The following is a 68,675-nucleotide window of genomic DNA, read 5'->3' on the forward strand; positions in this document are numbered from 1 at the left end:
TTTTCTCTCCCCTGTCCAGTTGAGAAGGAGGGGGAGTGATAGAACAGCTCTGGTGGGCACCTGGCGTCCAGCCAGGGTTAACCCATCACACTGTGGCTGGCGGGATGGAAATGTCAGCAGGAATATTCCCCAGGGACCATGGGCTCTTGCGGACCCACAGCCTGACCCCAAGACTGCTGTCCCTGAGATGTGTCCCTTCCCCACCGCCATGTCTTTGTGCTCTTCTCCCCCCAGTCAGTCTCAGGGAGACACCCCGACACCTGGGCAGGCAAGCACCAGCTCTGGCTCAAAGCCCCAAAGGCTTTTAATAAGAACAGCGTAAAAACAGGGTCCTAAAAATAGAGGAAATGCCCAGCTGCTTCTGCTGCCTGTGGGAAAAGGGAGACGGTTCCCTGGTGCTCACGGCTCTCCCAGCTGCACAGACCTCTCCTTCCTCCTGGCTGCACCCAGCCCCACGGCAGGGACGGGCTCTGCTTGCCCTGGCATCAGGGACTGTTGTGCACTGAGCTCCGGTGTCACAGCCGTTGTGTCCTCAGGGGCATGTGCCTGAGACCCCTCTTCAGCATCGTCATAGCCTGTGCTCTCTGGGGACAGGGACCAGGCATCTGCCTCAGCTCCAGGGGCCCCAGCACTTCTCTGGGAGCGCAGGTTTGCCCCTGCAAGCAGCAAGGCAGGCCATTGCCCATTTGCCCCCTGGGGTGCCCCTCCTGGCCTCTACATCACCTTCCTCCCTTCTCCTCACCAGTCCTGAGATGTTCCGCTCCCTCTCCCACCTCCTTCTCCGTGACCCCCAGGAAAAACTCCTGGGACACGTTCCTTCATGCCAGGAGGTTGGGCGCTCTCTCAGGACAGCACCAATTCATCCAGCACCCAGGAACTTGCAGTGCTTATCTTTCCCTCTCACCTCTGGGTGCATCCCTGGGCCCTGCTCCCTCCTCTGGTGCCCTGGGCATCTCCCACTCTCCCTGCGCAGACACAGGATCCTCCCCAGGGTCAGAAACCTCCCTGGCATCATCATAGCCATCCACTGGGTCACCTCCGGGCAGCACAGGGATGCCTGCAAGGAGAGGGGAGCTGGTGACAATGAGAAGATACACATGCAGAGCAGAGCATGGGAGGATATGCAGGGACACGAGGCTCAGACGGGGGTGTTGGCAGCACCACAGGAGACCCCCATGTCCTCCCCAACTTCAACAGTGACACTCAGTGACACCGCTGTTCTTCACATGCCTGCAGGGAGGAGGCATCCACTCCTTCCCACACCCTATTACCTGGTGCTGACCCCAGACCATCCTCCTCCTCGCTGTCCCCAGGGTAGGGCTGCAGATTGGTCAGGAAGCCCTCTGAATAGGAGCCTGGAGAGAGGTGCAGCAGGTGCCATGGGAGTGCACTCTGCTGACCCAGACTGTGGTCAGTGCTTCTGGGGACAGGGGACCCACAGAGCCAGGGCTGAGTGAGGAGGAGGGCTCAGGACTCACCCTGCCGCCCTGGGACAAACCCCATCTCAAAGGGACTCCCAGAGCTACCCCAGGACAGCACCTTCCCTCAGCCCTCAGGTGTCACCCAGGGTGTGGGGGCAGGCAGAGAGGGGCTGTCCCCCACTTGGATGGGAGGAACTGGTGGGGAGGAAGCTCCTCTCTTGGGCCCAGGACCTGGCTGCTCTCCCCACAGACCCCACAGCCCCAGTGCTGCAGGGACCATTGGCCATGGGACTGCAGGGGGTCAGCCCTGAGTGGGAGGCAAGGGGAGAGAGAGAGAGACCTGGCCTCTGAAGCCGGCGCTGGCGGCGTAGACCTGGCATCCATAGCCAGCATCGGCGGCGTACACCTGGCGTCCCTTGATGGCTCCGGGGCGGTAGACCTGGCCTCCTTAGACAGTGCCGCGGGGTAGACCTGGCCTCCCTAGCCTGCGCCGACGGGGTAGAACTGGCCTCCCTGCCGGTGCCTGCGGGGTAGACCTGGCCTCCCAAGGCCGCGTCGGCAACGTAGACCTGGCCTCCCTGCCGGCGCCGGCGGGGTAGACCTGGCCTCCCTGCCGGCGCCGGCGGGGTAGACCTGGCATCCCTTGCGGCGCCGGCTAGGTAGACCTGACCTCACTGCCGGCGCCGGCGGGGTAGACCTGACCTCACTGCCGGCGCCGGCGGGGTAGACCTGGCCTGCCTGTCGGCTACGGCGGGTTAGACCTGGCCTCCCTAGCCGGCGCGGTCGGGGTAGACCTGGCCTCTCTACCGGCGCGGGAGGGGTAGACCTGGCCTAAATTCCGGCGCAGGCCGGGTAGACGTGGGCTCCCAGCCGGCGCTGGCGGGTTAGACCTGCCCTATCAGCCGCTGCCGGCGGGGTAGACCTGGCCTCCCTGCCAACGCCGGCGGGGTAGTCGTGGCCTCCCTGCCGGCACAGGCTGGGTAGACCTTGGCTCCCTGCCAGCGCTGGCGGGCAAGACCTGGCCTCCCTGCCGGCGTGGGCCAGGTAGACCTGGCCTCCGTGCCGGCGCCGGCAGCGTAGACCTGGCCTCCCTGCCGGCGCGGTCGGGGTAGACCTGGCCTCACTGCCGGCGCGGTCGGGGTAGACATGGGCTCCCAGCCGGCGCCTGCGTGGTAGACCTGGCCTCTCTGCCGCTGCCGGCGGGGTAGACCTTGCCGCCCTGCCAGCGCCGGCGGGGTAGACGTGGCCTCCCTGCTGGCAATGGCGTGGTAGACCTGGCCTCCCTGCTGGCGCCGGCGGGGTAGACCTGGCATCCTTTGCGGCGCCGGCTGGGTAGACCTGACCTCACTGACTGCGCTGGCGGGGTAGACTTGACTGCACTGCCGGCGCCAGCAGGGTAGACCTGGCCTGCCACTCAGCTATGGCGGGTTAGACCTGGCCTTCTTGCCAGCGCGGGAGGGGTAGACCTGGCCTCCAAACCGGCGCGGGAGGGGTAGACCTGGCCTAAATTCTGGCGCAGGCCGGGTAGACCTGGGCTCCCAGCCGGCGCTGGCGGGTTAGACCTGCCCTATCAGCCGCTGCCGGCGGGGTAGACCTGGCCGCCATGCCAACGCCGGCGGGGTAGACGTGGCCTCCCTGCCGGCACAGGCTGGGTGGACCTTGGCTCCCTGCCGGTCTGGCGGGCAAGACCTGGCCTCCCTGCCGGCGTGGGCCAGGTAGACCTGGCCTCTCTGCTGCTGCCGGCGGGGTAGACCTTGCCGCCCTGCCAGCGCCGGCGGGTTAGACGTGGCCTCCCTGCCGGCGCGGGTGTGGTAGACCTGGCATCCCTTGCGGCGCCGGCTGGTTAGACCTGACCTCACTGCCGGCGCCGGCGGGGTAGAATTGGCCTGCCTGTCGGCTACGGTGGGTTAGACCTGGCCTCCTTCCTGGCGCGGTCGGGGTAGACCTGGCCTAAATTCCGGCGCAGGCCGGGTATACCTGGGCTCCCAGCCGGCGCCTGCATGGTAGACCTGGCCTCTCTGCCGCTGCCGGCGGGGTAGACCTGGCATCCCTTGCGGCGCCGGCTGGGTAGACCTGACCTCACTGCCGGCGCCGGCAGGGTAGACCTGGCATCCCTGGCGGTGCCGGCGGGCAAGACCTGGTCTCCCTGCCGGTGCCAGCGGGGTACACCTGGCCTCCCTACACCCACGGGCGGCGTAGACTTTAACTCCATACCCGCGCGGGCAAGGTAGATCTGGCCTCCCTACCTGCGCTGGCGGGGTAGACCTGACCTCCATACTCGCCCGGGTGGGATGGACCTAGCCTCCCTACCCCCGCGGGCGGCATAGACTTTGACTCCATAGCCACGTGGGCGTGGTAGACCTGGCCTCCCTACCCGCGTGGGCGAGGTGGACCTGGCCTCCCTACCGGACTGTGGGAGGAGGACCTGGCATCCTTACCCGCATGGGCGGGGTAGACCTGGCCTCCCTACCAGCTATGACGTGGTAACCCGGTCTCCCTATCCGCGCGGGTGGGGTAGACCTGGCCTCCCTACCGGCGATGGTGTGGTAACCAGGCCTCCCTACTGGCACGGGTGAGGTAGACCTGGCTTCCCTGCCCGCACAGGATGGGTAGACCTGGCCTCCCTACTCGTGCGGGTGGGCTAGACCTGGCCTCCTTACCCGCACAGGCGGGGTAGATCTGCCCTCCCTGCCGGCGCGGGCGGGTTACACTTGGCTTCCCTACCCGCGTGGGCAGGGTAGTCTTCGCCTCCCTACCACGCGGGTGGTGTAGACCTCTACTCCGTACCGGCATGGGCGAGGTAGACCTGGCTTCCCTACCCACGCAGGCGGGATAGACATAGCGTCCCTGCCTGCGCCAGCGGGGTAGACCTGGCCTCCCTGCCGGCGCCGGTGGGGTAGACCTGGCCTCCTTTCCCGCGCAGGCAGAGTAAACCTGGCCTCCCTATACCCCGCGGGGGGTTAGACGTGGCCTCCCTAACGGTGCGGGCGAAGGAGACTTTGCGTCCCTACCTGCACGGGCAGCGTAGACCTGGCCTCCCTACCCACGCGGGCGGGGTAGACCTGGCGTCCCTGCTGGCACCGGCGGGATAGACATGGCCTCCCTACCAGCGCCGGAGGGGTGGAACTGGCCTACATACCTGCGCGGGCAGGGTAGACCTGGACCCCGTACTGACGCAGGTGAGGTTGACCTTGCCTCCCTACCTGCATGGCCGTGGTAGAACTGGCCTCCCTATCCACACGGGCGGGGTAGACCTGGCCTCCCTACCCGCGCGGGCGGTGTAGACCTGGATTCCCTACCGGCGCCGGAGGGGTAGACCTGGCCTCCCTACTTGCGCGGGTGGGGTAGACCTGGCCTCCCTACCCCCACGGGCGGGATAGGTTTGGCCTCCAAACCCGCGCGGGCAGGGTAGACCTGGCCTCCCTTCCTGCGCACGCGAGGTGGACCTTTCCTCCCTACCCGCGCGGGCGGGGTAGACATAGCCTCAACACCGGCACAGGACAGGTAAACCTGGCTTCGTTACCTGCGCGCACGGGGTATAACTCGCCCACCTGCTGGTGCCAGCAGTGTAGACTTGGCGTCCCTACCCAAGCGGGTGGGGTAGACCTGCCCTCCCTACCCACATGGGCAGGGTAGACCTGGCCTCCCTATCCGCGCGGGCAGGGTAGACCTGCCCTCCCTACCTGAGCGGGCGGGGTAGACCTGTCCTCCATAGCCTTGAGGGCGGGGTAGACCTGGCCTAATTACCCTGGTGGGGGGGTAGAAGTGGACTCCATACCGGCGCGGGCGGGGTCGACCTGGCCTCCCTACCTGCGCCAGCGGGATAGACCTGGCCTCCCTACTCGCTCAGCGCGGTAGACCTGGCCTCCCTAACCGCACGGTCGGGATAGACCTGGCCTCCCTACCCCCGTGGGCGGGGTAGAGTTTGACTCCATAGCCGCGTGGGCGGGGTAGACCTGGCCTCCCTACCCGCGCGGGTGGGGTAGACCTGGCCTCCCTAGCCGCGCGGGCGAGATAGAGCTGGCCTCAATACCAGTACGGGAGTGGTACACCTGGTCTCCGTACCCTCGCGGGCGGGGCAGACCTGGCTACTCTACCCGCGCAGGTGAGGTAGACCTGGCCTCACTAACGGTACGGGAGAAGTAGACCTGGCCTCCCTGCCGGCACCGGCAGGGTAGACCTGGGCTTTCTACCCGTTTGGGACGGGTGGACCCGGCCTCCCTGCTGGCGCCGGCTGGGTAGACCTGGGTTTCTTTCCGCACTCAGGCGGGGTAGACCTGGCCTCCCTACACGCTCCGGAGGGGTAGACCTGGCCTCCCTACACGCTCCGGAGGGGTAGACCTGGCCTCCCTACCCGCGCGGGCAGGATATACCTGACCTCTGTACCCACGCGGGCGGGGTAGTCCTGGCCACCCTATCCACACGGGCATCGTTGTAGGAGTCGGTCAGAAAATCAGCATTGTCTTAACATCGTCATCAGGAACATGAACAGTACGGACAGAAAATCAGCATTGTCTCAACATCGTCATCAGGAACATGAACAGTACGTTATCTGACAACAGCCTGTTTGGGAGTGCAGTGGCCGATCCCAAGAACAGAATGCGCGGTACAAGGCTCTGTTAAAGATAACCACACAGCTACTGTCCAAAAAGGATGGATTGCAATTCTTACCATAACATCGATGAAGAAATCATGAACTTTAGATGAACTTTGCTTCATTATAGTACCAAAACACACCTCCAAGACTTACCATGCCTCGGACACTGACCCTGTGCCTGCGTAATAGCCTCGCTCGAGAAGGGCGGAGTCTCCTGAGGCAGAGGTGGAGCAAGGTGTGTTACTAAGCATAAAAGATGACTTCTGAACAACGGAAATTTGAAGCTTCCCCACCAAGGACCACGACGATCGATGACGCAGCATTAGCTGGACCCGGGACCGTTAGGACATCTTGTGATCAGCGGTGGTAGCTATAACTTCTCTTTCTCCTCTCTCTAAACTTTACTTTACTTTTCTCCTTTCTTTCACCCATCTCTAAGTATCGCATGCCTCTTCAAAGGAATACAATAAAGTTTTACTGTGTGATTATTGCTATCCCCTTTGGTGTTGGTCACCTTAATTTTGCACTTTCGAGATCGTAGCAAACGAACAATCACGAGTCCACCGAGTGGACCGTGACAGGGGTAGACCTGGCCTCCCTGCCGGCTCCAGCGGGGTAGACCTGGCCTCCCTAACCGTGTGGGCAGGGTAGACCTGGCCTCTCGGCCGGCACCGGCGGAGTAGACGTGGCCACCCTACCCTCTGGCCTTTCTACCCTCACGGGCGAGGTACACCTGGCCTCCCTCCCCGCGCGGGCGGGGTAGACCTGGCCTTCCAACCCACGCGGGCGAAGCAGATCTGGCCCTCTTGCCTGCGCCGGCTAGGTAGACCTGGCCTCCTTACCCACACAGTCGGGCTGCTCCCAGCAGAGGGGGGTCTGAAGCAGGGGCAGGGGCTGTTTCCTTCCCTTCCTGACACAGCCCCTGGTGCAGTCTCAGTCCTGTGATTCCCATGGCACAGGGGTGGCTGGACACTCACACCTGGGGCTCTTGGATGTGCCAGGAATACGAGATGCTCGGTGCTCCCAGTCCACACGGCATGGTTCAGGAGGTGAAAAACCTGTTCCCCCCCCACAACTGGCCCTGTCTTGTGATGGCCCCCCACTACAGTGACGTGACACCTGTAGCGGAGCCATCTCTCATATATGGTCATGAATAGTGCTGGAGAAGTTCATTGGAGGGCTGGGCTGTGTCGGAGGGGAGATGGCTCCCGATAATGTCTAAAAAGATGCTGCTGCTTCGATTGGCTCCTCCTGTAGCTGGGTCGGCATCTGCAGAGATATATAACCCTCCCATCGCTGTTGTCCCTGTGAGTGCCCGGAAGCCGTAACAGGGAGTGGGGTGGAGCAGGGCTGTGCTAGCAGGGCAGGACTCTCAGGATGGGGACAGAGGGACTGGTGTTCCCGCAGGTGCTGTGGCTTCTCCTCTGGGTGCAGATGTGCAGGGGTAAGTGCTGGTTCCCTCATCCCACTTCCTGGGGCCAGTGGGATCATGGGGATCCCTCTGGGGATGCGGTTCCTTTCCAGGCTCCCCTGAGACAAGAGTCAGAAGGTGTTCAAGCCCATGGACTTTCTGCCTTTCCCTGGGCCTGTCTGTGTTTATGGCAGCCCGTGCCTGGCTGCATTTATAGACACCCCATCCTGGGTTACCATTTTGGGACCCCTTGTTCCCCGGTGCTGTACCCTTGAGGCTGGCAGTGTCCCAGCTGGTGATGGCAGCACTCAGCGATCCCCCGGGCACAGCCAATCTCTAGGGTGCCCTGGAGGGTTTGTGTGCTGCTCGCTGCCCCCAGGCTCCAGGGGAGCCCCGACCCCAGGAAGGCAGTTTGTGCCCCACAGAGAGAAGGGGACGGGGCTGTCTGCACCCACAGGTGGCAGAGAAGTTTCCTTCCTAGGGGCCCTGGCCAAGCACAGGGGCTGGGCTGATGTCAAGGGCGAGGAGGGGACATGCGTTGGGGTTATCCTTGGGGTTGTCTCGGTGCTCCCTGAGGACATGGAAAGCTCAGGGTGTGGTGTGGGTTTGGGTGGTGCCAGGGCAGGTGGTGGGCAGGGGAAGCTGTGGGCCTGGGGGCATGGGGCTGTGCAGGGTGTGCTGGGCTGGGGAGGAGATGGTGCCCTGGGCAGGGCCTGGGGGCACAGTGTGGAGGTGGGCATGGGGCTGTTGGAGTGGAAGGAGGTGCCAAGGGCTGTGAGATGGTGAATGGCCCAGCAGGGCTGGTGTTGGGCACCCCCAGCCTGCACAGCCCGTGGGGAGAGGAGGGGCTCCCACAGCGGCTGGGGGACAGCATGGAAGGGGGAAGGCTCCCACGCCGGTGCCTGTGACTCCGCGTGGGAAGGGGGGCACCCAGACCTGGAGTCTGGGGCTCGGTGCTCTTCTGACTGGTCCCATGTTGGTGTTTGAAGGAGCTGCGGAGGTGAGGCTGGAGGGTGGCAGCTGGCGCTGTGCTGGAAGAGTGGAGGTGAAACTACAGGGCCAGTGGGGAACTGTGTGTGGTTTCTACGAGTGGGACATGAATGATGCTGCAGTGGTTTGTAAGCAGCTGGGCTGTGGATCTGCTCTTGAAGCTCATCAGGAAGCACGCTTTGGGCCAGGATCTGGTCCCATTTGGATGTTTGCTGTAGAGTGTGATGGCACCGAGTCTGCCCTGTCTGACTGCACAAACACAGAATGGACTCGAAAGTACTGTCATCATGGTTTGGATGCTGGAGTGACGTGTTCAGGTAAGGGACCAGCCCATTCCCTACCTTTGTGGCCAGGATGGGGGAAGGGACCTGGCTGCACCTTCAGGGAACAACGGAAGGGTACTGGAGCAGGTCCCGGTGTGGCCACGCACACTGCCGAGCTGTGACTGTCATTGCTGGTTTCCTTGAGGATAGCCCCGGGCGAACTCGCCACTGCCTGGCCTGGGAAGTGGCTCAGCCCACCCTCCATCGGAGCCTCCAGCTGGGAGATGCATGCCGCGCCCTGCTCCGCAATCTCCTTTGTTTCCCATCTTTCTCCTCCCATTCAGCCAGGACCTGTCTGGCAGCACCGAGGACCAGGTCTCACCATGGCAGAGGCAGTGAGAGCAGCTCACATGGCCGCCCACAGTCCTGAGGAAGGGCCCAACATGGCCGGGGACTTTTGGGTTGTGTCCCCTGGCAGACATGAGTCCCCCAAAGCAGAGGGGCTGCTTAGAGGGGAGGAGCACTGGGCTTGGGCAGAAGAACAGGGTGGCCCGTGGCCACTTCATTCCTCTTCCAGGCTCACCCCGTGAGAGGCAGCCCTCAGGGAAACAACCCTGTGCAGGCAGTGCTGACCTGCTGCCCAGCCTCTCCTGCCTACCCCAGCCCCTGGCTGCCCTGTGCCGCAGGGGATTTGCCAGCACTTTCTGGTTCTCCTTGGTGCCCGTCCTTGCACTGGGAGCTTGTGTCAGCCCAGGGCTGCTCCTTTGCCCGCTCTCCTGCCCTCTACCCAGCTGTTGGCCGAGGATGTGCACAGCTGGCAGCGTACTCTGGCCCTGGCTGAGGACCCCCTCCTCATTCAGGAGCTGGAGCCAATGGCTGGTGAAGACAGCGACAGCAGGTACACCTGCACTGCATCTGTACCCTGTCCCCTCTAATAGCAGTGCCCCAATGGCCCGAGAACCACCTGGGAACGGGGTGCATTTCCAGTGGCTCCAAGGGGTTCCTGAGCTTGGCTCAGAGCTTGGTGGGGCAGAGCAGGCTGCAGCAGCCAACAGTGGCTCGGCCCGCCTCCTTGGGCTCAAGTGCTCTGGGTGCTGCAGTGCCTGGGGCCAGTGCCAGGCAGACCAGGGTCTGCAGGATGGCACCAGTTTGTACGAGCGGTTCCTGCGGCTGGGGGTTTGGGAGGGGAGGCAGCCCCCGAGAGCCGTGCTAATGCCTGAGGAGCAGCAGGAGGGCTCTGGTGTGTTTGTGCCATCGGCACCCAGTGGGAGCTGCTGGGATGGTTGTGGGGCTCTTTGCCTGCAGCCACCTTAGAGATCAGGTGGCCTGTGGTCAGGTAACTAACTGCCAGAGGGCTCTGGGAACTCACGGGGGTCTTTGGTTGCTACAGGATTTGTCCAGCTGGTTGGAGACAACAGCCCCTGCTCAGGACGAGTGGAGATCCGTGATGGGGACCAGTGGAAAACCGTCTGTGACTCAGACTTTGGTCCCAAAGCTGCCACCGTGGTCTGCAGGGAGCTGCAGTGCGGCACAGCCCTGTCTGTCGCTGGGGCAGCTCACTTTGGAGAAGGGGATGGTCCCATCTGGGACAGAGAGCTGCAGTGTGTGGGGAATGAATCCCTTCTTGCTTCCTGCCCCAGGGGATCCCCAAGGGGCGAGCCCTGCTCCCACGCAAAGGATGTCGGTGTCACCTGCACACGTAAGGACTCAGGGTGGGGGGTTCAACGCCAGGGGTGTGCTGAGGACGGGAGAGCAGGGCAAGGGCTGTGCTGGAGGGGAGGACAGAAGGGGTGATCATAAAATTATGGAGTGGTTTGGGTTTGAAGGGACCTTTAAAGGTCATCTAGTCCAGCCGCCCCTGGAATGAGCAGGGACATCTTCACCTAGATCAGATTGCTCGGAGCCCCATTAGACCTGACCTTGAATGTTTGTCTGCAGCCCTAAAATTGTGCAGAAGGAGGAGAAAGGAAAGGCGTCCATTTGGCCTCTCCTCTACCTCCCGAGGGAGCAAAAGCACAAGTCTGTCCTTTCTCACCCTTCTCTGTTCCCAGAGTTCACAGGGTTCAGGCTGGTGAACGGCAGCACGGAGTGTGAGGGGAGGGTGGAGGTCCAGGTGCTGGGGACCTGGGGCACCCTCTGTGCCTCCCACTGGGATCTCTTGGACGCCCACGTTCTCTGTCGTCACCTTGACTGCGGGTTTGCCAAGTCCATTCCCAGGCCAGGTCATTTTGGGAGAGCCACCCACCCCTTCTGGAGAGACTCATTTCACTGTGACGGGACTGAAGGCCACCTGGGGCAGTGCCCAGTGACTGCTCTGGGGGCCTTGTGCTCCCACGAGAACGATGCTGCTGTCATTTGCTCAGGTGAGCGCTGCTCAGGGAAAATGCTGCGTTAACTCCATTTGCCCCTTGGGTGTGACGTGGCCACCCAAAGCAGGGGACCCCATGGCAGCATGAGTGTGAATTTCTCCCTGGAGAAACCCTGGCTTCACCAGCTGTGGTCTGGAGAGCTTTGTCTGTTCAGACTGGCTGCTCTGATGTGGGAGAGCTGAGTGCTGAATTGGAAGAGGTGTCTCTGGCCCCTGGGGCAGCAGCTCATGCCCCGGGGCCACTGCCAGGCCTGGGCTTCTCTGCTCTCGTGCTGCAGGACAGGGCTGTGGGGCTCTGCTCCATCCCTCTGGCTGCAGACAGCCCTGTCCTAGCCCCACAGAGTCCTTCTCAGAGCCCAATCCCACACCCGCAGGGGCTGCTCGGGTGCCCCTGGCAGCAGCAGCAGCAGCAGAGCTGGGATATGAGCTGCAGAGCAGGGTTGGGCCCTTGCTTCTAGTCGGCGCAAGTCCCAGACTTGTCCTGTTTGATCGGAAAGGCCCCCCTCGCTCTGCTCCCTGCCAGGGACACAGGCTCCCAGTCCATGATCCCCAGGGATGCAGAGGGGCAGAGACATATGTGCAGTGCCCCGTGTCTCAACAGTGCCGGCGTCAGCGCTGAGGTTCGGCAAGGCTTTTCCAGGCACTGCCTGTCCCTGGGTAACTCCACTGGTTGCTTCTTCCTCCTGTGGGAGCTGCCCAACCTGCCTCAGCAGGGACGTGTTGAAGTGGACCTACCCCAGCAAAAGCAAAGACAGTGTCTTGCTCAGGAAGGCTCAGGGACTGGGAAACAAATGCTGTGGAAACCTGCTCCTGAAGCTCACTGCAGAGGGCTGGGGCCAGGCGGGTGAGCTTCAGGACACCGTGAGGGTCCCAGAGCTTTGAGAGGCACTGCAGGTTTCTGGGTTCTCTGGTGCTGCTGAGGGTTGGGGCATGGCTGCTCTCCCCAGGCCCAGCTGACTCCGCGTCCCTGCGGCTGGTTGGTGGAGGGAGCCGGTGCGACGGGCGAGTGGAGATCCTCCAGCGTGGGACGTGGGGCAGAGTCCTGGATGACCAGTGGGACGTGCAGGAGGCCAGCGTGGTGTGCCGGCAGCTAGGGTGCGGAGAGGCAGAGAAAGCCTACAATCCCCCAAAGCCCCAGAGAGGGTCGGGTCCCGTGGGGCTGCGAGGGGTCCGGTGCGCAGGGCACGAGGCCAACCTGACCCTCTGCAACACCTCCCTGCCCGAGAGTTCAGCGGCGGCAGGGACTGCAGAGGACGTGGGAGTCATTTGCTGGGGTGAGTGACACTGCAGAGGCCCCCCAGGCTCTGGGCTGGGTGGGCGCCGGCCCCTGACAGCAGCTGGGGTTTCTTCCCACTGCAGGGAGCCGGCAGGTCCGGCTGGTGAATGGGCCCGGGCGCTGTGCTGGGAGAGTGGAGGTCTACTACCAGGGCAGCTGGGGAACCATCTGCGATGACGGCTGGGACCTGTCGGATGCCACCGTCATTTGCCACCAGCTGGGCTGTGGCGGGGCAGTGCAGGCGGTTGGCTCCGCTCGGTTCGGGGAAGGCTCTGGTCAGATCTGGCTGGATGGCGTGAACTGCTCCGGGGCCGAAGATTCTCTCTGGGACTGCCCAGCAGGGTCCTGGGGGCAGCACGACTGCGGGCACAAAGAGGACGCAGGAGTCGTCTGCTCAGGTCTGTGCCGGGAGCTGTGGTGGAAGCCCATTGCCCGGGGAGACCGAGACGAGGGGAGAGCTGGCAATGGCCGGGGCTGTCCTTGGCTGCCTCTGAGCCCCTGCCCAAGCCCATCCCGCAGACACCCACGCACGCATCCCCTCAGTCCCACTGGGGAGCTCGGCTGTCCCCAAGGGTAAGCAGGGAGGGCAGGGTTTTCTGTCCGTCGGGGACTTCTCTCTGCCAATGGGTGCAAGGGGGACTTGCTGGCCATGCCTTTGCCTGCCTGAGGGTCTGGGGCTGTTAGGGGCATCCCTGCTCCCACAGCCCCACACCAGCCTGTTCCCCTTTGGGGCCCTTCCTCCCAGAGTTCGTGGCCCTGAGGCTGGAGAACAGCAACAACTGCTCTGGGCGCCTGCAGGTTTTCTATAACGGGACGTGGGGCAGCATTTGCTCCAACTCCATGACTCGCAAAACGGTGTTGCTGGCATGCAAGGAGCTGGGCTGCGGGGATGAAGGGTCCCTAGAAACACAACGGCCCTACGGCAGGACGTCTGGCCCCACCTGGCTAGATCACGTGCAGTGTGGGGAGAGAAACAGCTCCTTCTGGCAGTGTCCTTCGGCTCCCTGGGACCCAGGGAGCAGGGGGGCTCTGCTGTGGGCTCTGCAGGAGTCACTTCTGCCCTACAGCAATGGGTAAGTAGGAACTCAGTCTGTTCTAAGATTAAATCCAACTTTGTGACATCAAAAAGCTTTTCAGCATTGTCACTCCCAATGCACCCAGTCCAGAGCCTCAAAATAGTTCCTCCTGGTAGGCCTCGGTGGCAGAGACAGCTGCCATAGCCAAGGGGACAAAGACTTTGGGCCTTTCAGCCTTGCCAGAGACCTTGGCCATCTCTATTGCAGCCTGTCCTACACTGTCCAATGCCTGCACTTCTTTCCCTTCAGGCTGCAGACACCCATCTTTATTTCCCACCTAACTCTCAGCCCAGCATTTCTATATCTTCACTGATCTCTCCACCTTCACTGGCGGTTCCTTGAAACACAAAGCCTTGGGCTGATCCCGTCTCCCTCTGGGTGACTTCTTACACCACAGCACTGCCCTTTGAGGGACATTTCTTTGTGTGCAGTCTGGGCCTCCCCAGCTGCCCCTTGTGGCACTAGTTCTTTCTCATGCTGTCTCTTACTACAAAGAAAACCTCCACCATCTCTGAAACCACCCTGGAAGCATGCTCAGGCTACTCCTATACTGTCTGGCGCCTCCACACCACTAGGCCAAAGAACTCCACGTCCCTCAGCCACTCCACACAGGCCATGTGCACTAGGTCCCAAACCCCACCTTGGCAGACCTTCACTCCACACTCTGTGGTTCCTCCCTACTTCTCCAAAACGGGGAGCATCACCCTGGGACGCACCCTTGTGTGTGGGTCACACCAGGGCTGAGTTGAGGGGCATGATAACTCAGGTTGTCTGGGCAGCCCACGCTCCTCCTAACGCAGCCCAGCATGTAGCTGGCCTTGTTCACAGTGTCCATACTCTACTGGCTCATAGGACATCCCTCGTAGTGCCCAGGCCCTTCTCCTCAGGGTCACCTCTCAGTCGGTCAGGTCCCAGCCTGTCCTGATGTATGGCGTTATTCTCCCCACACCCCCCTGCCACCCACCTATGCAGGACTGGCCACTTCTCCTTGTAAAACTTCAAGTGATTTCCATTTGCGGAACCGCAAAGTTCTCAAGGTCCCCGTGGACTGAAGAACCATTTGGTCAGCTTTTCATGTTTGCGTGCAGCTGGCTTATCTTGATTGGGGTGTCTCCCACAAGATAACAGCATGAGGAATTGCAGGCCCCTACAAATCCCCTCTCCTGGAGAAACTGTGGGGTCCTGGGGGTCTGGTAGGGATAAGGCCATAGGTCTGGACCCAGAGGCAAAGTTGCCTTTTATGGCAGAGAGCGGCAGGAACAGGCGGAGCTCTGCCTGGGAATGGACGATGAGTCAGATGAGAGCTGAAGGGTCATGGGCAACCCTGTGGTGGGTGGATGTCTTCTCCGGTGCCCCTGATGAGGAAGAGGAAGTAGATGAGGCCTTCTTCAGACAACTGGAAGAAGTCTTCTGTTTGCAGGCCCCGGTCCTCATGGCACACCTAAACTATGCCAACATTTGCTGAAGGGGACACATAGCAAGGCGAAAGCCATCCAGGAGGTGTTTGGAGTTCATTGACAATGTCTTCCCGACAAGGGTGAGTGAGGAGCCAGTGAAGGGGAGTGTCCTGCAGGACGTCATCCTTGGAAACAAGGAAGAGCTGGTCAGGGGTGTAACAGTCAGGGGTGAGAAAATAGAGTTGAGGTTCCTGAGAGAAGGGAACAAGGCAAAGAGCAGGACTTCAGGAGAGCAGGCTTTGGTCTGCCAAGGGACATCCTTGGCAGTATCCCATGGGATATGGTCCTGGAGAGAAGAGGGGAGAGCTGTTTGATGGTCAAGGATCTCCTCTTCGAGCACCAGAACAGTACACCGGGACATGCAGGAAGTCAAGCAACATTGCGGGAGGCTGGTGTGGGTGAGAAAGGAGCTCCTGACAAAAATCAAGCATGAAGAGGAAGCACAGAGAAGGTGGAAGCTGGCTGCTTTCCAGCCTCAGTGGTTTTGTGATTCTGTGCTGGAGAGAGACGTGTGTGTGTTTGTGCGTGGGGGAACTGGAGGGATGAGGCGATCCCAAGGCCAGCTCCTGGATAAATGGAGAGCCTCAGATCAGCTCCTGGAGAGATGACTACTGTTATGCATGTCTATAGAGGCCTAAGTTTTCCACTAACACAGCCTAGCAGACAAACAGCCCAGCCCTTGTTTCTCTTTTCTCCACTGACAGTGGTTTTGCTTGGCTTACAGACCTCCCAAGATCCTTTCCAGGATGAACGATTGTGCATTTTCTTCCACCACTAGTCTTCCCTTGATGATGGTAGGGAGAGCGCTCAGGTTCCCCATGACCATGGAAGCAAGCAGACATAAGTTTGGAGTGATCAGCTGTGGCTTTTTTGTCCCACTGAAGTCATGGATGCAAGGCTGCTAGGCAGGTAACCCCAAGCAGGCCTCATCATAGCTGAGCTTAACCTCTGGTTTTCTTTTTCCTTCTTTTCCCTCCCGAGTTCTCCTTTGATCATCCTCACACATTCCTCTACAAACAGCCCAACTCTGCTCCTTCCCCGCTGGCCCTGGATTTTCTGGCTTTGTACCCTCGTGTGGTGTTTCTAAGGTGGTTGTTGTGCTGATTCCTACATTGGTCAGTACAAACCCAGTAACTCCTTTTATTAGCTGTAGTGTCCTGCAACTTCTCAAGCTGTGACCTTGTGTGGATGGTTCACCACAATCAGGGTGAGCCATCTGCACACAAATATTAACAGCTGGCAAAATGGAGCTTCACTCCAGGGGGACCTTGAGAAACTCTGGGATTTGGCCAACAGAAACTTCTCAAGTTTTTCAAGGAGAAGTGGCCAGTCCTGTGTCAGGGGGAAGAATAACCCCATATATCAGGGCAGGCTGGGTCCGCACTGGCTGAGCAGTGACCCCCATGAGAAGGACCTGAGCACTACGAGGGACACCATACAAGCCAGTGGTGCATGCTCACCATGAACAAGGTCAACTGCATCTGGGGCTGCATTAGGAGGAACGTGGCCACCCCAGGCATCCGGAGTTCTCATCCCCCTCCAGGGAGCCGCAGTGTGGCCGCACCTAGACTAGTGTGTCCCTCGGTGGGAATTCCTGCTGTAGACAGGCGGGGAGGAACTGGAGAGTGCCCAGAGGAGGTCTGCACATTTCCTCTTCTTCAGCCCCCAAACCCCATCTGTGCAGAGCTCTTCTCTACCCACTCAACCCTGGCAACATGCGGTCCTGGAAGAACCACTGTGCTCTCCAGGCACCTCCAGATTCCCCTCCTAGAGGATGAGTGTCCTTAATGTCACCTGTGGAAAGCCCTGGGTACATCCCTCAATTACACTCACCATCTCACCTGTCATCAGACACCAGCTGGTGACTCCTAAATCCAGTCCTGTGTCTGTTAAAGCTCACAAACAGACACTAAGCTTTTTAGTCCTGAACACATGGAGGAAGAGGAATTTCAGGGGTGCAGTTCCTCAGGCCTCTTTGGAGAAAGAGCCTGGCATGAAAGCAGGGCATCAGCAAGATCCCATTTGATTACAGAGCTTCTACAAGAGAGGCTAACTCTGAGCCAGTGTTAAACATACTTTTATAAGGGCACCAGGGGCACTTATGCATGCAAAGTAGGTACATGACTGAGAGGTAGTGATGCAAATGCAAATATTTGTGGGGACACATAAAAACCATGAATGAAAAATAACAGCAACAATAATGATAATTACAATGATATTAAAAAAAGACAAAGAAAAAAAAACAACCACAAGAAGACACATCAAACAAAAAAAAATCAACAAACCCCTGCCTAGAATCAGATAGTCTGGGAATCATTTGTGGAGAGAGGTGTTAATATTCTCACTGCTGCAAATTGTCAATGAAATCACTTTCTTAAGGGCATCCTTGAGCTCCTGGTTCCTCGAGCTGTAAATAAGGGGATTCACTGCTGAAGACACCACTGAGTATAGCACTGTGTGGTGGGTTGACCCTGGCTGGATGCCACGTGCCCACCAAAGACGTTCTATCACTCCCCTGGACAGGGGAGAGAAAATATAACAAAGGGCTTGTGGGTTGAGATAAGGACAGGAGAGATCACTCACCAATTACCATCACGAGCAAAACAGACTCAACTTGGGGAAAATTAACTCAATTTATTACCAATCAACCAGAGTAGGGTAATGCGAAATAAAACCAAATCTCAAAACACCTTCCCTCCACCCCTCCCTTCTTCCTGGGCACAACTTGACTCCCGGATTCTCTACCTATGCCCTGGCAGCGGCACAGGGGGATGGGGAATGTGGTTTACGGTCAGTTCATCACACGTTATTTTCTGCCGCTTCATCCTCCTCAGGGGGAGGACTCATCACACTCTTCCCCTGCTCCAGCGTGGGGTCCCACCCACGGGAGACAGTCCTCCATGAACTTTTCCAACGTGGGTCCTTCCCACGGGCTGCAGTTCTTCAAGAACTGCTCCAGCATGGGATTCCCAGGGGTTCACAGCCTCCTTCAGGCACCCACCTGCTCCAGCGTGGGGTCCTCCACGGGCTGCAGGTGGATATCTGCTCCACCGTGGACCTCCATGGGCTGCAGGGAAACAGCCTGCCTCACCGTGGTCTTCCCCATGGGCTGCAGGGGAATCTCTGCTCCAGCACCTGGAACATCTCCTTCCCCTCCTTCTTCACTGACCTTGGTGTCCGCAGGGTTGTTTCTCTTACATGTTCTCACTCTCTCGCCGGCTGCCGTTTCTGTGTGTCCTGCAAATTTTTCCCTTCTTAAATATGTTATCACAGAGGCACTACCACTATCGCTGATTGGTTCGGCCGTGGCCGGCGGCAGGTCCGTCTTAGAGCCAGCTGGTATTGGCTCTGTCGGACATACTGGAATCTTCCAGCAGCTTCTCACAGAAGCCACGCCTGCAACACCCTCGCTACCCAAACCTTGCCACACAACCCCAATACACACTGCTTCCACCAGGTACAGAGATGGGGAGGAGATGGAGGGGGGATTCAGGTAGGCAAACATGGCAGTGCTGATAAAGAGGAAGACCACCGCCAGGTGAGGGAGGCACGTGGAAAAGGAAATGTTGGAAATGTATTTCTCTGTATGTACACTAACCCCCTTCTTTCAGCCCATTGCCTCTTGTGCTTGTGTCTTGTACCATGGACATGAGCCTGACTCAGTCTTCCTGGGAACACTGCAATGCTGCTACATGTTTCGCCCAAGATCTTCCTTTCTCCGGGCTGGACAAGCCCAGCTCCCTCAGCCTCTCCTCACAGGTAAAGTGCTCCAGACTGGGACCATTATGGGGGTCCTTTGCAAAACTGGCTCCTTCTTGCCGACATCTTTCCTGTACTGGGATCTGCAATCTGGACACAGTGTTTGGTATAATCCCTCCCCTCCATCACCTGGCCGTGCTCCTGGTTGTACAGCCCAGGGTCTCCTGTCCTTCCTTGCTGCCACGGCACAGGGCTGCATCCTGTCCATCTCACTGTCCACCAAGACCTTTCCAAAACACCTCCTTCCAGCCAGGCAGCCCCCCGCCCGTGCCATTGCCAGGGTTAGTCCCCTGCAGGGACAGAAACTGGCATCTGTCCTTGCGGGATTTCCTGACTTTCATGCCAATGCATGCTCTCCTCTTCCTTGAAGCCTTTCCCTGAGCACAGGGGCCTGGACACCATTTCAGTAAAGACTCAGGCACAGCAGGCATTCATTCCTTCAGCCCCAGCTGTGTCTGCTGTTATTAAACCACCTTTCCCAGTCAGCAGCAGCCCTGCATTTTCCTTATTCAGCCTTGGTCTCTCAGAAGTGACCAAAGCTCTTCTGTTTGCTTTTGAAATCCCCTGCCACCAGCATCTCCAGGTGAGCTCTTCTTTTCCTACACACATACCTCCACAACAAAGGCAACAGAAATTCCTGCTTTGGACCTGTCCTTGCTGACACCTCCTGGCAGCTGCTTCATGGCCCATGTCAATGGCCTGTCCTTATGCTGGCCCAGCCCCACTGCCCATACGTGGTCTTACAGCCCCACTCTGCAGGCACAGCATGGGAGAAGGTAGAGTCAGGGGTGGGAAAGTTCCCCCCATTGTGATCCCTATGACGGCCTTCAGGTCACAGTTCCCCCATGACCCTCCTACTTTTGCAGCTTCCCCAGCACCCGACCCCTGCCCTGCCGCGGCCTTGTCCTACATGGGGTTTTGCAGACAGCTCTTCTCCAGGGTCTGCCAGGGTCTGGGGAAGGAGCGAGGCTGGGCAGGGCTGTCCATTCCACCAAACCAGCCCTTGGCCCAGGAGGAAGATGGAGATAGCCTCACAGCAAAACTCACCTGTAAAACTGGGGTTACCGCCAAGTGCTGCAAATGGCCAAAAAGAGATGCTGGGAGTGACAAAGGCCCTAAGCCACCTTCCCTGTCTGTCCACACCACCAAAGGCACAGACCAGACTCCTCCTCTCCCCTACACCTTCATGTCTTCCATGCTTGCCACAAGCCCTGGCTCTGAACGACAAAACCCCCATGTGAGTCCTGCCCCTGCATGGTCACACACTGCAAGCTATACAGTGATATTTTTCTCTCCTGGGCACTTTCCAGCACAGACCAGCTCCCCATGAACTCTTCCCACCTCCTCTGACCTTTCTCCACCTCCCCTGCCCTCTCCCCACTGCAGCCCAGTCTGGCATGGCCCCACAGCAGTGCCCACCACAGGGTGCGGCAGAGCTCTGGGCACTCACCCCACAGCCCCAGACCCTCTGAAGGGCACAGCAGCTCCTCGGGGGTGGAGAGGGCTGAGCCCCAGGAGTGCGGGGCATCCGTGGCACAGGCCTGAGGAGATCCCCTTGTATGACGGAAATGCTGCAATGGAGGCCAGCTCTGTCACACAAGTGCCCACTGCCTGTCCTGCCTGCGGTCACAGGCCTGCCACACAGCAGGACTGCAACCAAGCTTGAAGAGCACTCAGGCGTTCCACCAACCCAAGGGTTCAGAAGGAAAGCATGGAAGTGGGAAGAGAGCAGCTCGGGAAAGACCAAGCGCTGGTGCTCCCTGGCAATGCTGCTGTGCCGGGACTCTTTTCTTCTTCCCCTCTGCACACAGGCACTGCTCCCTGCAGCTGCAGAGGTGTTGCAGGAAGGATCTCAAAAAAACCAAGTCACTGCAGGGCCCTTTATTTTGTTTAAACACACAGAGGGTATGGCTCCTCATTTGCACAGCCCCTAGGGCATACAAAAGCTGCATAAACTTTGGATTAGAAACCGGAGGAATAAAGGCATTTCTTTGTGGAAAGAATTCAGATAAGTAAAACAAAGCAAAAAGAGCAATCAAAAAATGCACTCAAAACCCAAAATTACCCTAAAAAAACCACCAGAAGACAGGATGGGCCTGTAATGAGATATGAGTACTATGCAGAAAACAACAGGAACTTTATTGCTTCTGAAAGCATCCAGTCATTAGTTTTCTCAGGGCATCCTTGATCTCATGGTTTCTCATGCTGTAGATGAGGGGGTTCACAGCTGGAGGCACCACTGAGTACAGAACTGCCACCAGCAGGTCCAGGGATGGGGAGGAGATGGAGGGGGGCTTCAGGTAGGCAAAAAGGCCAGTGCTTACAAACAAGGAGACCACAGCCAGGTGAGGGAGGCACGTGGAAAAGGCTTTGTGCCGTCCCTGCTCAGAGGGGATCCTCAGCACAGCCCTGAAGATCTGCCCATAGGACAGCACAATGAAAACAAAACATCCAAACGTTAAACAGGCACTAACCACAAGTACCCCAACTTCCCTGAGGTAGGCATCCGAGCAGGAGAGCTTGAGGATCTGGGGAACTTCACAGAAGAACTGGTCCACAGCATTGCCTTGGCAGAGGGGTAGTGAAAATGTATTGGCAGTGTGCAGCACAGCATGGAGAATCCCACTGCCCCAGGCAGCTGCTGCCATGTGGACACAAGCTCTGCTGCCCAGGAGGGTTCCGTAGTGCAGGGGTTTGCAGATGGCAACATAGCGGTCATAGGCCATCACGGTAAGGAGATACAATTCTGCTGACATCAGAAAGGTAAACAGAAAGACCTGAGCAGCACATCCTGGGTGGGAAATGGCCCTGGTGTCCCAGAGGGAATTGGCCATGGATTTGGGGACAGTGGTGGAGATGGTGCCCAGGTCGAGGAGGGCGAGGTTGAGGAGGAAGAAGTACATGGGGGTGTGGAGGCGGTGGTCACAGGCTACAGTGGTGATGATGAGGCCGTTTCCCAGGAGGGCAGTCAGGTAAATGCCCAGGAAGAGCCAGAAGTGCAAGAGCTGCAGGTCCCGCGTGTCTGCAAATTCCAGGAGGAGGAACACAGTCATGGAACTGCTGTTGGGCATATGCGTCCTCTGGACACGGGAGACTGTCCAAGGAGGAAAAGGCAGTGAGAAGTTACCAGAAACATCTCTGAGTAAAACCAAAGATATTTCTCATAGACCCTCCCCCTGTCAAACACTCACACTTTTTCCTTCCTTAGGAGAATCTTTCATTCTGCCTTTGGTCTTCGGCTTCATTTTCTGTGGCTCTTTGTGCTGGAGCAGGGCCTCTGCCCATTGTCTCTTGAGGAGTCGACCCAGCCCCACTGCAGTGGGTATATGGGAATGTGGCGGGGGGGCTGGGTTTGATATTCAGAATACATCAGATAAAATCACAGCTAAGACAGGAGGGTTTGTCAGCATCTGCACTCCCAGTGTTAAAGAAAGTGGGTGGCAGAAAGAAGTTTTAGGGGCTTTGGGGTTTTTTACCTACTTCCCCCATACTTCCCTGTGAGTGTTCTCTGAAATCAGAAATCGTACGCATTTCTACTGCACTCAGAGTGACCAGCTGTGAGACATGAGAGGCAATGGGATTCACTGTGGCTTAGTGAGAAGTGAATGGAATTGGTTGGGCTTGTTCCCAGCTACCTTGTGCTTGCAGTTTTCTCAGATGGAGGGTGATCACACTCCCATGGTACCAGTAAAAGCCAGCAGACACTACTGAAAGGAGAGGGACCCACTGCAGACTACTAAATGCCTCACCCTTTCTCAAGGTCTCAACACCCTGTTTCTAGCCAAGGACACACACGGCTCATTTCATCAACCCAACAACATTTCCTCAGTCATAGCATCTCCACACTTCTCTTTGTGGGCTTTCAGATAACAAAAAGATGCTATGTGAAGATTTTCATGCTTAAGGACAGCTCACAGCTTGGAAAGCCACCCCAAAGAGATAGCCAATGTCCTAATGATTACATGTAATCTAGGGAAAACCAGCTCATTCCCCAGCCCCACAGACTGCATTGCCCACAGCCCCACAGGTGAAAGCTGGGACACCTCATTTCCATGGACACACCTGCATAGGAGGACCCACAAGGTCAGAGTGTAACTCTGCAGCTGAAACACCCATTCCCAGAGAGCCTGACAGCAAGGATGAAATAACAATACAAACAACACAGACAACTGGAGAAACATGGGAAAATGCAGTGAGGGTCTGGCTGAGAGAGGCAAGCAGGGAGGCAGCTGGGCACTCAGGAAAGTTCTGCTTACTCAGCTGTTCAGACCTCCTCCCAGACACCAACATTGCCAGGCAGATGCTCTCAGCCCTGAGCTCTGCAGAGGGAAATGGGCACGTGGCTGGAGAGCTGCACCCACGGCTCTGCTGGAGTTCTGGCTGCTGAGGAGATGGTTCATGCCTTGGACCCCCCAGCTCTGAGGGCAGAGGCTTTGCTGGGAGGGAGACGAGCCAAAGACGTTTGCTGAGAGGAAGGGGTCTGCACTGGAGGAGATCATAAAGAATTTTCTGAATGCTCCCTCCCACAACATTTCTGCATTTTGTTTCCTCTCATCCCCTGATCATATTCCTCTTGCCTGGAGATTTTTTCCTGGGAGATGTTTTCCTATCCCATTTCTAAGGCTGCACTAAGGTCTCCTATCGCAGATCCTGATTTAGAATTCTGCCAAGCACACCAATTTGTCGCAGACAGGCGATTTAGACTGCTTAAAGAACCACTGCCAGAGGTATCAGCAAAAGTGGTTGTCTTGAAACTTAACAACGTTTGATGGCAAGGTTCACTCTATCACTTACTGCACAAAGGATCTAAAAATGATTCAAAATTACCAACACAGAATCAAAGGTACCAATACAAAAGCTGTATAGAGCACTATCATACAAGGTTATATGTGATATTGGTCACTTCCCAAAGATCTGCAGATGGTAAGAAGTCTTTCAGCCTCGAGAACCTTGAGAGATGTCCCAGCTCAAGGGGAGATCACTGCCATACAGCTGGCTGCTTAGCAGGGAGAGCTCAAAGAAGACTCACTTAGGATGTCATATTTATGGCCTAAAGTGGTTGGCTTGCAGTCAAATTACATGCAATGGAAAAGGTATGCATGAGACTCCTTGTACCCACAACTTTCTTTGTTCCTTGACAAACGAGCCATGGAGGAAACACCTGCTATTCATGTGTTTAATGCATGCTCGCTGTTCCAGTTTCCAAGCCCATATGCATCAATGTTCACCATGTCACTCTCTGCCTGTGTGGGTTTCCAGAGAATAGCTTGGAACCAGAAAGGATCCTGGTGCTGTTATACCTAGGCCTCTGCCTCTTTTGGAGCCTGAACCAAACTACCACTAGTTTGGCCAAAGAGTCGAGTGCATCCATCCCAGGGAAACAGCTCCCTCCAATTCCTGCCACAAACCCACGGGTGGTGGGAATCCTCTTGCCTCAGTTCGGGTGTGCACTCAATACAGTCCTCTGAAGACTGGAAGAAATCACATGTCCCTCCTATCTCCAAGAAGGACCCAGGGAACTACAGGCCAATCAGCCTTACCTCTCTCCCTGGGAAGGTAATGGAGTAGCTAATCTTGGAAATATTTCCAGGCACATTGTACTGGTTTTGGCTGGGGTGGAGTTAATTTTCTTCATGTGGGTCCCTGTGGTGCTATGTCTGGGATCTGTGACCAAAAGAGTGTTGACAACACACCAATGTTGTAGCTATTGCTGAACTGTGTTTGCACAGCATCAAGACCCCCTCTGTTCTCTTTCTTCCTCCCCAGTGACTAAACTGTTTTTCTTGCTGAGGGAAGAGCAGGGGATGTCATTTAGCAAGTCAAAGGTTTCCACTGTCTATTGGTGTCCATGTCCACATCTTGGTAGTGGGGGTGGTGCAGGGAAGGCCTCTGTGAGGAGAGACGAGGGGCTGCCTCCATGCCAGACACATCTGGTTCCAGCTGGCTCCAAAATGCACCCACCACTGGCCAAAACCTGAGCCCATCAGCAAAGCTGGGGGAACCTCTGTGAAGGTATATTTAAGAAAGGACACAACTGCTAGAGTGGGAGAGGAGCGAGGAGAAAAAGTGTGAGAAACAGCCCTGCAAACACCAAGATCAGTGAAGAAGGAGGGAGTGCTCCAGGTGCCAGAGCAGATGGTCTCCTGCAGCCCATGGAGAAGACCACAGTGGAGAAAGTAATCCCTGCAGCCTGTGGACGACCCAACACTGGAGATGTTGGATAATTCCTGAAATAACGGTGGCTTGAGGAGAGCCCATGCTGGAGCAGGTTTATGTCAAAGGACTGTAGCCCATAGGAGGGACTGCATGGAAAAAGTGTTAGAAGGATGGAGCAGCAAAGAGGAACCGGTATGGACTGACTACAACCCCCCATTCCCCACCCCCTGCACTGCTCAGGGGGGAGGAGGTAGAAGAGTTGTGAGCTAAGGAGGGAAGTTGAGCAAGGGAGAAAAGGGTGGGGAGAGGCCTTCCATGGGGAAGGAGATAAGGTCTTCCTTATCTCCACCAGCCCCACACTTCTTCCACCCTCCACCTTTGCAACTGCACATGCCTGGTCTGCCCACGTATCTTTGCCACTGTCACGTTTGTACAAGGCCCACACACATCTTGACACACACCAGTGTAAGCTGGCCTCCACCAAACCTGGAGCCCAGCTGGCCTTGGAGACAGGGAGGGGCCGGGTCCCCTCTGCCCAGGGCTGGGCACAGCTTTTCCTTGGGAACCTCCCTGAGGAGCTCTCCTCCTGCGTGTCAGCCTGTGGCCTGGCACGGACAAGGGCTGCTGGGGCAGGGCTGAAGTAGCTCAGCTGGGAGAGCGTTAGACTGAAGATCTAAAGGTCCCTGGTTCAACCCCGGGCTTCAGCGATGATTTGCTCCCTTTCATTTTTGCATAGCCCGTCTGCTGCCTTCCAGCCTGCCCCAGCCCTGCTTGCTCCTTCACCCCTTGTCAGAGCACTGTCCCTGCCTTGTAGCTGCAGATCTGTGGCTAAGAAGGAGCCTTCCTCCAGCACCAACAGTCCCCAGCCTCCCCCTGGGCAGGACTCTCCATTCAGTGCTCCTCTGGGTTGCTCTCCAGCTGTCCCTCCTTCCCTGCTCCACACGGATTGGGATCTTTCCTCTGCGGGGTCTCTGCAAAGACCCCCTCTCTCTCCTGCTTGTCATTCTCGATGGTGCACAGACTGCTCCCATCCTCATACACCTCCTCCACCTGCTCCTCAGTTCCCAGACCTGAGGCCACCATCCCCCCAGTCCCAGGGAGAGGCACTCCCTGGAGCTGAGGCCTCAATGGCAGCATCCTCCCTCCAGAGGTCTGTCACAGAGAGACCTCTGATGTGCCCAGGACGGCTGAGAAAGCTGTGCTGAGGATCAGCCACTGTAGTGCCTGGGCACCAATGTTATTTAGTCTCAAGCAGAGTTTCTTGGCCCCGCTGCAATGATTGACGAAACACCTATGTGCTCCTCTCTGGGCATCAGCAGGGAGATACAGAGCACAGCGGGATCCCTCTGGGGCCCCACATGAACATCGCTCTGCATCAGTTCATGCCTGCTGCAAGGGCACAAGTTGGGACTCAAAAGCCACCAATGGCTCCCCTGCGGTCCAGCATGGAAGGTCACCAACTCTCACACCGTGTCTTCACAACAGCCCCAGCTCAACCACTCCATGTTATTTTTATTCTCCAAATTTACCCTCTTCTGCATGTCCTGGCATCCCATACACTTCTGTGTTCTCCATCCCCCCAGCACCAGACCCAGGGCCCACAGCACAAGTGTCTCAGTAGTCCCCAGTTCCCTTACTCAAACCTCCTCACCCACCAGACTGCACTGCCCAGCCCAGCTGCAGCCCCTCACAGCCATCAGTCCCTGCCCAGAAGAAGAAAGAGCTGCTCATGAGCAGCTGGGGTCTGCAAGGGCGCAAGGCAGCAGGAGCAGCCCATGGAGACTGGGGTCCTGGCAGAGCCATCAAAGGGGCAATCCCAGCCCGTGTACCCCAGCAAGTGGCTCAGCACCCCTTGCCAGGGCAGCGGGGAGCAGAGCTGCCTCCTAACCACTGTTGGATGTGATCCATGGGCCATGATACACCCTGGGGCTGGCCAGGGTGTTCATGGCATGATGAAAAACTTAGGGCTCACTTCTGTGGGGCTACAGCCCAGGGCTCGCCCCGACAGGGCAGCTCTGCCACGGCCTCGGCCGTGTTCGACCAGCGTGGCCCAGGCAGGGCCTAGGGGAAAGAACGACCAGGGAATGCCGGGATAAGGAGATGGGTGCTCTTGCTGGGGTGCATCAAAGGAACTTGCAAAGGACCATTTTGATGGAACCTGTGGCTGGCGGATTGGAACTGTAAGCAGGAATATTCCCCAGGGACCATGGGCTTTTGCAGCCCCACAGCCTGACCCCAAGACTGCTGTCCCTGAGATGTGTCCCTTCCCCACCGCCATGTCTTTGTGCTCTTCCCCCCCAGTCAGCCTCAGGGAGACACCCCGACACCTGGGCAGGCAAGCACCAGCTCTGGCTCAAAGCCCCAAAGGCTTTTAATAAGAACAGCGTAAAAACAGGGTCCTTAAAAATAGAGGAAATGCCCAGCTGCTTCTGCTGCCCGTGGGAAAAGGGAGACGGTTCCCTGGTGCTCACGGCTCTCCCAGCTGCACAGACCTCTCCTTCCTCCTGGCTGCACCCAGCCCCACGGCAGGGACGGGCTCTGCTTGCCCTGGCATCAGGGACTGTTGTGCACTGAGCTCCGGTGTCACAGCCGTTGTGTCCTCAGGGGGATGTCCCTGAGACCCCTCTTCAGCATCATCATAGCCTGTGCTCTCTGGGGACAGGGACCAGGCATCTGCCTCAGCTCCAGGGGCCCCAGCACTTCTCTGGGAGTGCAGGTTTGCCCCTGCAAGCAGCAAGGCAGGCCATTGCCCATTTGCCCCATGGGGTGCCCCTCCTGGCCTCTACATCACCTTCCTCCCTTCTCCTCACCAGTCCTGAGATGTTCCGCTCCCTCTCCCACCCGCAAACCCCCAAGAAAAACTCCCGGGACACGTTCCTTCACCCCAGGAGGTTGGCTCTCTCTCAGGACAGCACCAATTCATCCGGCACTGGGGATGGCACCCCAGGAACTGGCAGCGCTATCTTTCCCCCTCACCTCCAGCTGCATCCCTGCGCCCTGCTCCCTCCTCTGGTGCCCTGGGCATCTCCCAGTCTTCCTGCCCAGACACAGGATCCTCCGCAGGGTCAGAAACCTCCCTGGCATCATCATAGCCGTCCACTGGGTCACCTCCAGGCAGCACAGGGATGCCTGCAAGGAGAGGGGAGCTGGTGACAATGAGAAGATACACATGCAGAGCAGAGGATGGGAGGATATGCAGGGACACGAGGCTCAGACGGGGGTGTTGGCAGCACCACAGGAGACCCTCGTGTCCTCCCCAACTTCAACAGTGACACTGAGTGACACCGCTGTTCTTCACATGCCTGCAGGGAGGAGGCATCCACTCCTTCCCACACCCTATTACCTGGTGCTGACCCCAGACCATCCTCCTCCTCGCTGTCCCCAGGGTAGGGCTGCAGATTGGTCCAGAACCCCTCTGAATAGGAGCCTGGAGAGAGGTGCAGCAGGTGCCATGGGAGTGCACTCTGCTGACCCAGACTGTGGTCAGTGCTTCTGGGGACAGGGGACCCACAGAGCCAGGGCTGAGTGAGGAGGAGGGCTCAGGACTCACCCTGCCGCCCTGGGACAAACCCCATCTCAAAGGGACTCCCAGAGCTACCCCAGGACAGCACCTTCCCTCAGCCCTCAGGTGTCACCCAGGGTGCGGGGGCAGGCAGAGAGGGGCTGTCCCCCACTTGGATGGGAGGAACTGGTGGGGAGGAAGCTCCTCTCTTGGGCCCAGGACCTGGCTGCTCTCCCCACAGACCCCACAGCCCCAGTGCTGCAGGGACCATTGGCCATGGGACTGCAGGGGGTAAGCCCTGAGTGGGGGGGCGAGGGGAGAGAGCCTGGCAGATGTGCCCCCTGGGAGGGACCCACACCCACCTGAGCGACTGAACCTCGCCTGCTTCTCCCACGCTGGGCTGTAACCGATCTCCTCATACACGGCCTCAGGGAAGGGCTCCCAAGCTCTCCTGGAACCTGCGGACAGTGGCAGGGCTGGCCCAGGGACAGGCAGAGAGGGGACAGGATCCCGCTCTGCCCCCCCAGCTTTGGTCCCCTGGGCCAGCAAAAGGCTATTGCCGCAGCACAGCCCCGCTGCACCGTCTGGTTGCCGCTACCACCTCCTCAGTGAGGGCAACGTCCTCATGGAGATGGTCTGGAGCAGTGACACCCTCACACTGTCCCCTCAGAGACAGCCCTTGTGCCCCTCTGGCCCATGGGTCAGGTCCCTGGTGCTGAGCTTGGAGCAGCTCCCACCTTTCCTCTCCCCCTCTCTGCCCATGGATCCGTAGCAACGGCCCCTGCCCTGCCTGGAGAAGGTCAGGGTTGGACAGAGGAACAGCCTGGGGGCTTGAAACCATGGGCCTTGCCCCTGCTGTCCCACACTCCTCCGGGCATCTCCCCTGCCCCAGAACCCCCGCCAGAGCTGCCCCCAGTGCTTCCAGCATGACGCCCTCATCTGTCTCCTCCCTACTCCCATCTGCCCCAGCCCAGCTCTGCCAGTTCTGTCCTTGCCCCATCCCTAACTCCCCCCGTGTCTGGACTCTACCCCTTGCTGCTGGTGGCCCACGGTCAGGCAGTCAATGAGGCGGTGCATGGGAATGAAGGCAGAGCACTCCCTTGTCCTCCCGGCTCTACCTGCGCCACTCACTGGCACCTCACAACATCCCTGGCCTTGCCGGGAGGCATCTTCCCCCGGTGCCGCAGGGGAAGGACCCACCTCTACGCCCAGCCCTGGCGCTTCGCAGTTGCCCAGCCAGGAGGGCCAGGAGCAGGCAGAGAAGGGCCCCCAGGACGATGCAGATGATGACGGGCAATGAGACTCTCCCGCTGCTGGTTGGATGGCCCCGCGTGGGATCTGCACGGGCAGGAACACAGAACGGGCAGCTCCAGGCCTGGAGGAGGTGTGGGGCCAGGACACGCTGGTCCTGACCCCCACTGAAAAGGTGGTGAGGGACCCCAGGGTGTGAGTGATGGGGAAGCTCCCACCCCACTGGGTAAATGACAGCCCTCCCCAAACCCCACACCACTGCCCCGGTACTTCTTTTGGGGGAGTTTCACACCCCAGCGAGGAGCCCCTTCCCTCTGGCTGTGGGTCACAGCCTGGCCCCATGAAGACCCAGTGCTGGTGGGGAGGACAGGTTACCTGCTCGGGGGGTTGGTGCTGCTGTCCTGGGTGCAGCTGCAGAGGAGAAGGAGAGCTGGGCTGAGAGGGTGGGTGTGAGGGTACCAGGAAGCATCCTCTCTGAAACACTCTGTGTGTGTGTGTGTATGTGTGTGTGTGTGTGCGTGCACATCTATGACTGACACATCGCACCCAAATCGCCCCTCCTGTGGGGCTGGTCAGGGTGGCTGGGACAGAGCCCAGGGCCCTGCTCTGGGTATTGGGCAGGATGATGCAGGCAGCCCGGGAGATGCCCCTGGGGGCTGCAGGGCCCTGCGGGCAGAAGCTGGACAACATCCAGCCCCACAGAGGCTGCTGCCCACTTGACACCAGGCTCCCATGCTCTGCAGGGATGGCCTGGCTCTCGGGAGCTCTGGGGCTGTGATGGGACCCAGTGGGGAAAACATCTTCCCCAGCTCCTTGCCAATACCCCAGCAAGGGGTCCCAGACCTGCCGCTCACCTGAGCAGTTCACGGCAGCGTCCTCCTTGTGCCGGCAGGCACCGCTGTCCCCAGGCCGGGCCCAGCAGTCCTGCAGAGACGGCTCTGTCCCACGGCACTCCACCTGCTCCAGCCAGATGGGGCCCGTCCCCATCCCAAACGCAGCCTCATGCAGGGCAGACACCGCGGGGCCACAGCCCAGCTGCCGGCATGCCACCTCGGCATCCCGCATGTCCCAGGAGTCGTCGCACACCGTCCCCCAAGAGCCACGGTGCCACACTTCCACTCTGCCCGAGCACCCGTCCTCACCTCCCACGACACGAATCTTCTCCCTGTCTGGAGAAGGCAAAGATCTCCCACAGCACTGGGACAGCAGGCAGAGCCCGGCCGGGTGAGAGGGGAATGCGGAGGAGCAGCTACCTGTGCAGCTTGTGGAGTCTGGGCACGCAGTCCCCAGGGATGGGGGCGTTTCTGGCCGTCTCCCTGCAGAAGGCAATGCTGCCGTGAAGGGGCTGCTGAAGGGGGGGGTCATGCAGCAGAGAGCAGGGCTGAGCTCTGCTCGTGCCACCTCACTCATGGCAGCAGCTGAACCCCGGTCATTTGGGGGACATGCATGGCAATGTGGGGGACCCGGACTGCTCAGCCCCAAAAGGGACCCTGCTTCACAGAGCAGCAGGAGGATGTCCATGGAGGGGACAGTCCTCGGAGCCGTGGCTGGTCTCTTCTGAGACCTTGCCTGGAGACACCTCTGCCTCCCCTGGGCGCTACTGTGAGCCCAGCTGGCAACTGCTGGTGAAGGTGTGGGGCTCTGAGACCTGAAATCCCAATTTTGCTACCAGCAGCAGCAGAGTCTGGCACATAAAGAAAAAGTTCCTACGGGCTGTCTCTACATTTGACCCTGCCTAGGAAGGAGCAGGAGTTGAGGAGTAGCTCTGGTAGCTTGGTGCCCAGGTAGCTCAGAATTACCATTGCAGGTGATGTGGGTCTCATCTTGCAGGTCATCGCATGACTGAGGATCCCAGGGAGCCGAAGGACACTGCCAGAAGGAGCTGTTTCTCTCCCCACACTGCACGTGATCTAGCCAGGTGGGGCCAGACGTCCTGCCGTAGGGCCGTTGTGTTTCTAGGGACCCTTCATCCCCGCAGCCCAGCTCCTTGCATGCCAGCAACACCGTTTTGGGAGTCATGGAGTTGGAGCAAACGCTGCCCCACGTCCCATTATAGAAAACCTGCAGGCGCCCAGAGCAGTTGCTGCTGTTCTCCAGCCTCAGGGCCACGAACTCTGGGAGGAAGGGCCCCAAAGGGGAACAGGCTGGTCTGGGGCTGTGGGAGCAGGGATGCCCCTAACAGCCCCAGACCCTCAGCCAGGCAAAGGCATGGCCAGCAAGTCCCCCTTGCACCCATTAGCAGAGAGAAGTCCCCGACAGACAGAAAACCCTGCCCTCTCTGCTTACCCTTGGGGACAGCCGAGCTCCCCAGTGGGACTGAGGGGATGCATGCGTGGGTGTCTGCGGGATGGGCTTGGGCAGGGGCTCAGAGGCAGCCAAGGACAGCCCCGGCCATTCCCAGCTCTCCCCTCGTCTCGGTCTCCCCGGGCAATGGGCTCCCACCACAGCTCCCGGCACAGACCTGAGCAGACGACTCCTGCGTCCTCTTTGTGCCCGCAGTCGTGCTGCCCCCACGACCCTGCTGGGCAGTCCCAGAGAGAATCTTCGGCCCCGGAGCAGTTCACGCCATCCAGCCAGATCTGACCAGAGCCTTCCCCGAACTGAGCGGAGCCAACCGCCTGCACTGCCCCGCCACAGCCCAGCTGGTGGCAAATGACGGTGGCATCCAACAGGTCCCAGCCGTCATCGCAGATGGTTCCCCAGCTGCCCTGGTAGTAGACCTCCACTCTCCCAGCACAGCGCCCGGGCCCATTCACCAGCCGGACCTGCCAGCTCCCTGCAGTGGGAAGAAACCCCAGCTGCTGTCAGGGGCCGGTGCCCACCCAGCCCAGAGCCTGGGGGGCCTCTGCAGTGTCACTCACCCCAGCAAACGACTCCCACGTCCTCTGCAGTCCCTGCCGCCGCTGAACTCTCGGGCAGGGAGGTGTTGCAGAGGGTCAGGTTGGCCTCGTGCCCTGCGCACCGGGCCCCTCGTAGCCCCACGGGACCCGACCCTCTCTGGGGCTTTGGGGGGTTGTAGGCTTTCTCTGCCTCTCCGCACCCTAGCTGCCGGCACACCACGCTGACCTCCTGCATGTCCCACTGGTCATCCAGGACTCTGCCCCACGTCCCACGCTGGAGGATCTCCACTCGCCCGTCACACCGGCTCCCTCCACCCACCAGCCGCAGGGACATGGAGTCAGCTGGGCCTGGGGAGAGCAGCCATGCCCCAACCCTCAGCAGCACCAGAGAACCCAGAAACCTGCAGTGCCTCTCAAAGCTCTGGGACCCTCACGGTGTCCTGAAGCTCACCCGCCCGGCCCCAGCCCTCTGCAGTGAGCTTCAGGAGCAGGTTTCCACAGCATTTGTTTCCCAGTCCCTGAGCCTTTTGAGCAAGACACTGTCTTTGCTTTTGCTGGAGTAGAGCCACTTCAACACGTCCCTGCCTAGGCAGGTGGGGCAGCTCCCACAGGAGGGAGAAGCAACCAGTGGAGTTACCCAGGGACAGGCAGCGCCAGGAAAAGCCTTGCCAAACCTCAGCGCTGACACCGACACCGTTGAGACACAGGGCATGGCATCTCTGCCCCTCTGCATGCCTGGGGATCATGGACAGGGAGCCTGTGTCCCTGGCAGGGAGCAGAGCGAGGGGGGCCTTTCCGATCAAACAGGACAAGTCTGGGACTTGCGCCGACTAGAAGCAAGGGCCCAACCCTGCTCTGCAGCTCATATCCCAGGTCTGCTGCTGCTGCTGCTGCCAGGGGTACCCGAGCAGCCCCTGCGGGTGTGGGATTGGGCTCTGAGAAGGACTCTGTGGGGCTAGGACAGGGCTGTCTGCAGCCAGAGGGATGGAGCAGAGCCCCACAGCCCTGTCCTGCAGCACAAGAGCAGAGGAGCCCAGGCCTGGCAGTGGCCCCGGGGCATGAGCTGCTGCCCCAGGAGCCAGAGACACCTCTCCCAATTCAGCACTCAGCTCTCCCACATCAGAGCAGCAAGTCTGAGCAGACAAAGCTCTCCAGACCACTGCTGGTGAAGCCAGGGTTTCTCCAGGGAGAAATTCACACTCATGCTGCCATGGGGTCCCCTGCTTTGGGTGGCCACGTCACACCCAAGGGGCAAATGGAGTTAACGCAGCATTTTCCCTGAGCAGCGCTCACCTGAGCAAATGACAGCAGCATCGCTCTCGTGGGAGCACAAGGCCCCCAGAGCAGTCACTGGGCACTGCCCCAGGTGGCCTTCAGTCCCGTCACAGTGAAATGAGTCTCTCCAGAAGGGGTGGGTGGCTCTCCCAAAATGACCTGGCCTGGGAATGGACTTGGCAAACCCGCAGTCAAGGTGACGACAGAGAACGTGGGCGTCCAAGAGATCCCAGTGGGAGGCACAGAGGGTGCCCCAGGTCCCCAGCACCTGGACCTCCACCCTCCCCTCACACTCCGTGCTGCCGTTCACCAGCCTGAACCCTGTGAACTCTGGGAACAGAGAAGGGTGAGAAAGGACAGACTTGTGCTTTTGCTCCCTCGGGAGGTAGAGGAGAGGCCAAATGGACGCCTTTCCTTTTTCCTCCTTCTGCACAATTTTAGGGCTGCAGACAAACATTCAAGGTCAGGTCTAATGGGGCTCTGAGCAACCTGATCTAGGTGAAGATGTCCCTGCTCATTCCAGGGGCGGCTGGACTAGATGACCTTTAAAGGTCCCTTCAAACCCAAACCACTCCATAATTTTATGATCACCCCTTCTGTCCTCCCCTCCAGCACAGCCCTTGCCCTGCTCTCCCGTCCTCAGCACACCCCTGGCGTTGAACCCCCCACCCTGAGTCCTTACGTGTGCAGGTGACACCGACATCCTTTGCGTGGGAGCAGGGCTCGCCCCTTGGGGATCCCCTGGGGCAGGAAGCAAGAAGGGATTCATTCCCCACACACTGCAGCTCTCTGTCCCAGATGGGACCATCCCCTTCTCCAAAGTGAGCTGCCCCAGCGACAGACAGGGCTGTGCCGCACTGCAGCTCCCTGCAGACCACGGTGGCAGCTTTGGGACCAAAGTCTGAGTCACAGATGGTTTTCCACTGGTCCCCATCACGGATCTCCACTCGTCCTGAGCAGGGGCTGTTGTCTCCAACCAGCTGGACAAATCCTGTAGCAACAGAAGACCCCCGTGAGTTCCCAGAGCCCTCTGGCAGTTAGTTACCTGACCACAGGCCACCTAATCTCTAAGGTGGCTGCAGGCAAAGAGCCCCACAACCATCCCAGCAGTTCCCACTGGGTGCCGATGGCACAAACACACCAGAGCCCTCCTGCTGCTCCTCAGGCATTAGCACGGCTCTCGGGGGCTGCCTCCCCTCCCAAACCCCCAGCCGCAGGAACCGCTCGTACAAACTGGTGCCATCCTGCAGACCCTGGGCTGCCTGGCACTGGCCCCAGGCACTGCAGCACCCAGAGCACTTGAGCCCAAGGAGGCGGGCCGAGGCACTCTTGGCTGCTGCAGCCTGCTCTGCCCCACCAAGCTCTGAGCCAGGCTCAGGAACCCCTTGGAGCCACTGGAAATGCACCCCGTTCCCAGCTGGTTCTCGGGCCATTGGGGCACTGCTATTAGAGGGGACAGGGTACAGATGCGGTGCAGGTGTACCTGCTGTCGCTGTCTTCTCCAGCCCCTGGCTCCAGCGCCTGAATGAGGAGGGGGTCCTCAGCCAGGGCCAGAATACGCTGCCAGGTGTGCACATCCCCGGCCAACAGCTGGGTAGAGGGCAGGAGAGCGGGCAAAGGAGCAGCCCTGGGCTGACACAAGCTCCCAGTGCAAGGACGGGCACCAAGGAGAACCAGAAAGTGCTGGCAAATCCCCAGGGCAGCCAGGGGCTGGGGTAGGCAGGAGAGGCTGGGCAGCAGGTCAGCACTGCCTGCACAGGGTTGTTTCCCTGTGGGCTGCCTCTCATGGGGTGAGCCTGGAAGAGGAATGAAGTGGCCACGGGCCACCCTGTTCTTCTGCCCAAGCGAGTGCTCCTCCCCTCTAAGCAGCCCCTCTGCTTTGGGGGACTCATGTCTGCCAGGGGACACAACCCAAAAGTCCCTGGCCATGTTGGGCCCTTCCTCAGGACTGTGGGCGGCCATGTGAGCTGCTCTCACTGCCTCTGCCATGGTGAGACCTGGTCCTCGGTGCTGCCAGACAGGTCCTGGCTGAATGGGAGGAGAAAGATGGGAACCAAAGGAGACTGCGGAGCAGGGCGCGGCATTCATCTCCCAGCCGGAGGCTCCGATGGAGGGTGGGCTGAGCCATGTCCCAGGCCAGGCAGTGGCGAGTTCTCCCGGGGCTTTCCTCAGGGAAACCAGCAATGACAGTCACAGCTCGGCAGTGTGCCTGGCCACACCGGGACCTGCTCCAGTACCCTTCCGTTGTTCCCTGAGGGTGCAGCCAGGTCCCTTCCCCCATCCTGGCCACAAAGGTAGGGAATGGGCTGGCCCCTTACCTGAACACGTCACTCCAGCATCCCAACCGTGATCACAGTACTCTCGAATCCATTCTGTGTTTGTGCAGTCAGACAGGGCAGACTCGGTGCCATCACACTCTACAGCAGACATCCAAATGGGGCCAGATCCTGGCCCAAAGCGTGCTTCCCCATGAGCTTCAAGAGCAGATCCACAGCCCAGCTGCTTACAAACCACTGCAGTGTCATTCATGTCCCACTCGTAAAAACTACACACGGTCCCCCACTGGCCCTGTTGTTTCACCTCCACTCTTCCAGCACAGCGCCAGCTGCCACCCTCCAGCCTCACCTCCGCAGCTCCTTCAAACACCAACATGGGATGAGTCAGAAGAGCACCGAGCCCCGGACTGCAGGTCTGGGAGCCCCCCTTCCCACGCGGAGTCACAGGCACCGGCATGGGAGCCCTCCCGCTTCCATGCTGTCCCCGGGCCGCAGTGGGAGCTCCTCCTCTCCCCACGGGCTGTGCAGGCTGGGAGTGCCCAATGCCAGCCCTGCTGGGCCATTCACCATCTCACAGCCCTTGGCACCTCCTTCCACTCCAACAGCCCCATGCCCACCTCCACACTGTGCCCCCGGGCCCTGCCCAGGGCACCATCTCCTCCCCAGCCCAGCACACCCTGCACAGCCCTGTGCCCCCAGGCCCACAGCTTCCCCTGCCCACCACCTGCCCTGGCACCACCCAAACCCACACCACACCCCGAGCTTTCCATGTCCTCAGGGAGCACCGAGACAACCCCAAGGATAACCCCAACGCATGTCCCCTCCTCGCCCTTGATATCAGCCCAGCCCCCGTGCTTGGCCAGGGCCCCTAGGAAGGAAACTTCTCTGCCACCTGTGGGTGCAGACAGCCCCGTCCCCTTCTCTCTGTGGGGCACAAACTGCCTTCCTGGGGTCGGGGCTCCCCTGGAGCCTGGGGGCAGCGAGCAGCACACAAACCCTCCAGGGCACCCTAGAGATTGGCTGTGCCCTGGGGATCGCTGAGTGCTGCCATCACCAGCTGGGACACCGCCAGCCTCAAGGGTACAGCACTGGGGAACAAGGGGTCCCAAAAGGGTAACCCAGGATGGGGTGTCTATAAATGCAGCCAGGCAGGGGCTGCCATAAACACAGACAGGCCCAGGGAAAGGCAGAAGGTCCATGGGCTTGAACACCTTCTGACCCTTGTCTCAGGGGAGCCTGGAAAGGAACCGCGTCCCCAGAGGGATCCCCATGATCCCACTGGCCCCAGGAAGTAGGATGAGGGAACCGGCACTTACCCCTGCACATCTGCACCCAGAGGAGAAGCCACAGCACCTGAGGGAACACCAGTCCCTCTCTCCCCATCCTGAGAGTCCTGCCCTGCTGGCACAGCCCTGCTCCACCCCACTCCCTGTCACGGCTCCCGGGGACTCACGGGGACAACAGCGATGGGAGGGTTATATATCTCTGCAGATGCCGACCCAGCTACAGGAGGAGCCAATCGAAGCAGCAGCACCTTTTTAGACATTATCGGGAGCCATCTCCCCTCCGACACAGCCCAGCCCTCCAATGAACTTCTCCAGCGCCATTCATGACCATATATGAGAGATGGCTCCGTTACAGGTGTCACGTCACTGTGGTGGGGGGGCATCACAAGACAGGGCCAGTTGTGTGGGGGGGGAAGGTTTTTCACCCCCTGAACCGTGCTGTGTGGACCGGGAGCACTGAGCATCTTGTATTCCTGGCACATCCAAGAGCCTCAGGTGCGAGTCTCCAGCCACCCCTGTGCCATGGGAATCACAGGGCTGAGACTGCAGTGGGGGCTGTGTCAGGAAGGGAAGGAAACAACCCCTGCCCCTGCTTCAGACTCCGCTCTGCTGGGAGCAGCAGCTGGGAAAGGATCTTGGCCAGAGGAACAGCTCCATTCTACGAGTGCCAGCTCGTTCATCCCTCCCCAGAGAACCCCATGGTGGGTCCCCCGCAGAAGCTGGAGACAGAGCTGGGACATGTCCCTGCCCAGCAGCAGACATGCAGCCCAGAGGCTCAGACATATCCCTGACTCTTGGCATGTTACCGAGGGGCCGTTATTCCCCGCGGGTGGCTCGGGACCTGCAGCCTGCAGGTGCACAAACCACAGCCCACGTGACCTCGCAGCGCTCCGGAGGAAGTCTGTGGTTTCCTCCTGGCGCCGTGCCCAGGCACATCCCTGCGGTGCCCCCGAGCCACCCTTACCCCGACTGCTCCAGCCAGGGCTGCAGGGGCTGCTCCTTCGGCCTCGCAGACACGGGGCCGGGCGGATCCCATCCCTCGTGATGCCCCTGTGATGTATACGGCCGCTCTGCACCGAGCCCCACGTCCACAGGGTGCCATTGAGGATGTGACCTCACACCCTCCCACAGCCATCGCTGTGTGCTCACGAGTTGCACTGTCACACGTGTGTGTGTGTGCACCACTGTGTATGAGCTTCCACTGACAATGATTCTTCCAAAAAGCCACATTTGGGTGAGGCCTAAATATTACTTCGATGACATCAGAAGCACCCACACAAGCCATATGCCTACTCTTTGCCTAAAAGCTACTCCGGCACCAGTGAAATCCCAAGCTCATACACAAGCCATGTGCCTGCTCCTGGTCTATCCGCCACTCAGTCACAGGTGATGTCATAGCATCTACAACTGCCACGTACCTCTTCCTGGCTTATCAGGTATTCAGGCACTGCTGACATCACAAAGACATTCACCAGCCATGTGCCAGCTCCTGGCCTATCATCTACTCAGGCACCAGTAGCCTCACAAGCATCTACACAATCTATAAGCCTTCTCCTGGCCTACTAGCTACTCAGGCATGAGTGACCTTATAAGAACCTGTACAAACCATGGGCCTTCTCCTGGCCTATGAAGTATTCAGGCACTATGATCTCCCAACACCCTACACAAGCTTTTGGCCTTCACCTGGCCTATCAGCTACTCGGGAGTCAGTGACCTCACAGCCACCTGCACAAACCACATAGAATCATAATATAAGTTAGGTTGGAAAAGACCTTCAAGATCATCGAGTCCAACCATCATCCATGCCCACTAAACCATGTTATGGAGTACCCCGTCTACGCGCTTTTTGAGTACCTCCAGGGATGGCAACTCAACCACTTCCCTGGGCAGACTATTCCAATGTCTGAAAACCCTCTCAGGAAAGAAATTTTTCCTAATATCTAACCTAAATCTCCCTTGCCACAAGTTGAGGCCATTTCCTCTCACCCACGTTCCTGCTCCGGCCCTGTCAGCTACTCTAGTCGAGAGTGACCTCCCAAGCACAAATCCCCCTATTTGCCATCTACTGGTTGTTGAGGTATTTGGTCTCCAGGGACCTCACAAGCACCTATACAAGCCATGAGCCTACTCTTGGCCTATCAGTTACTCAGGCAGCAGTGACCTCACAAGCTCATACTAACCTGTTTGCTATGTGCTCATGTGGTGCAGTGACCCCAGCCGGCAGCTAAACCCCCACCCAGTTACTCACTCACTCCCCCACAGCAGGATGGGGGAGAAAACTGGGAGGGCAAAAGCGAGAGCAAAACTCATGGCTGATGAGAAACATAGTTTAGGAATTGGAGGGGAAAAAAGGAAAGGAAACAAGGGATGGAGAAGCAATCATTCACAGCAGCAGACTGAGGCCCAGCCAGTCTCTCAGCAATGGCTACTTTGGAGAAAGTCTCCTCCCAGTTTTATTTCTCAACAAGACACCATATGGCATGGAATAGCTCTTTGGTCAGTTGGGGTCAGCTGTCCTGACTTTGTCCCCTCCTAGCCTCTTGCCCAGCCCCAGCCTCCTCGCTGGGGGGTCAGAATGAGAAACAGAGAAGGCCGTGGCATTATGCCAGCACTGATCAGCAACAGCTACAACATCAGTGCGTTATCAATGCTGGTTTAGCCATCAGCACAACACATGGCACCATACAATGATCTCCATCCCAGCCAGACCCAGGACAATCTCCACCCCTTCTTCCACACCATTTGCATCCTGCTCAGTTCCTGCAGTATTCAATGCACTTCTGTCAACCACCATCACCCCCTTCCCCATCCTTTGACATGATATACACAGAGTGTACTGGGTTTGGCTGGTGTGGCTCAGGTGGACCTGGACATGTCCCAGCCCACTCCTGATTTCTCCCCTCCCTCAGTCATCTGGAGTTTTTTGAAACATCCAGTCAGGTCATCAACCTAAGGACAAGGCAAAACATGTAGCACCAGACCGTACCCTGCAAGAGTCTTACAGGTAGCTCTGAGATCCCCTACAACCATGGGGAAAGGGAGCTCACCACCACCACCACTCATCTTCTGAGTGCGATACCTCAAAATGAAATTTGCAGTTCACAGGCCCATTGGCTGTTCTTTCTCATTCATGTGGTTCTTCCTGGGGATTCCCTTCAGGTCTTTTCCTCTTTGTCCCCATGCACATGTTCTTCTGAGGTTGGCATTTGGTCCTGGTTTTCTATTCTCACAGCTCACAAGGCCTGTGTCTTGCTGCACCGTGCAAAGCCCAGACTCTGCCCCAGTAACCCTGCATGGCCACCCTGCAGGGCTGGGCTGGGATGTGGGAGCCTGCCTTCTGTGCCCTTCTTTGCACGTGACAGGATTTGTTATGGGGGCCCCTTGGAGGCGTCCTAGAAAGGGGCCATAGTCTTTGGGCATGTTCCAGCTTGTCCATGCCCCACCACCTTCCAGGCACCCTTCCACCCTCTTGAAGTGTCCCCACACACACACCAGACCAGTCAGGGCTCATTCTGCAGCCTGGTGAAGTGGGCGACCCCAGCCCGGCCTTTTCCTTTTGTTTCTATTCACACTTATAATTCTTCACTTCATTAGATCTTATTAAAGAAGGTTATATCCATTTCATACCTATGCTTTTGTGGCTATATTAATTTGATTTCTATAGCTTTATAAATGTTCTATATATATATATATATAAATGGTAAGGTGAACCTTGCCATCAAACTTACTGAACCTTGTTAAACCAGTGTTAAAACTTTGTTAAATTCCATTGAACTTACTGAACTCTGTCAAATTATTATTTTACCTCAATACAACATACTGCTGCTGCTCTCTTTTGAATGAGGTGCATTCCGCTCTTCTGCGACTCTGTGGGAGGCTAAGGTCCTTCTTGTCCACTCTCTCCTAATAGGACACCTATGAGGAAGAACCTTTTTTTTCTTTGGTCATTGCTGAAAGAAATGGTGAAGGAAGTTCAGAGAGGTGAAACATGGAGGGGTGTGCTTCTGAGTGTATTAAGAGTCCCTAGATGTGCTCTGTGCCTTCTGAAAGGGGAGAAATGCCGCCTTCTAGAGGGCAATGTCGCTGATGCTTGCGGAACCCCTTCTGACTACACAGGTGAGATGCTCCACAGGCATGCTTCTGCCATGCTGTGTATTTGAAGGCACAGGCCAGAAAGCCAAGGATAGGTATCGTAGCAGACAGAGGAACTGGCAATGAGCCTTTCCAAGATGAGTTGGACGAATCTCACTGTGATAGTGGGAGTTGTTCCTGGAGTCACTGTTGCGGTAAAGGGTAAAGGAATTTGGCAGATAATAAACCCCCTTGCGTTCCAGCTTAGCCTCAGATGTCAGAGGCACTGGGGGTGGCTAGGTTTAGTTTCTGAGTAATGTCCGATTCAGCACTATAAGTCCAGTCGCGTAACTATCACGATGACCGATGTACTTATAGCACACTGCACTCTCAGCTTAGCCACGTTCAACGCACAAGAATTACCAGACTTAGGGAGTTTGGTTGCATTAAGGAATTATCATGACTAGATTAATGAGCAGCGCAGTTTATTAAAGTGACAGTACAGGTTGTTGCGGATTGCCGGTGATAAATACGCTGTCTGCAAAGCACGTGCAAATGTTGAATACAGTGCACAAAATCAAAAAATAAAGCAACTCTCTATATAGAGATTTTTAAGTTTCCTGGGGAAGCACTTGGTACAGCCGAGTGTTCAAATCTCACCCACTAGGCTTCCCTATGGAAACCTGTGGGCTATGGACTTCCTATGGGACCAGTCGACTGGTCGCAGAAGTCAGCAATGTCCTCCTGACTTGTCTATGATGGTATCTTCCCTAACGGTCTTCCTCTTTGGGGGTCTTTTTGTACAATTTTTCTTGTAGGTGGAGCTTGAGTGACTCTAGTCATACACATCTTTACTTTGATTGGTATAAAGTTCTCTTGCTTTGCTTTTAAAGGTATATGCTAGAAAAAATTCAGAGCACATGCTCCGTGGGGGGGGTGCTTGCACCTTGGAGGTGGGTAAGTTTTGGGATGGAGGTGTGTTTTGGTAGTATAATGATATTATATAAGCAAAGTTCACCCAGAGGACATGGTTTAGCATGTCACTACTCCAGAACTGGGCACTTATGATATAAATCAGAAGTAAGGCCATAGCGTTGACAGAACCCCCATTGTTTCACCTCCTTGCTTCAGTGGATTCAATGCAGGGACCTTCCATTCTTGTTCCAGTAGTTCCAGTTCCCTATCCCTGCGGTGATATCACAGAGCCTGGCCGTGGTGTCTCCACTCTGCTCCACCCTCCGTGTTGTTTCTCTTAGAGTCAGCATACCAAGCTCCCCTGGTGTTGCTAACATCTAAGCTTGCAGGTTATGTTGCTGAGGGAATTATTATGGAACAGATCTCTTGCATATCCACCGCATTCCACCCTGGAGGTTTACCTTCCCTTAAGGGGGGGACACATATCAGTAAGTCACCTCCAGCAATCACTCCATAGTCACAGACAGAAATGTCAGGGCTCTGTGAGGTGTCCACAGCTGAGCTGTCCTCATGCACTCTTCATACACACAGGGTGTTCAGAGACACGGGTCCTACACTTGCACACGCACAGGCGGTGCATTGCAGCAGTCATAGTGTCTCTCTGGCCTCCTCTTGACACTCCCAGAGGCTGGCAGGTGCCTCAGCCCTGCGGTGTATTGCCCTGCTCTGCACTCATCGGAGATGCCCCAAGGCATGAGGAATGGACACGGGGACCTCAGGTCAAGGAAGCACATCCCAGCGCTGCATTCTGTTGGTTTCCCAGGGGACGTTACTCTCAAAGCGAAGTGACTTCAGGACACTGACATTCATGGCATCCCCAGGAATAGCTGATGGCATTTGTGCTCACTCAGGTTCGTCTCCACACACGCCTGTGATTTGCACGCTTACAACTCATCTGTACAATGCAAGCATGGACAACATTATCAGAATTGAAAAAAACAAAATAAAAAAAATAAATCAACACTAACATCAACAACTACAAAACATATAAATGATAGGTTGGGCCTGTAATGAATTACGTTATGAGTGATATGTAGAAGCAGATGGGCAGTATATTGCTACTAAAAAAACTTCTGGTCATCAGTTTCTGAACTGCATCCTTGAGCTTCTGGTTCCTCATGCTGTAGATGAGAGGGTTCACTGCTGGAGGCACCACCGAATACAGAACTGCCAGCATAGGTCCTGGCGTGGGGAGGAGATGGAGAGGGGCTTCAGGTAGGTAAACATGCCCGTACTGATAAACAGGAAGACCACGGCCAGGTGAAGGAGGCACATGGAAAAGGCTTTGTGCCGCCCCTGCTCAGAGGGCATCCTCAGCATGGCCCTGAAGATGTGCACGTAAGACAGCACAATGATAACAAAACACCCAAATGCCACACAGACACTAACCACAATAAGCCCAGCCTCCCTGAGGTAGGCATCAGAACAGGAGAGCTTGAGGATCTGGGGAACTTCACAGAAGAACTGGTCCACAGCATTGCCATTGCAGAATCGTAGTGAAAATGTGTTGGCCGTGTGCAGCACAGCGTTGAGAAACCCACAGCCCCAGGCAGCTGCTGCCATGTGGACACAAGCTCTGCTGCCCAGGAGGGTCCCGTAGTGCAGGGGTTTGCAGATGGCAACGTAGTGGTCATAGGCCATGACAGTCAGAAGATAAAACTCTGCTGACATCAGAATAAAAAAGAAAAAAACCTGAGAAGCACATCCTTGGTAGGAGATGGCCCTGGTGTCCCAGAGCGAGTTGGCCATGGATTTGGGGACAGTGGTGGAGATGGAGCCCAGGTCGAGGAGGGCGAGGTTGAGGAGGAAGAAGTACATGGGGGTGTGGAGGCGGTGGTCACAGGTTACGGCAGTGATGATGAGGCCGTTGGCCAGGAGGGCAGCCAGGTAGATGCCCAGGAAGAGCCAGAAGTGCAAGAGCTGCATCTCCCGTGTATCTGCAAATGCCAAGAAGAACTCGCTCATGGAGCTGCCATTGGACATTTGCTGGTTCTTGAAATGGGGGCGCTGTCCTAAGAAGGAAAAGACAGGGGAAAATTACAACAGACTTCTCTGAGCAAAGCCACGCCCTTCTTCCTAGAAATCCACCCCCACATGAATTCCAGCGCATTTCCTTTCTTTGCTTTGTGCTGGCTGAGTGTGCTTTGAGGAGCAGGACCTCTGCCTGTACACTGCCAAGGAGTCAGCTCTGCCCTGCTGGATTATGACAGCAACCAACGTCAGATGTAAACCAACTTTAATGGAAAAGTTCAATATTTGCACTTGGGACTTGCAAGAATGTGAGCTGCAGAAGAGAGGCTTAGCATGTCTTTATGATAATTTTTTCTCTGTTTTTGTTTTGTTTTTTTTTTAATTTCCAGCATCACAGCTGGTGAGTACTGTTTTTAGGGGTAGAAATCCTCATTTTTGTGACTGAAAGTGTGGAGTCTTAAGACAAAACAGGCAAAAGGGCTCAGTGCTCTGTGGCTCAGCACGGTCAAGAGAGCTGCGGTGTCCATTTGTCTTGTTCCCAGCTGCCCTGCGCTTTCACTTTGCTACCTCGAGGATGACTGTGAGACAAGGCGAGTCAAAAGAATCTCAATAGACATAATAAAGGGGGATGAGAGATGATGTTTAGCGCTTACATTGTTGAAATTAGCTGAGCCAGAGACAGTCTTTGATAAGAAGAGCTGGCCCCAAGAACTAGCCAATGAGGTAGAGACAGTTCCTGATAAGAAGCAGGAGCAGGCCCCAAGAGCCAGCTAAGACCGGTCTTGCGGCTTGGGTGAATACCAAGAAACCACTGAGCCTGTGCAAGAAAAGAGGTTACTAGGGGTGACGGAGTCATCTATCTTCATCTCTGCGACCACCAGATGACCACCATAAAGAGGCAGTGCGCAAGCGCAGTTGAGAGGAGACTATGGAAATGACCTCTCGGAGCGAATTTTAATATGAAGCGGGGATAGGTCATGCATATGTATAGGTGTATTGTGAATATGTAACACTTGACTGTATAAACTTGAGACGAACTGCCGAGTCGGGCGTGCACGACTTTGGTGGGACTACCCCCCGTGCTGCCCAGTGCTGAATGAACATACCTACTTTACAGTCTCACTGATTGTGGAGTCTGTTTCTGCACGTCAAGGTAGGGAGGCCAGGTCTACCCAGCCCACATCGGTACAGAGACCAGGTCAACCCCGCCCTTGCAAGTAGGGAGGTCAGGTCTACCCTGGAATGGTTAGGGACGCCAGGCCTACCCCGGAGCATCAGGTAGGGATAACAGTCCAACCCCAGAGGTTCAGGTGGGGAGGTTGGATCTTCCCCCGCGAGCCTGTAGGGACAGCAGGTGTACCCCGGAGTACCAGTAGGGGTACCGGTACGACTGCGCAGGATCAGGTAGGGATCCAGGCCTACCCCAGAGCATCAGGTAGGGACGCCAGGCCTGCCACAGAGGGTTAGGTAGGGACAGCGGGTTAACCCCTGCACGTCCATAGGGACAGGAGGTGTACCCTGGAGTACCAGTAGGGGTACCCATATTACTCTGGAGTACCAGTAGGGGTAACGGTACTATTGTGCAGGGTCAAGGAACGGATGCCAGGCCTAACCCGGAGAATCAAGTAGGGATAGCAGGGCGAGCCAAGAGCATCAAGTAGGGAGGGCGGGTCTGGCCCACTGACGCCGGCAGAGAGGCCAGGTCTACCCTCCGAGCGCGGGCAGAGAGACCAGATCTACCCTGCCCTTGCTGAGAGGGATGTGAGTTCTACCTGCCATTGCCAGCAGGGAGGCCAGGTCGACCCTGCCCTTACCAACAGGGAGGCCAGGTCTACCCCACCTGCGCGGTTAGGGAGGTCAGGTCTACCCAGCCCATGTGGGTAGGGAGGCCATGCGTGACCCGCCCGCGAGGGTAGGGAGGCTAGGTCTACCCCGCCTTTGCCGGCAAGGCGGCCAGGTCTACCCCGCATGCACGGGTAGGGAGGCCAGGTCTACTCAGCTCGCGAAGGTAGGGAGGCCGGTTCTACACAGCCCTTGCCAGTAGGGAGGCCAAGTCTACCCCTCTCTTGCTGGCAGGGCAGGCCAGGTCTACCCCGCTCTTGCTGGCAGGGCAGTCCAGGTCTACTCCAGTGGCACCAGAAGGAGGCCAGTTTTACCCCACCTGTGGCGGCAGGGAGGCCATGTCTACCCGCCCTCGGTGGTAGGGAGGCCAGGTATACCCCACTGGGGCCGGCATGGAGACCAGGTCTAACCCGGCATTGCCAGCAGGGAGGTCAGGTCTACCCCACCTGCGCGGGTAGGGAGGCAAGGTCTACCCCACCAGCGACAGGAAAGAGGCCAGATCTACCCCGTCCTTATCGGTAGGGAAGCCAGGTCCACCCCACTGGCGCTGGCAGGGTGGCCAGGTCTACCCAGTCCATGTGGGAAGAGAGGCCAGGTCTACACCACCCTTCCCACAGGTAGACCAGGTCTACCCTCCCAGCGCAGGCAGAAAGGCCAGACCTACCCCGCCATTGCCATCAGGGAGGCAAGGTCTACCCCACACTTGTCGGCAGGGAGGAGAGGTCTACCCCACCAATGCAGGTAGGGAGCCCAGGACTGACCCGCCCGCGTGGGTAGGGAGGCCAGTTGTACCCAGCCCTTGCGAGCAAGACGGCCAGGTCTAAGACTCCCTTGCTGGCAGGGAGGCCAGGTCTACCCCACCCGCGCGTGTAGGGAGGCCAGGTCTACCCCACTGGCACTGGCAGGGAGGCCAGGTCTACCCCACCCGCGCGGGTAGGGAGGCGTGGTCTACCAAGCCCTCACAGTTAGGGTGGCCTGGTCTACCCCGCCTGCGCAGCTAGAGAGGACAGGTCGACCCTGCCTGCGTGGATAGGGAGGCAAGGTCTATCCCACCGATGCCGTCATGGAGGACAGGTCTACAGCACCCGCGAGGTATAGTGAGGCCAGGTCTACAATGCCCACGCGTTTAAGGAGGCCAGGTCTACCCCGAAGGCACCGGCAAGGAGGCGAGGTCTACCCTGCCCATGCGGGTATGGAGGCCAGGTCTACCACACCCGCTTGGGTAGGGAGGCATGGTCTACCCCTCCTGCATGGGTAGGGATGCAAGGTCTATCCAGCCCGCACGGGTAGGGAGGCCTGGTCTACCCCGTCGGTGCTGGCAGGGAAGCCAGGTCTACCTCCCCCGTGCGGGTGTGGAGGCAAGGTCTACGCCGCCCGCGCAGGCAGGGAGGCCAAATCTACCCTGCCCGGGCGGGAAGGGAGGCCAGGTGAACACTGCGCGCTCCGGAAGGAAGGCCAGGTCTACCCCGCCCACGCGGATAGGGAGGCCAGGTCTACCCCGCCCGTGCGGGTATGGAGGCCAGGTCTACCTCGACCACGCGGGTAGGGAGGCCAGTTGTACCCTGCGCGCATGGGCAGGAATGCCAGGTCTACCCCGCCGGCGCCAAAATGGAGGTCAGCTCTACCCCGCCCGCGCGGGTAGGGAAACCAAGTCTACCCCATCTGCGCCGTCAAGGAGGCCAGATCTACACCTCCGGCACTGGCAGGGTGGCCAGCTCTACCCCGCCGGAACCAAAGTGAGGCCAGGTCTACCCTGTCCGTGTGGGTAGGAAGACCAGATCTAAGCCAACTCTTCCGGCAAGGAGGCCAGGACTACTCCGCCCGCGCGGGTAAGAAGGCCAGCTCTACTCCGCCCGCACGGGTAAGAAGGCCAGGTCAACCCCGCCGGGGCCGGCAGGGAGACCAGGTCGACCCCGCCATCGCAGGTTGGGAGGCCAGGTCTACCCCGCTGTTCGCTGGCAGGGTGGCCAGGTCTACCTCGCACAGGCGGGTAGGAAGGCCAGGTCTAACCCGCCCGCGCCAGCGGGGAGGCCAGGTATACCCCACTGGGTAGGGAGGCCAGGTCTATCCCACCGGCGCCGGCAAGGTGGCCAGGTCTACCCCGCCCGTGCTCGTATGGAGGCCATGTCTACCCTAAGTGCGTGGGCAGGGAGGCATGGTCTACCTCTCCCGTGTGGGTAGGGAGGCCAGGTCAACCCCGAAGGCACCGGCAAGAAGGTGAGGTCTACCCCACCCATGCAGGTATGGAGGCCAGGTTTACCACACCCGTGTGGGTCGGGAGGCATGGTCTACCCATCCCATGTGGGTAGGGACGCCAATTCTACCCCGCCGGCGCCTGCAGGGCGACCAGGTCTACCCCGCCCGCTCGGGTAGGGAAGCCAGGTCTACCTCTCCCGTGCCGGTAGTGACGCGAGGTCTACCCCGCCGGCGCAGGTAGGGAGGCCAGGTGTACCCCACCTGCGCGTGTAGGGGAGCCAGTTCTACGTCGCCTGCGCCGGTAGGGAGTCCAGCTCTACCACGACAGCGTGGGTGTGGAGACCAGGTCTACCACGCCCGCATGGGTAGGGAGGCCAGGTCTACCCCATCGGCGCCGGCAGGGAGGTCAGGTCTACCGTGCCGGAGCCGGCAGGGGGGTAAGGTCTACCCCGCCGGCGCCGGCAGGGATGCGAGGTCTACCTCGCCCGCGCTGGTAGTGAGGCCAGGTCTACCCCGCCGGCGCGGGTAGGGAGTCCAGGTCTACCCTGCCCGCGCGTGTAGGGAAGCCAGGTCTACCCCGCCGGCACCAACAGGTGGGCCAGGTCTACCCCGCCCACGTGGGTTGGGAGGCCAGGTCTACCCCGCCCACACGGGTAGTGAGCTCAGGTCTACCCCTCTTGCACGGACAGGGAGGCCAGGTCTACCCCCCACTTGGGTAGGGAGGCCAAGTCTACCTCTCTGTGCCCGTAGTGAGGCCAGGTCTACTTCGCTCGCGTGGGTAGGGAGGCCAGCTCTACCCCGCCAGAGCTGTAGGGAGGCCAGGTCTACCCCGTCTGCGTTGGTAGGGAGGCCACGTCTACCTCGCCTGCCCGGGCAGGGAGGGCAAGTCTACCCCGCCCACGTGGGTACGGAAGCCAGGTCTACCCCGCCCGCCCGGGTAGGGAGATCTAGTCTACCTCTCCCGTGCAGGTAGTGAGGCCAGGTCTATCCCGCCCACGCTGGTAGGCAGGGCAGGTCTACCCCGCCCGAGCGGGCAGGGAGGCCATGTCTACCCCGCCCACGTGGGTATGGAGGGCAGGTGTACCCTGCCAGCGCGGGTAAGGAGGCCAGGTGTACCCCACCCACGCGGGTAGGGAGGTCAGGTCTATAACACCACTGCCAGCAGGGATGCCAGGTCTACCCTTTCCGCGCGGGTACAGAGGCCAGGTCTACCGTGCCCACACGGGTAGGGAGGCCAGATGTACCCCGCCCACGCGGATCGTGAGGCCAGGTCTACCTCGCCCGCGTGGGTAGGGAGGTCAAGTCTACCTCTCCCATGCCCCTAGTGAGGCCAGGTCTACCCTGCCCAAAGGGGTAGGGAGGGCAGTCCTACACCGCCCGCGTGGGTAGGGAGGGCAGTTCTACCCAGCCGGCACCGGCAGGGAGGCGAGGTCTACCCCCCTGCTCCGGTAGGGAGGCCAAGTCTACCTCTCCCATTCTGGTAGTGAGGCCAGGTCTACTGCGCTCACGCAGGTAGGGAGGCAAGGTCTAACCATCCCGTGTGGACAGGAAGGCCAGGTCTACCCCACCCACGTGGGTAGGGAGGCCAGGTCTACCCCGCCCACGTGGGTACGGAGGGCAGGTCTACAAATCCCGCGCGGGTAGGGGGGCCAGGTCTACCCCGCCCGCGCGGACAGGGAGGCAATGTCTACCCCAACCGCGCGGGTAGGGAGGCCAGTCAACCCGGCCAGAGCCCATAGGCAGGCCAGGTCTACATCGCCCACGGGGGTAGGGAGGCCAGGTCTGCCCCACCCGTGCGGGTAGGGAGGCCAGGTCTACCCCAACTGTTCTAGGAAGGGAGGCAAGATCTACCCCGCCAGCACGGGTATGGAGGACAGGTCTACCCCTCCTGCGTGGGTAGGGAGGCCAGGTCTACCTCGAACGCGCAGACAGGGAGGCCAGATCTACCCCACCGGCGCCGGCAGGGATACCAGGTCTACCCCACGGGGTCCGGCAGGGACGCCAGGTCTAACCTGCTTGAGAGGGTAAGTAGGACAGGTCTACCCCGCCCACGTGGGCAGGGAGGCCAGGTCTACCCGCCAGCGCGGGCAGGGAGGCGAGGTCTAATCTGCCCGCGCGGGTATGGAGGCCAGGACTACCCCACCTGCGTGGACAGTGAGGCCAGGTCTACCCCCCAGCTCGGGTAGGGAGGCCAAGTCTACCTCTCACGTGCCGGTAGTGAGGCCAGGTCTACCCCGCCCGCGCAGGTAGGGAGGCAAGGTGTTTCCCACCCATGCAGGTAGGGAGGCCAGGTCTACCCCGACACAGCCCGTAGGGAGGACAGGTCTACCACGCCCGTGTGGGTAGGGAGGCCAGGTCTACCCTGCTTGCGCGGACAGGAACTCCAGGTCTACCCCAGCCACGCGGGTAGGGAGGCCAGGTCTACCCCGCCAGAGCCCGTAGGGAGGCCAGGTCTACCCCGCCCGCGCGGTTAGGGAGGCCATGTCTACCCTGACGGCGCCGGCAGGGGGGCCAGGTCTACCCCACCCGTGTGGGATGGGAATCCAGGTCTACCTCTCCCGTGCCGGTAGTAAGGCCAGGTCTACCCCGCCCGTGCGGGTAGGGAAGCCAGGTCTACCCCGCCCGTGCGGGTAGGGAGGACAGGTCTACCCCGCCCGCCAGTGTAGGGAGGCCAGGTCTACACTGCCAGCGCCGGTAGGGTGGCCAGGTCTACCCTGCGGGCACCGGCAGGGACGCCAGGTCTACCGCGCCTGTGCGGGTAGGGAAGCCATGTCTACCTCCCCCACGCCTCTAGAGAGGCCAGGTCTACCCCGCCCGCGCTGGTATGGAGGCCAGGTCTACCCGGCCCGCGCGGGCAGGAAGTACAGGTCTACCCCACCTGCGCGGACGGGGAGGCCATGTCGACCCCACCCGCGTTGGTAGGGAGGCCAGGTCTACCCCGCCCACGCGGGTAGGGAGGCCAGGTCTACCCCGCCCGTGTGTGCAGGGAGGGCAGGTCTACCCCGCCCGCGCAGTCAAGGAGGCCATGTCTACCCCACCCGCATGGGTAGGGAGGCCAGGTATACCCCGCACGCGAGGGCAGGGAAGCCTGTTCTACCCCGCTGGTGCAGGTAGGGAGGCCATGTCTACCCCGTCAGCGACGGTAGGGAGGCCATGTCTACCCTACCGGCGCCGGCAGGGAGGCCAGGTCTAGCGCGCCGGCGCCGGCAGGGTCGCCTGTCTACCCGGCCCACATCGGCAGGGAAGCCAGTTCTACCCTGCCGCGTCCGGCATGTAAGCCAGTTCTACCCCGCCGGCGCCGGCAGGGAAGGAGGTCTACCCTACCGGCGCCAGCAGGGAGGCCAGGTCTAGCGCGCCGGCGCCGGCAGGGACGCCTGTCTACCTGGCCCGCATCGTCAGGGAAGCCAGTTCTACCCTGCCGCGTCAGGCAGGGAAGCCAGGTCTACCCCGCTGGCGCCGGCAGGGAGGCCAGTCCTACCCCGACGGCGCCGGCAGGGAGGCCAGGTCTACCCCGCTGGCGCCGGCAGGGAGGACATGTCTACCCCTCTCGCAGCAGCAGGGAGGACGGTCTACCCCTCCCGCGCCGGCAGGGAGGCCTGTCTACCCGGCCTGCCCCGGCAGCGAGGCCCGGTCTACCCCACTCGCGCCGGCAGGGAGGCCAGGTCTACCCCGCCGGCGCTATCACGCAGGCCAGGTCTACCCTTCCCGCGGCAGCTGGGAGGCTGGTCTGTGTGGGATACTTGGAAAGTAATGGGCACATAGTGAACAATCCAGACTCGATGTAATTGATCAATTTGTGAGCCAAGCATGTTTTGTAGGCAGCAGGCTTCAAGGACGCTTTGCTTGTGGACACATTTTTAGCTAACGGTAGTAAGAGCATTCCAGATGCCTTTAGAAGGCTTTGAACAGAATAAACAAGAAGACAAAAAAAGAAAGATGCCAATTAGAAGAATACAGGTGCGCATTCCACGATAAAGGGAACTTGGCACAAAGAACCTCAATTCCACAGCTTATCTTGACCAATAGATTGAGACAAGTTTCACATGTTTTAGTTAATACAACCAATTATACCTTATGTTTATGCACGTGTACAGTGTTGATATAACCAATCATTAGGTGTAACTAGGCGTGTGGACAGCTCATGTTAAGCAATCTCTATTTTGCTTATGAGTGAACAGAAACTAGAATGAACATATACATCGAGCTATCTTGGCAATAAAGTGGCATCTGCTTGATCATAGTGATTGTGTGCAGTGTCCGTGACTTCCGCGTCAACAGACCTGGCCTCCCTGCCAGCGCAGGCGGTATAAACCTGGTCTCCGTACCCTCGCGGGCAGGTTAGACCTGGCCTCCCTTTTCGTGACCAGGGTAGACATGGCCTCCCTACCCTCTCTGGATGGGTAGACCTGGCCTCCCTGCCGTCGCCAGCAGGGTAGACCTGGCCTCCCTGCCGGCGCCAACGGGGTAGAACTAGCCTCCCTGCCTCTGCGGGCCGAGTACACTTGGCCTCCCTGCCGCTCAGCGCTGGTAGACCTGGCCTCCCTGCCGCCGAGCCGGGTAGACCTGGTCTCCCTGCCGGCGCCGGCGGGGTATACATGGCCTCCCTAGTGGAGCTGGCGGGGTGGACCCAGCCTCCCTGCCGGCGCCAGCAGCGTAGACCTGGCCTCTCTGCCGGTGTCGGCGGGGTAGACCTGGCCGCCCTGCCAGCGCCGGCGGGGTAGACGTGGCCTCCCTGCCGGCACAGGCAGGGTAGACCTGGCCTCCCTGCCGGCGCTGGTGGGGTAGACCTGGCATCCCTTGCAGTGCCGGCGGGGTAGACCTGGCCTCACTGGCGGGGCCGGCTGGGTAGACCTGACCTCCCTGCTGGTGCCGCGGGGTAGACCTGGCCTCCCTGCCGGCGTGGGAGGGGTAGACATGGCCTCCCTGCCTGCACCGGCGGGGTAAACCTGGCCTCCCTGGCGGTGCCGGCGGGGTAGACCTGGCATCTCTGCCAGTGCCGGCAGGGTAGACCTGGCCTCCCTGCCGGGGGCGGTGGGGTAGAACTGGCCTAAATTCCGGCGCGGGCCGGGTAGACCTGGCCTCCCTGCCGTCGCTGACGGGATAGACCTGGCCTCTCTGCCGGTGCCTGTGGGGTAGACCTGGCCACCCTGCCAGCGCTGGTGTTACATTTTAAAAGAAATCAAATCTGATTACAGCTAAAATCTTAGGAATATAAAGTTATTGTGTGTGACTATAGTAGATAAAGATCTTAAAGAATGTGTAGTACTGTACTTTTAGCTGATTATCATTGGCTTATATTTTCCTTTAAGAAGCCAAGAAGATTTGCTTCTTAAAAAAACTCCCTACCTTTCCCATCTTGATAACTGAAAGACCAATCCTTGAAAAGGTTAGATTTCAAAAGAGAAAGGGGTAGACCTGGCCTGCCTGTCGGCTACGGCGGTTTAGACCTGGCATCCTTGCCGGCGCGGGCGTGGTAGATCTGGCCTCCCTGCCGGCGCCGGCGGGGTAGACCTGGCATCCCTTGCGGCGCAGACCTGGCATCCCTTGCGGCGCCGGCTGGGTAGACCTGACCTCACTGCCGGCGCTGGCGGGGTAGACCTGACCTCAATGCCGGCGCTGGCGGGGTAGACCTGACCTCACTGCCGACGCCAGCGGGGTAGACCTGGCCTGCCTGTCGGCTACGGCGGGTTAGACCTGGCATCCTTGCCGGCGCGGTCGGGGTAGACCTGGCCTCCCTACATGCGCGGTCGTGGTAGACCTGGCCTAAATTCCGGCGCAGGCCGGGTAGAGCTGGGCTCCCAGCCGGCGCTGGCGGGTTAGACCTGCCCTATCAGCCACTGCCGGCGGGGTAGATCTGGCCGCCCTGCCAACGCCGGCGGGGTAGACGTGGCCTCCCTGCCGGCACAGGCTGGGTAGACCTTGGCTCCCTGCCGGCGTGGTGGGCAAGACCTGGCCTCCCTGCTGGCACCGGAGGGTTAGACCTGGCCTCTCTGCCGCCGCGCGCCGGCTTGACCTGGACTCCCTGCGCGCGTGGGGCGGGTAGACATGGCTTCTCTGCCGGCGTGGGAGGGGTAAAGCTGGCCTAAATTCCGGCACGGGCAAGGTAGACCTGGGCTCCCTGCCGGTGCCTGCGGGGTAGACCTGGCCTCTCTGCCGCTGCTGGCGGGGTAAACCTTGCCACTCTGCCGGCGCTGGCGGGGTAGACCTGGCCTCCCTGCCGGCGCCGGCAGCGTAGACATGGCCTCCCTGCCGGCGCGGACCGGGTAGACCTGGCCTCCCTGCTGGCACCGGAGGGTTAGACCTGGCCTCTCTGCTGCCGCGCGCCGGCTATACCTGGCCACACCGCCGGCGCGGGCCAGGTAGACCTGGCCTCACTGCCAGCGCGGGAGGGGTAGACCTGACCTCACTGCCGACGCCGGCGGGGTAGACCTGGCTTGCCTGTCAGCTACGGCGGGTTAGACCTGGCCTCCTTGCCGGCGCGGTCGGGGTAGACCTGGCCTCCCTACCGGCGCGGGAGGGGTAGACCTGGCCTAAATTCCGGCGCAGGCCGGGTAGACCTGGGCTCCCAGCCGGCGCTGGCGGCTTAGACCTGCCCTATTAGCCGCTGCCGGCGGGGTAGACCTGACCGCCCTGCCAACGCCGGCGGGGTTGACGTGGCCTCCCTTCCCGCACAGGCTGGGTAGACCTTGGCTCCCTGCCGGCGCTGGCGGGCAAGACCTGGCCTCACTGCCGGTGTGGGCCAGGTAGACCTGGCCTCCCTGCCGGCGCCGGCAGCGTAGACTTGGCCTCCCTGCCGGCGCAGACCGGGTAGACCTGGCCTCCTTGCTGTCGCGGGCGGGGTAGACGTGGCCTCCCTGTCGGCACCGGAGGCATAGACCTGGCCTCTCTGCCGCCGCGCGCGGGCTAGACCTGGACTCCCTGCCCGCGCGGGCCGGGTAGACCTGGCTTCTCTGCCGGCGTGGGAGGGGTAGAGCTGGCTTAAATTCCGGCAAGGGTAGAGTAGACCTGGGCTCCCAGCCGGCGCCTGCGTGGTAGACCTGGCTTCTCTGCCGCTGCCGGCGGGGTAGACCTGGCCGCCCTGCCAGCGCCGGCAGGGTAGACGTGGCCTCCCTGCCGGCGGCGGCGGGGTAGACCTGGCATCCCTTGCGGCACTGGTGGGGTAGACCTGACCTCACTGCCGGCGCCGGCGGGGTAGACCTGGCATCCCTTGCGGCGCCGGCTAGGTAGACCTGACCTCCGTGCCGGTGCCGGCGGGGTAGTCCTGACCTCACTGCCGGCGCCGGCGGGGTAGACCTGGCTTGCCTGTCGGCTACGGCGGGTTAGACCTGGCCTCCTTGCTGGCGCGGTCGGGGTAGACCTGGCCTCCCTACCGGCGCGGGAGGGGTAGACCTGGCCTAAATTCCGGCGCAGCCCAGGTAGACCTGGGCTCCCAGGCGGCGCTGGCAGGTTAGACCTGCCCTATCAGCCGCTGCCGGCGGGGTAGACCTGGCCGCCCTGACAACGCCGGCGGGGTAGACGTGGCCTCCCTGCCGGCACAGGCTGGGTAGAGCTTGGCTCCCTGCCGGCGCTGGCGGGGTAGACCTGGCCTCCCTGCCGGCGTGGGCCAGGTAGACCTGGCCTCCCTGCCAGCGCCGGCAGCATAGAGCTGGCCTCCCTGCCGGCGCGGACCGGGTAGACCTGGCCTCCTTGCCGGCGCGGTCGGGGTAGACCTCTCCTCCCTGCCGGCACCGGAGGGTTAGACCTGGCCTCTCTGCCGCCGCGCGCCGGCTAGACCTGGACTCCCTGCCCGCGCGGGCCGGGTAGACCTGGCCTCACTGCCGGCGTGGGAGGGGTAGAGCTGGCCTAAATTCCGGCACGGGCAGGGTAGACCTGGGCTCCCAGCCGGCGCTGGCGGGTTAGACCTGCCCTATCAGCCGCTGCCGGCGGGGTAGACCTGGCCGCCCTGCCAACGCCGGCGGGGTAGACGTGGCCTCCCTGCCGGCACAGGCTGGGTAGACCTTGGCTCCCTGCCGGCACTGGCGGGCAAGACCTGGCCTCACTGCCAGCGCCGGCGGGGTAGACCTTGCCTGCCTGTCGGCTACGGCGGGTTAGACCTGGCCTCCCTGCCGGCGCGGACCGGGTAGACCTGGCATCCTTGCTGGTGCGGTCGGGGTAGACCTTGCCTCCCTGCCGGCACCAGAGGGTTAGACCAGGCCTCTCTGCCGCCGCGCGCCGGCTAGACCTGGACTCCCTGCCCACGCGGGCCGGGTAGACCTGGCCTCACTGCCGGCATGGGAGGGGTAGAGCTGGCCTAAATTCTGGCACGGGCAGGCTAGACCTGGGCTCCCTGCCAGCGCCTGCGTGGTACACCTGGACTCTCTGCTGCTGCCGGCGGCATAGACCTTGCCACCCTGCCATTGCCGGCGGGGTAGACCTGGCCTGCCTGTCGGCTACGGCGGGTTAGACATGGCCTCCTTGCCGGCGCGGGCGTGGTAGACCTGGCCTCCCTGCCGGCGCCGGCGGGGTAGACCTGGCATCCCTGCCAGCGCCGGCTGGGTAGACCTGACCTCACTACAAGCCACGGCGGGTTAGACATGGCCTCCTTGCTGGCGCTGTTGGGGTAGACCTGGCCTCCCTGCCGGCACCGGAGGGTTAGACCTGACCTCTCTGCCGCTGCCGGCGGGGTAGACCTGGCCGCCCTGCCAGCGCCGGCGGGGTAGACATGGCCTCCCTGCCGGCGCGGGCGTGGTAGACCTGGCCTCTCTGCCAGCGCCGGCGGGGTAGATCTGGCATCTCTTGCGGCGCTGGCAGGGTAGACCTGACCTCTCTGCCGGCGCCGGCGGGGTAGACCTGGCCTCTCTGCCGCCGCGTGCCGGCTAGACCTGGACTACCTGCCCGCGCGGGCCGGGTAGACCTGGCTTCACTGCCGGCGTGGGAGGGGTAGAACTGGCCTAAATTCCGGCACGGGCAGTGTAAACCTGGGCTCCCAGCCGGCGCCTGCGTGGTAGACCTGGCCTCCCTGCCGGCGCCGGCGGAGTAGACCTGGCATCCCTTGCGGCGCCGGCTGGGTAGACCTGACTTCACTGCCGGCGTCGGCGGCGTAAACCTGGTCTGCCTGTCGGCTATGGCGGTTTAGACATGGCCTCCTTGCCGGCGCGGTTGGGGTAGAGCTGGCCTCCCTGCCAGCACCGGGGGGTTAGACCTGACCTCTCTGCCGCTGCCGGCGGGGTAGACCTGGCCTCCCAAGCCGGCGCCAGCGGCGTAGACCTGGCCTCCCTAGCCAGAGCCGGCATGGTAGACCTGGCTTCCCAAACCGGCGCCGGCGGGGAAGACCTGGCCTTCCTGGTGGCGCTGGCTGGGTAGACGTGGACTCCCTAGCCGCGGCAGCGTGGTAGACCTGGCCACCCAAGCCAGCGCCGGCGAGGTAGACCTGGCCTCCGTAGCTGGTGCCGGCGGGGTAGACGTGGCCTTCGTGCCGGCGCTGGTAGGGTAGACCTGGACTCCCTAGCTGGTGCCGGTTGCGTATACATTGTATACAGGGTAGAGCTCTGAGGGGTAGATCTGGCCTACCTGCCAGCGCTGCAGGGTAGACCTGGCCAACCAAGCCGGCAGCGGCGTCGTAGATCTGGCCTCCTTATCAGGCGTCGGCGGCATGGTCATTGCCTCCAGAACAGGCGCCGGCGGGGTACACCTGGCCTCCTTAGCCGGCGCCGGTATGGTAGACCTGGCCTTCCAAGCCAGCGCCGGTGGCGTAGACCTGGCCTCCCTAGCCGGCGCCGGCGGGGTATACCTGGCCTCCCTAGCTGGCGCCGGCGAGTTAGACCTGCCTCCCTGCCGGCGCCGGCAGCGTAGACCTGGCCACCCTGCCTGCGCCGGCGGGGTAGACCTGGATTCCCAAGCCGGCGACGGCGGGGTAGACCTGGCCTCCCTAGCCAGCGCCGGCGCGAAAGAAATGGCCTCCCTAGCCGGCGTGGGCAAGGTAGACCTGGCCTCTCTAGGCGGCGCCGGCCTGGTAGACCTGGCCTCCCTAGCCTCACCGGCGTGGTAGACCTCGCCTCCCAAGACGGCGCCGGTGCGGTAGACCTGGCCTCTCTAGCCGGCGCCGTCGGGCTAGACCTGGCCTCCCTAGCCGGCGTCGGCAGCGTAGATATTACCTCCCTAGCTGGCGCCGTCGGTGTAGACATTGTCTTCCTAGCCGGCGCCGGCGCGATAGACCTGGCCTCCATGCCGGCGCCGTCGGTGTAGACCTGGTCTCCATGCTGGCGTTGGCGGGGTAGACCTGGCCTCCCTAGCCGGTGCCGGCGAGTTAGACCTGTCGCCCCTGCCGGCGCCGGCAGGGTAGACGTGGCCTCCCAAGCCTGCGCCGGCGGGGTAGACCTGGCCTCCCAAGCCAGCGCCGGCGGTGTAGACCTGGCCTCCCTAGCCGGCGCCGGCGCGTAGACATTGCCTCCCTAGCCGAGGCTGGCACGGTAGACATTGCCTCCCTTTCGGCGCCGGAGAAGTAGACCTGGCCTCCCTAGCCGTGCCAGCGTGGTAGACCTGGCCTCCCTAGCCGGTGACGGCGGGGTAGACCTGGCCTCCCTAGCCGTGCCAGCGTGGTAGACCTGGCCTCCCAAGCCGGCGGCGACGGGGTAGACCTGGCCTCCCTGCCGGCGCCAGCGGGGTAGACCTGGCCTCCCTGCTGGCGCCGACGGCATAGACATTGCCTCGCTAGCCGGCGCCAGCGGGATAGACCTGGCCTCCCTGCCGGCGCTGGAGTCGTACACCTGGCCTCCCAATCCGGCGCCGGCGGCATAGACCTCGCCTCGCTAGCCGGTGCTGGCCGGGTAGACGTGTCCTCCTTAGCCGGCGCCAGCAGCGTAGACATTGTCTTCCTAGCTGGCGTCGGCACGATAGACCTGGCCTCCCTAGCCGGCGCCGGCGGGGTAGACCTGGCCTCCGTAGACGGCGCCGGCAGGGTAGACCTGGCCTCCCTGCTGGCGCCGGCGGGGTAGACCTGGCCTCGCTATCCGGCGCCGGCTGGGTAGACCTGGCCTCCCAGGCCGGCACCGGTGGTGTAGACCTGGCCTCCCTAGCTGGCGCCGGATGCGTATACATTGTCTTCCTTGCCGGCACCGGCAGGATAGACCTGGCCTCCCTAGCCGGCGCCGGCGGGGTAGACCTGGCCTCTGTAGCCGGCGCCGGTATAGTAGACCTGGCTTCCCAAGCCGGCACCGGCGGGGTAGACCTAGCCTCCCTAGCTGGCGCCAACGTGGTAGACCTGGCTTCCCAATCCGGTGCCGGCGGGGATGACATGCCCTCTCTATTCGGCGCCGGTATAGTAGACCTGGCTTCCCAAGCCGGCACCGGTGGCGTATACCTGGCCTCCCTGCCGGCGCCGGCGAGTTAGACCTGGCCTCCCTGCTGGTGCTAGCAGGGTAGACCTGGCCTCCCTAGCCGGCACCGGCGGGGTATACATGGCCTCCGTAGCCGGCGCCGACGGGGAAGACCTGGCCTCCCTAGCCGGCACCGGCGGGGTAGACCTGGCCTCCCAAGCCAGCGCCGGCGGCGTAGAACTGGCCTCCCAAGCCGGCGCCGACGGGGAAGACCTGGCCTCCCTAGCCGGCACCGGCGGGGTAGACCTGGCCTCCCAAGCCAGCGCCGGCGGCGTAGAACTGGCCTCCCAAGCCGGCGCCGGCGGGGTAGACCTGGCCTCCTTAGCCGGCACCGGCGAGGTAGACCTGGCCTCCCTGCCGGCGCCAGCGGTGTAGACCTGGCCTCCCAAGCCGACACTGGCATGGTAGTCCTGGCCACCCAAGCCGGCGCCGGTGGTGTTGACTAGGCCTACCTAGCTGGCGCCGGCTGCGTATACATTGTCTTCCTAGCTAGCACCGGCAGGATAGACCTGGCCTCCCTAGCCGGCGCGCTTGGCGTAGACCTGGACACCCTGCCGGCACCAGCAAGGAAGACCTGGCCTCCCTGCCGGCGCCGGCGGGGTAGACCTGTACTCCGTAGCCGGCGCCGGCGGGCTAGGCCGGGCCACCGTAGCCAGCGCAGGCGGGGTAGACCTGGCCTCCCAAGCCGGCGCCGGCGGCGTATACCTGCGCTCCCTAGCCGTCGTCGTCGTCATAGACATTGCCTCGCTAGCGGGCGCCGGCGTCATAGACCTGGCCTCCCTATCCAGCGTCGGCGGCGTAGATATTACCTCCCTAGCCGGCGCCGGCGGGGTAGACCTGGACCCTCTGCCGGCGCCTGCAAGGAAGACCTGGCCTCTCTGCCGGCGCCAGTGGCGTAGACCTGGCCTCCCTAGTTGGCGCCGGCGGGATAGATCTGGCCTCCCTAGCCGGCGCCGGCAAGGAAGACGTGGCCTCCCAAGCCGGCGCTGGCATGGTAGTCCTGGCCACCCAAGCCGGCGCCGGTGGTGTTGACTTGGCCTACCTAGCTGGCGCTCGCGGCATAATCATTGCCTCCATAGCCGGCGCCGGCGGGGTAGACCTGGCCTCCCTGCTGGCGCCGGCGTTGTAGACCTGGCCTCCCAAGCCAGCGCCGGTGGGGTAGACCTGGCCTCCCTAGCTGGCGCCGGATGCGTATACATTGTCTTCCTTGCCGGCACCGGCAGGATAGACCTGGCCTCCCTAGCCGGCGCCGGCGGGGTAGACCTGGCCTCTGTAGCCGGCGCCGGTATAGTAGACCTGGCTTCCCAAGCCGGCACCGGCGGGGTAGACCTAGCCTCCCTAGCTGGCGCCAACGTGGTAGACCTGGCCTCCCAATCCGGTGCCGGCGGGGATGACATGGCCTCCCTATTCGGCGCCGGTATAGTAGACCTGGCTTCCCAAGCTGGCACCGGTGGCGTATACCTGGCCTCCCTGCCGGCGCCGGCAAAGTAGACCTGGCCTCCCTTCCGGCGTTGGCGGCGTAGACCTGGCCTCCCAAGGCGGCGTCGGTGGCGTAGATCTGGCCTCCCTAGCCGGCGCAGGTGGCGTAGACATTGCCTCCCTAGCCGGTGCCGGCACGGTAGACCTCACCTCCCTTTCGGCGCCGGAGGGGTAGACCTGGCCACCCAAGCCGAAGCCGGCGGTGTAGACTTCGCCTCCCTAGCCGGCGCCGTCGAGTTAGACCTGTCCTCCCTGCCAGCGCCGGCGGGGTAGATCTGGCCTCCCAAGGCGGCGCCGGCAGCGTAGACCTGGCCTCCCTGCCGGTGCCCGCGGGTTAGACCTGGTCTCCATAGCCGGCGCCAGCGGGGAAGACCTGGCCACCCTGCCTGCGCCGGCGGGGTAGACCTGGCCTCCCAAGGCGGTTCCGGCAGCGTAGACCTGGCCTCCCTGCCGGTGCCCGCGGGTTAGACCTGGTCTCCATAGCCGGCGCTAGCGGGGAAGACCTGGCCACCCTGCCTACGCCGGCGGGGTAGACCTGGATTCCCAAGCCGGCGCCGGCGGGGTAGACCTGGCCTCCCTAGCCAGCGCCGGCGCGGAAGAAATGGCCTTCCTAGCCGGCGTGGGCAAGGTAGACCTGGCCTGTCTAGGTGGCGCCGGCCTGGTAGACCTGGCCTCCCTAGCCTCACCGGCGTGGTAGACCTCGCCTCCCAGGACGGCGCCGGCGCGGTAGACCTGGCCTCTCTAGCCGGCGTCGGCAGCGTTGATATTACCTCCCTTGCCGGCACCTGCGGTGTAGACTTGGCCTCCCTAGCTGGCGCCGTCGGTGTAGACATTGTCTTCCTAGCCGGCGCCGGCGGCGTAGACCTGGCCTCCCTAGCCGGCGCCGGCGCGTAGACATTGCCTCCCTAGTCGACGCCGGCACGGTAGACATTGCCTCCCTTTCGGCGCCGGAGAAGTAGACTTGGCCTCCCTGACGGCGACGGCGCTGTAGACTTGGCCTCCCTAGCCGGCGCCGTCGAGTTAGACCTGTCCTCCTTGCCAGCGCCGGGGGGGTAGACCTGGCCTCCCTTCCGGCGTCGGCGGGGTAGACCTGGCCTACCAAGCCGGTGCAGATGAGTAAATCCTCGCCTCCCAAGCGGGTGCCGGCAGCGTACACCTGGCCTCCATAGCCGGCGCCGGCGGGGTAGACCTGGCCTCCCAAGCCGGCGTCAGCGGGGAAGACCTGGCCTCCGTGCTGGTGCCGGCTGGGTAAACCTGGCCTCCCTAGCCGGCGCCATCGGGGTACACCTGGCCTCCCAAGCCGGCGCTGGCGGGGAAGTCCTGGCCTCCCTAGTCAGCGCTGGCCGGGTATATCTGGCCTCCCTAGCCAGCGCCAGCAAGGAAGACCTGGCCTCCCTGCCGGCGCTTGCGGGGTAGACCTGTACTCCGTAGCCAGCGCCAGCGGGGTAGTCCGGGCCACCGTAGCCAGCGCAGGCGCGGTAGACCTGGCCTCCTAAGCCGGCGCCGGCGGCGTAAACCTGGCCTCCCAAGCCGGCACCATCGGCGTAGACCTGGGCTCCCTAGCCGTCATCGTCGTCATAGACATTGCATCGCTAGCGGGCGCCGGCGTCATAGACCTGGCCTCCCTATCCGGCGTCAGCGGCGTAGATATTACCTCCCTAGCCGGCGCCGGCTGGGTAGACCTGGACCCCCTGCCGGCGCCTGCAAGGAAGACCTGGCCTCTCTGCCGGCGCCGGTGGCGTAGACCTGGCCTCCCTAGTCGGCGCCGGCGGGATAGATCTGGCCTCCCTAGCCGGCGTCGGCAAGGAAGACCTGGCCTCCCAAGCCGGCGCCGGCGGCGTAGACCTGGTCTCCCTATCAGGCGTCGGCAGCATAATCATTGCCTCCATAGCCGGCGCTGGAAACGTAGACCTGGCCTCCTTGCTGGCGCCGGCGTTGTAGACCTGGCCTCCCAAGCCGGCGCCGGCGAGGTAGACGTGGCCTCCTTAGCCGGCGCCGGCGGGGTAGACCTGGCCTCCATATCCAGCGCTGTCGTGGTAGACCTGGACTCCCTGCCGGCGCCGGCGGGGTAGACCTGGCCTCCCTAGCTGGTGCCAACGTGGTAGACCTGGCCTCCCAAGCCGGCGCCGGCAGGGTAGACATGGCTTCCCAAGCCGGCGCCAGCGGGTCAGACCTGGCATCCCAAGCCGGTGCCGGCAGCATAGACCTGTCCTCCCTATCAGGCGTCGGCGGCATAATCATTGCCTCCATAGCCGGCGCCGACGGGGTAGACCTGGCCTATCTAGCTGGCGCCGACGGGGTAGACCTGGCCTATCTAGCTGGCGCCAACGTGGTAGACCTGGCCTCCCAAGCCGCCGCCGGCGGGGAAGACTTGGCCTCCCAAGCCGGCTCCAGCGGCGTAGACCTGGCCTCCCTAGCCGGCGACAGCGGTGTAGATCTGGCCTCCCTAGCCGGCTCCGGCAAGGAAGACCTGGCCTCCCTGCCGGCGCCGGCGTGGTAGACCTGGACTCCGAAGCCGGTGCCGGCGTCATAGAACTGACCTCGCTAGCCGGCGTCGGCGGGGTAGACCGGGCCTCCAAAGCCGGCGCCGGCGGCGTAGACCTGGGCTCCCTAGCCGTCATCGGCGTCATAGACATTGCCTCCCTAGCCGGTGCCGTTATAGTAGACCTGGCCTCCCAATCCGGCGCCGTTATAGTAGACCTGGCCTCCCAATCCGGCGCCAGCGGGGTAGACATGGCCTCCTTAGCCGGCGCCGGAGGGGTAGACCTGGCCTGCATATCCGGCGCTGTCGTGGTAGACCTGGACTCCCTGCTGGCGCCGGCGAGTTAGACCTGGCCTCCGTAGCTGGCGCCAACGTGGTAGACATGGCCTCCCAAGCCGGCGCCGGCGGGGTAGACCTGGCCTCTCTAGGCGGCGCCAGCAAGGAAGAACTGGCCTCCCTGCCGGCGCCAGCGGGTTAGACCTGGCCTCCCAAGCCGGCGCCGGCGGCGGAGACCTAGCCTCCCTAGCTGGCACCACCTGCGTGTACATTGTCTTCATAGGCAGCGCTCGCGGGATAGACCTGGCCTCCGTAGCCGGCGCCGGCAGGGTAGACCTGGCCTCCATAGCCGGCGCAGGCGGCCTAGACCTGGCCTCCCTTCCGGCGCCGGCGGGGTAGACCTGGCCTCCGTAGCCTGCGCCGGCATGGTAGACATGGTCTCACAAGCCGGCGCCAGCGTGGTAGACCTGGCACCCCTAGCCGGAGCCGGCGGGTTAGACCTGGCCTACCTGCTGGCGCTGGTGGTATAGACCTGACCAACCAAGCCGGCGCCGGCGTCGTAGACCTGGCCTCCCTAGCTGGCGCCGGCGGCATAATCATTGCCTCCATAGCCGGTGCCAGCGGTGTAGACCTGGCCTCCCAAGCTGGCGCCGGCGGCGTAGAGCTGGCCTCCCTAGCTGGCGCCGGTATAGTAGACCTGGACTCCCAAGCCGGTGCCGGCGGGGTAGACCTGGCCTCCCTAGCCAGCGCCGGCGGGCAAGACCTGGCCTCCCTAGCCGGCACCGGCGGCATAGACGTGGCCTCCCTAGCCGGTGCTGGTGTGGTAGTCCTGGCCTCCCAAGCCGGCGCCGGTGTTGTAGACCTGGCCTCCCTAGCTGGCACCGCCTGCATATACATTGTCTTCCTAGCCAGCGACGGCGGGATAGACATGCCCTCCATAGCCGGCGCCGGTGTGGTAGACCTGGCTTCCCAAGCTGGCGCCGGCGTTGTAGACCTGGCCTCCCTAGCCGGCGCCGGCGTTGTAGAACTGTCCTCCCTAGCCGGCGCTGGCGAGGTAGACATGGCCTCCGTAGCCAGCGCCGGCGGGGTAAACCTGGCCTCCCAAGCCGGCGCCAGCGAGTTAGACCTGGCCTCCGTAGCCGGCGCCGGCATGGAAGACCTGGCCTCCATAGCCGGCACCGGCGGGGTAGACCTGGCCTACCTGCCGGCGCCGGCAGCGTAGACGTGGCCAACGAAGTCGGTGCCAGCAGCGTAGACCTGTCCTCCCTATCAGGCGTCGGCGGCATAGTCATTGCCTCCATAGCCGGCGCTGGCGTGGTAGACCTCCCTCCGTATCCGGCGTTGGCAGGGTAGACCTGGACTCCCTGCCGGCGCCGGCGGGGTAGACCTGGCCTCCCTAGCTGGCGCCAGCGTGGCAGACCTGGCCTCCCAAGCCGGCGCTGGCGGAGTAGACCTGGCCTCTCTAGGCGGCGGCGGCCGGGTAGACCTGTCCTGTCTAGGCGGTGCAGGCCGGGTAGACCTGGCCTCCCTAGACGGCGCCGGCGGGGTAGATCTGGCCTCCCTAGCCGGCGCCGGCGGGGTAGATCTGGGCTCGCTAGCCGGCTCCGGCGGAGTAGACCTGGCCTCCCCGCTGGCGCCGGCGGGGTAGACCTGGCCTCCCAAGCCGGCGCCAGCGGCGTGGACCTGGCCTCCCTAGCCAGAGTCGGCAGCGTAGACATTGCCTCCCTAACCGGCGCCGGCGAGTTAGACCTGGCGTCCCCTCCGGCGCCAGCGGGGTAGACCTGGCCTCCCTAGCTGGCGCCAACGTGGCAGACCTGGCCTCCCAAGCCGGCGCCGGCGGATTAGACCTGGCTTCCCAAGCCGGCGCTGGCGGGGTAGACCTGGCCTCCGTAGCCAGCGCCGGCGCGGAAGAACTGGCCTTCCTAGACGGCGCAGGCAGGGTAGACCTGGCCTCCCTAGCCGGCGCCGGCGAGGTAGACCTGGCCTCCCTATCCTTGCCGGTGTGGTAGACCTGGCCTCCCTGCCGGCGCCGGCATGGTAGACCTGGCCTCCCTAGCCGGCGCCGTTGGGGTAGACCTGGCCTCCATATCCGGCGACGGCATGGTAGACCTGCCTCACAATCCGGCGCTGGCGGGAAAGACATGGGCTCCCAAGGAGGCGCCAGCGGGGTACACCTGGCCTACCAAGCCGGCGCTGGCGGTGTAGACCTGGCCTCCCTAGCTGGAGCCGGTATAGTACACGTGGCCTCCCAAGCCGGCGCCGGCGGTTTAGACCTGGCCTCCCTAACCGGTGCCAGCGGGGAAGACCTGGCCTCCCTGCCGGCGTCGGCGGGGTACACCTGGCCTCCCTAGCCGGCACCGGCGGGATAGACCTGGCCTCCCTGCCAGCGCCAGCGTTGTAGACCTGGGCTCCCAAGCCGGCGCCAGCGGCATAGACCTGGCCTCCCTAGCCGGCGCCATCTGTGTAGACCTGGCCTCCCAAGCCGGCGCCGGTGGTGTAGACCTGGCCTCCCTGCCGGCGCCGGCGAGGTAGACCTGGCCTCCCTGCCGGCGCCAGCGGGGAAGACCTGGCCTCCCTGCCGTCGCCGGCGGGGTACACCTGACCTCCCAAGCCGTCACCGGCGGCGTAGACCTGGCCTCCATTCCTGCGCCGGCAAGTTAGACCTGTCATCCCTGCCAGCGCCGGCGGGGTAGACCTGGCCTACCTGCCAGCGCCGGCAGGGTAGTCCTGGCCAACCAAGCCGGCACCAGCAGCATAGACCTGTCCTCCCTATCAGGAGTCGGCGGCATAGTCATTGACTCCATAGCCGGCGCTGGCGTGGTAGACCTGGCCTCCCTGCCAGCGCCGGCGGGGTACACCTGGCCTCCCAATCCGGCGCGGGCGGCGTAGACCTGGCCTCCCTAGCTGGCGCCGGTATAGTAGACCTGGCCTCACAAGCCGGTGCCGGCGGGGTATACATGGCCTCCTTAGCCGGCGCCGGCGGGGTATACCTCCCTCCATATCCGGTGCTGGCGTGGCAGACCTGGAATCCCTGCTGGCTCCGGCGGGGTAGACCTGGCCTCCCTAGCCGGTGCCGGCTGGGTACACTTGGCCTCCCTAGCCGGCGTCGGCGGCATAGACATTGCCTCGCTAGCCTGCACCAGTGGGGTAGACCTGACCTCCCAAGCTGGCTCCAGCGTCGTAGACCTGGCCTCCCAAACTGGTTCCGGTGGTGTCGGCACCTGGCCTACCTGCCTGCGCCGGTGGGGTAGACCTGGCCTCCCTAGCCGGTGTCGGCAGGGAAGACCTGGCCTGCCTAGCCGGCACCGGCGGGGTAGACCTGGCCTCCCAAGCCGGCGGCGGCGGCGTAGAACGGGCCTCCCTAGCCAGCGCCGGTATAGTAGACCTGGCCTCCCAAGCCGGTGCCGGCGGGGTATACACGGCCTCCTTAGCCGGCGCCGGCGGCGTAGACCTCCCTCCATATCCGGCGCTGTGGTGGTAGACCTGGCCTCCGTGCCGGCGCCAGCGGGGTAGAACTGGCCTCCCTAGCTGGCGCCGGCTTCGTATACATTGTCTTCCTAGCTGGCGCCGGTGGGAAAGACCTGGCCTCACTATCCAGGTACGGCGAGGTAGACCTGGCGTCCCTAGCTGCGCCAGCGTGGTAAACCTGGCCTCCCAAGCCTGCGCTGGTGGTGTAGACCTGGCCTCCCTTCCGGCGCCGGCGGGGTAGAACTGGCCTCCCTAGCTGGCGCCGGCTTCGTATACATTGTCTATCTAGCTGGCGCCGGTGGGGTAGCCCTGGCGTCCCAATCCGGCGCAGGCGTGGTAGACGTGGCCTCCCTAGCTGGCGCCGGCGCGGTAGACCTGGCCTTCGATTCCGGCGCCGTCGGGGTAGACCTGGCCTCCCAAGCCGGCGCCGGCGGCGTAGACCTGATCTCCCTAGCCGGCGTCGGCGATGAAGACATTGTCTTCCTAGCCGGCTCCGCCGGGGTAGACCTGGCCTCCCTGCTGACACCGGTCGGGTAGACCTGGCCTCCCTGCCGGCGACGGCGGCGTAGACCTGGCCTCCGTAGCCGGCGCCGGTGGGGTAGACCTGGCCTCCCTAGTCGGCGCTGGCGGGGTAGACCTGGCCTCCCTAGCCGGCGCCGGAAGGGTAGAAATGGCCTCCCAAGCCGGCGCCGGCGGTGAAGACCTGGCCTCACTACCTGCCGCCAGCGGCGTAGACATTGTTTTCCTAGCCGGCGCCATTGGGGAAGACCTGGCCTCTGTGCCGGCGCTGGCGGGGTAGACCTGGCCTCCCTGCCGGCGCCGGCAGTGTTGACCTGGCCTCCCTAGCCAGCGTCGGCGCGGAAGACCTGGCCTTTCTACCCGGTGCCGGCAAAGTAGACCTGGCCTCCCTGCCGGTGTTGGCGGGGTAGACCTGGCCTCCCAAGGCGGCGTCGGTGGCGTAGACCTGGCCTCCCTAGCCGGCGCCGGATGTGTATACACTGTCTTCCTAGGCGGTGCCGGCGGAATAGACCTGGCATCCGTAGCCGGCGCCGGCAGGGTAGACCTGGCCTCCCTGCCGGTGTTGGCGGGGTAGACCTGGCCTCCCAAGGCGGCGTCGGTGGCGTAGACCTGGCCTCCCTAGCCGGCGCCGGATGTGTATACACTGTCTTCCTAGGCGGTGCCGGCGGAATAGACCTGGCATCCGTAGCCGGCGCCGGCAGGGTAGACCTGGCCTCCCTAGCCCGAGCCGGGGGGGTAGACATTGCCTCCCTTGCCGGCGCCAGCGGGGTAGACCTGGCCTCTGTAGCCGGCGCCGGCGGGATAGACCTGGCCTCCCTATCCGGCTCGGGCGAGGTAG

General features: G+C 61.2%; 2 protein-coding genes, 1 non-coding gene and 2 pseudogenes across 3 annotated transcripts; 2 read left to right on the plus strand and 3 right to left on the minus strand.

The window, feature by feature from the left end:
* Nucleotides 1–8,459: 8,459 nt before the first annotated feature.
* LOC128138324 (scavenger receptor cysteine-rich type 1 protein M130-like) lies at nucleotides 8,460–14,710 on the plus strand (the record flags this gene model as incomplete). The annotated part of the gene is made up of 10 exons (XM_052779623.1): nucleotides 8,460–8,736; nucleotides 9,031–9,143; nucleotides 9,474–9,580; nucleotides 9,624–9,922; nucleotides 10,073–10,381; nucleotides 10,734–11,045; nucleotides 12,232–12,324; nucleotides 12,410–12,724; nucleotides 13,072–13,399; nucleotides 14,650–14,710. Coding segments are annotated over 10 exons (2,214 nt in total), but the record flags the coding sequence as incomplete, so codon positions are not given.
* A 6,081-nt stretch (nucleotides 14,711–20,791) lies between these two features.
* Nucleotides 20,792–21,689, minus strand: LOC128138368 (olfactory receptor 14C36-like; annotated as a pseudogene).
* Nucleotides 21,690–25,408: 3,719 nt separating this feature from the next.
* TRNAF-GAA (transfer RNA phenylalanine (anticodon GAA)) lies at nucleotides 25,409–25,481 on the plus strand. The gene has a single exon. It is a non-coding gene; the product is annotated as a tRNA-Phe (tRNA).
* Nucleotides 25,482–26,021: 540 nt separating this feature from the next.
* Nucleotides 26,022–39,998, minus strand: LOC128138325 (antigen WC1.1-like). The gene is made up of 15 exons (XM_052779624.1): nucleotides 39,891–39,998; nucleotides 35,620–35,670; nucleotides 35,126–35,232; nucleotides 34,784–35,082; nucleotides 34,325–34,633; nucleotides 33,661–33,972; nucleotides 32,389–32,715; nucleotides 31,989–32,303; nucleotides 31,327–31,641; nucleotides 30,781–30,843; nucleotides 30,371–30,696; nucleotides 29,477–29,651; nucleotides 28,639–28,734; nucleotides 27,822–27,903; nucleotides 26,022–26,163 (listed from the first exon to the last, which is right to left on the minus strand). The coding sequence occupies exons 1-15, from the start codon at nucleotides 39,996–39,998 to the stop codon at nucleotides 26,022–26,024; spliced, it is 3,027 nt and encodes a 1,008-aa protein (XP_052635584.1).
* A 3,267-nt stretch (nucleotides 39,999–43,265) lies between these two features.
* LOC128138326 (olfactory receptor 14A16-like) lies at nucleotides 43,266–44,233 on the minus strand (annotated as a pseudogene).
* Between the last annotated feature and the right edge of the window lie 24,442 nt (nucleotides 44,234–68,675).

This window comes from Harpia harpyja, unplaced genomic scaffold (genome assembly GCF_026419915.1).
Source record: "Harpia harpyja isolate bHarHar1 unplaced genomic scaffold, bHarHar1 primary haplotype scaffold_39, whole genome shotgun sequence".
NCBI lineage: Eukaryota > Metazoa > Chordata > Aves > Accipitriformes > Accipitridae > Harpia > Harpia harpyja.

Coding starts and splice junctions, on each gene's coding strand:
- LOC128138325 (XM_052779624.1), bottom strand. CDS start 39,998: ATGGTGGTTGACAGAAGTGCATTGAATACTGCAGGAACTGAGCAGGAT. Junction 34,634..34,783: donor GGAGCAGCAGGAGGGCTCTG/GTGTGTTTGTGC, acceptor CTGTTGCTACAG/GATTTGTCCAGCTGGTTGGA. Junction 30,844..31,326: donor GACCCACATCACCTGCAATG/GTAATTCTGAGC, acceptor TGCCTTCTGCAG/GGAGACGGCCAGAAACGCCC.